The sequence below is a fragment of the Megascapheus bottae genome, chromosome Y (genome assembly GCF_031878675.1).
Source record: "Megascapheus bottae isolate mThoBot1 chromosome Y, mThoBot2.hap1, whole genome shotgun sequence".
Taxonomy (NCBI): domain Eukaryota; kingdom Metazoa; phylum Chordata; class Mammalia; order Rodentia; family Geomyidae; genus Megascapheus; species Megascapheus bottae.
The window spans coordinates 954,274-1,026,362 of record NC_143548.1 but is presented as its reverse complement, the minus strand read 5'-3'; the positions used below and the strand labels follow the sequence as shown (position 1 = coordinate 1,026,362).

The 72,089-nt window shown below is 42.0% G+C and overlaps 4 long non-coding RNA genes across 4 annotated transcripts; all 4 read right to left on the bottom strand.

Annotated features, from left to right (window-relative positions):
• Positions 1 to 1,365: 1,365 nt before the first annotated feature.
• On the bottom strand, positions 1,366 to 3,225 carry LOC150040189 (uncharacterized). The gene is made up of 3 exons (XR_016534024.1): positions 3,138 to 3,225; positions 2,041 to 2,078; positions 1,366 to 1,469 (listed from the first exon to the last, which is right to left on the bottom strand). It is a non-coding gene; the product is annotated as an uncharacterized LOC150040189 (long non-coding RNA).
• A 22,433-nt stretch (positions 3,226 to 25,658) lies between these two features.
• LOC150040188 (uncharacterized) lies at positions 25,659 to 27,507 on the bottom strand. Its single transcript, XR_016534036.1, has 3 exons — positions 27,420 to 27,507; positions 26,323 to 26,360; positions 25,659 to 25,753 (listed from the first exon to the last, which is right to left on the bottom strand). It is a non-coding gene; the product is annotated as an uncharacterized LOC150040188 (long non-coding RNA).
• Positions 27,508 to 37,800: 10,293 nt separating this feature from the next.
• Positions 37,801 to 39,631, bottom strand: LOC150040187 (uncharacterized). The gene is made up of 3 exons (XR_016534030.1): positions 39,545 to 39,631; positions 38,447 to 38,484; positions 37,801 to 37,895 (listed from the first exon to the last, which is right to left on the bottom strand). It is a non-coding gene; the product is annotated as an uncharacterized LOC150040187 (long non-coding RNA).
• Positions 39,632 to 49,108: 9,477 nt separating this feature from the next.
• On the bottom strand, positions 49,109 to 50,933 carry LOC150040186 (uncharacterized). The gene is made up of 3 exons (XR_016534029.1): positions 50,847 to 50,933; positions 49,749 to 49,786; positions 49,109 to 49,203 (listed from the first exon to the last, which is right to left on the bottom strand). It is a non-coding gene; the product is annotated as an uncharacterized LOC150040186 (long non-coding RNA).
• Positions 50,934 to 72,089: the final 21,156 nt, after the last annotated feature.

The following is a 72,089-nucleotide window of genomic DNA, read 5'->3' as shown; positions in this document are numbered from 1 at the left end:
CCGTGACACCTAAATGAACACCAAAGGAAAAGCCCTGAAGTATTTATTGGCATAGTAGATGGGGGTTTGAGACAGGCATTAGTTCGGTTCACACTGCATGTCTCCCTAGAGCAAGATGAAAATACTTTTCTTCCGACTGCTAAGCAGCAAAAGGTTTACAGAGTACTTGTGAGTTGAAAGCACAGAATTTACACTCCTGGTATAGTTCACATTTGACGTGGCAGACACAGAACTACAGAACCAGCGACCTACCTTTATCCCAATCTTCAGCACAGGAAGGAAATTGCCCTGTGGTTCCAGACCACTCATCCTGAATCTCGGTGGGAATGAGGTTCACTACATAAAAGAGGACATACCACATCACAACTATGTGACACTCTTAAGTGGCCCACTCGCATTTGAATCGTGCAGTGGAGGTCAGACTCACCCCGGCTGTCTTCAACAGATGGTTTGTCCATACAAGTTGCCATATGGTAACTGAGTTGATCACGGGGAATAAGGTGGCGAGCATTGAAGGGACAAGTAGCTAGTTTGGCAGCTATATCGGGATGATTCTGTGGAACCAGGTTGCAAATACAAAATATGACTCCCAGCATCCCTTTTGGGTTGTGGCCTTGTTTGCCCCTCCTGTGACTCAAATGTCCACTGATTGTGTACCAGAGCAAAATGGACATTGCACCAAGAGGGAAAAGGTTCCTTAGAAAATGCTCCCCAGTTGGTGTCTGCCGCTATTCACATCTGGCTTAAGCAGAAGGAGACACATTCTGCCCCCGATTTCAAGTTTTCTACAGCAATGGTATTTGAAGAAAAGAGATTTCATTTGCACAAAACATATCAACCTTCAAATATTGTGTAGTTTTTCTGACTGCAAAATAGTTACTGTGAAATCCATATAGTGAGGATAGAAAAGAGATGCCAGCTAAATCTCTTTTGATCTCCTTTGGGCCCCTCTTCTGATAGCCAAACCTTTCCATTGGAAAGCCCTCTCAGAAACAAATGAAGTAGATTTCTGACATGGCCTTTTCAATTTAAAAATTCGATACTTGTCTTTTGGAGACTAGGCAAGAGTGAAGAAGAATAGCACCGCTTGTTAGCAAGCTTGGCCTTGCTGAAGGAGTGCTGGTCCACCAGAAATTCACCTTGCCTGTGCTCTGCAGTGTGGAGCTCTATTTCCACACAAGGTGCATTGTAATTCTGTAGGACTCCAATGCACATGTGGGCTAAAAGTGGTCCTGAAATCACAAAATAGTCTTTCTTTGCTCCTTCCACCTGGACATTGACACCATTATTTCCTTCCCAGTGGCTACACGGGATCCATAAAAGTAGGATTTCATGTGGTGACACTCTCCATTTTCAGGTGACATTTACCTTTTTGCATTTTACAAGGTGGTATGGGAATCTGCAAGACCTGATCATGTGAGTTTGATCATAGGGGCACTGCAATAACCTTTCAGGATCCACAGATTCACCTGAAAAAGAAAAGGGTTCCAAAACCTAGCTTTGGGAAAGACAATCCTTTCACTTTGATTACTCTGGCAATGTCTGCATTTTTGGAGAACCATTACTCTGAGATGGATTAAAGTGGACCAAGGAATAACAGTAGAGAAACTCATTTCTGAGATAACTTGTGTACAATCACAAAGTTCATCATTGAGTGGTTAGACATTTCTGCATGCACACTTAGGAAAGGCATCAATCACACAGTTCACTTCCATTCTTCCCTTTCCAAAACCACCTATGAAACTCAAATTCATTACCAAAAGTTTGGATGTTCAGCTAACATCCCACAAAAACATACTTTTCTTGCGTAGCTTATGACATTATGCACTGTAGGTTTCAACAGAACGAAATAAGGAAAGAAAGAAAGAAAAGAAAGCATGAAAGAAAGAATGAAAAGAAAGAAAGAAAACGAGAGAGAGAGAGAGAGAGAGAGAGAGAGAGAGAGAGAGAGAGAGAGAAGAAAGAGAAAAAAGTAAGAAGGGAAACATCTACTGTACAAACCCAGAGTCTACCCAGGAATGAACTAAGGAAGATATGTACCTTCTTCCATTCTGACAGGCAGAGTATTCTTCACAATCCTGTGGGGAGAAAAAGCATCTCAGCAAAATCATGACTAATTCCATCAAAACCAAATTTTAAAACTTTGTCATTTTAGAAATTCCTGAAACTCATAGGAAAACGTCTATACGTGCTCTGAAGCTTTATTTACCCTCCGGAGTCAGTTTTGGCCGGGCCTGGGGATTGATTTCCTTTCTGGGGAATGGTCCCCGAGCCCTCTTAGGGTCACTATTGTCCAGATTGAACCAAATCACCGTTTCTGGCTTGGTCTCGGAATATGTTTCCAAACAAAAGTACCCAGAGCTTTGTGCATCCATTGTTCCCACTGTGTCTAAAAGAGGCACAGATGACCCAAGCTACACATATCTGCCAAGTAATTCCCTTTTCCACTGCATATATTTCACTTTCAAAGTGAATATTGGAAAGGTAGTAAATCGTATTTCACCAAGCGTCCGCAGCTTCAAGAAGGTACAACATTGGCCGGGGCAAATAGCCAAGACAAGTAGCATTACGTTCAGGTGAATTAAACTCTAAGATGTTTAGAAGTACGAGAGAAACACCCACAAAAAGTTCCCATCAAATCTGATATTTATCTCAACACATGCATCTGTGAAAGATGTGCTGAAATACTTGTCATTAGTGGCTTAGGCATAGTTTTTATTTTCAAGCTGCAGTCAGTCCAGTTTGTCAAACTCAGTCGGTAGTCCACTACAGCACAATTTATGTGCCTTTGCACTATGAACTACAGCCAGAGCCAAGAAGTCCTGTTTGCTCTCACCCACTAAATCATGACAGGAAAAGGAAAAGAGGTCCCGTGATGGGGGAGCAAAATGGACATTTTGTGAAGTCTGGACAGGAAATGGGTTCCAATAACTTTGTCCATGGATCATGGAGCCTACATTAAGGAAACTCTGGGGACTAGCTGGTGACACATAGGGAAGAAGGGAGAAAGCTAGTGTTTAGAGAGCGATAGTCAAGATAATATCCTCGTGGCAAGCAGCTAACATACACATGGTGGAGTTGAAAGAAGGACGAAAAGCGAAGAGTCTCATGGGTCTTTGAAAGTTTCCTGGACTCACCAGTGAACCCAGCAGTGTGGGATCCCTTCTTCACTGGGAAGGCAGTAGACCCAGCAGGCAGTTTTCCCTTGGCAACCTTTCCTTCTGTGTGGGGCCGCCGCTGGGAGGGGTGCCAGCTTTGTGACGCAGGTCAGCCTCCTCACTTCCGGGGCGCCCATCCAGGAAGTCCCGCCCACTTCCGCCTATGTCCACGGACACACCCCTTCCCATCCAAAAGAGGACAACTGGCCCTTCTTACACTTCCCGTCCATTTCTTGTCTGACATTGGTAGACACAGGCAAGAATTCAGCTGATAAAGGAGAGCTGTGACTCATTTTCACACAAGGTTCTACTAGGGTGCCATACCTCAACTACCCATTATTTCTAATTACTTCTGCCAACATCTCACTGGTATCTCTGCAGCATAGGTGGTCGGGTCATTCACTGCGTATTCATTTATTACTCACTTGAGCCTTCAAAGAAACATAGCTAGGAAAATTGGAAAATTCAAAACGTAAAGATGTTGGTGTGTGAATTAATTATGCATTAGGAAATTTCTCTGGACCTTGAAAGTGCCTACTGAACTATAATCTAAATACAAGTCCACACATCTGTTACCATGAAAGATTACATTGGGATAAGGATGGACTGGGTTTCCAGATGAAGATTAAATATGAAATCTTCAGCAAAACGTTGTTTGGGCTTCCCTGCATATTTCCCGGTTATTTCTTCATAACTTCCTATAACCTACCTTGAATTCTCCTCATGTAACATAATAGTAAAGTAGATAAGGATATGCAAACGAGTCTCACCATGAGAGTTTTATTACAAGAGAAGTTCACACCGTGGTGATTCCCGACCCACATGTATATGTCAAAACTCTGTCTGTCTGTCTGTCTCCCTTGTCATCCTGTTTTCTATGTTCTAGTTATGTGGTTCCTAGGGATGTATTATGGTTCTCGGGGCTGTCACTGATCTGTGGCTCCAGAGTTCTCTCTTCTACTGATTCTGGCCTGGGTATGGTTCTTGATTTCTTCAGCTGGGGGAACCACCTTGCCTTTAGAGAAACAACCCTACTTTGTTTCTCTACTGGTGAAGGAAAATAAGAGTCTCTCTGCTTTCAATGACAGGGCTGCCTTTGAACTGCTTTACTCAGATCTCATCTCCCTTCAATCGCTTGGATTACAGGCATGAACTCAGTACCACATACACCAAAAAAGTCAGGAGTGTTGTTGTGTCAGCACTGGTAGGGATCGAGCCTTGAGAAATGCGAAGGAGAGTGAACAGGAACTGGACTGAAAGCATCTACCTAGGATAAGAAGGAATTATGTACTTTTGCTCTTCCATGTATAATTTGAGCATGGAAGACAGGAATGAGGTGAACACTGTCAAACAAATTAGAGAAACAGAGAGACACTCAATCACACACACACACACACACACACCAGACAGACAGATAGACAGACAGGAACACACACACACAGACAAACGCATTGACGAGAGAGACCTCAATGTATGTTAATGATTGGATCCTGCTGAGAAAGAAAAAACAAGTTTCTGACTCCATGGAGTTTGTTTGAAGTTTCGGGGGTGATATGAGGGAAACTGGCACAAAGAGGCAATCAAGCTATGGATTCTTTGTGCAAGCAGTGAATTCTTTATTTGACAACCATCACCTAAATTTATGGAAGTGTCATAGGAACATGATGTATTTGAATGGCAATTTGGATTTCCACAAGGGTTTCTCAGAGGTTATCCTTTTTTGCACTGATATACAGGAACCGTGACAGGTACAACCTGAAACCCTACACATCTCAATACCCAAGTGTGGTCCTAGTCAGGAATCAGGTAGGGATCTTCGGCCATTCATGACACCGACTTTCACAAGACAAGTGAATTTTTCATTATGCCCAATGCATACTTGTGGGACCCACAAGGGGATTTAACCTACCCTGCAGAAATAGAATTACCAGCAGGCTCTGAGCCTTCGACACAGCATCGAAGCAACAACAGACTGCCTTCATTGATCTGTGGAAAATGGGGTCAGATGTCTGAAACAACCTGTGTCGAGACATTTCATGGAACTCATACCTGCTGACAACTGGACTTCCTGAAAAGCTAAGATGGAACGTCTCTTCAGGATCTTGTACTATATGCTCGATGTATTCTAATACACATACACACATTGCCCAGAGATATGGTTTCCATCTTCATAATGAACAGGGCATCCGTGCAGATGGTGTTTGTGGTACCACTAATGAAGCTATCTTGCACTTTGAATATTCTTTCCATAGTCCTGCTTATGGTGGTACCAATGAGGGTCTTAGAAATCATGCATATCCATGTTTGTAATGACAGCGAAGCAGAGGATTTCAAAGACTAATGTCCACTTGTACTGGCAAGTACCGTGTCGCATCTCAGCCCAGACACACTCAGCAAAGGTGGACTGTTCTAAGGCACATCTGTTGTCACGCTAAGGATAACAGTTTCATGAATTCCACGGTGACTTCCAGATCCTTCCCTAACTAACAACATGGGTGAATGAGACCTCTATGTGGCTTCTTTGAATAGGATTCTGGCCACCTGTTCCAAGACATTTGGGAATGAGGAGCTAAATTGTCCCAAATGTCCAACTCCATTCTCTGGCAGAGGATTGGCTGTTGTTCTGTTGTCTAGGCTGCTGCCAGTACGGAATATGTAGATATTTCCCTGAAGACTACTGGTTCCACACCATTCCAAGCCATGATTGCATCATGATAGAGTTCACCCATCGTGCTGCACTTGCTGATCAGATTATCGGAGGAATCCCACCAGTACCGCTCATAGTAAAACCCAAGGAACCTTGGTGGCAAAAAAGGGTCATTCCCAGAAGGAATTACATTTTAACCATGAAAATCAGAGAACCAACGAAGATCAAATTTTCCTTGGTGAACGCTAATCTTCTCAAATGCACTTGTGATGAGTACTTTCCCATGTCTGAACTTCCAAAACTTTATTCAATGTCTTGTAACTCTGAAGAGTAATCCATGGCACCAAAGGAATGCAAAGGAATAGCAGTAGAAGAAGAATGTGGTGCAATTTACACATATGCTGCTACAATGGAAACTAGACTGAGCATGTAAGGCATGATGACAGAGTCCTGGGTTACTGTGAGTGCACTCTACTTTAAGCACTTGGTAAAAATACCTGTACATGGTCAAAGACAAAAACTTTCCTTTCCCCTTGAGAGCCGTGTACTGGTCAGATTCTCACCACTTAGCTGTAACCTGTCATGGAAGTGCAACTTTTCACTACACTCCATCAATGTTGGATGCCATTTTCTGTCAGGTGTTCCCTTGCAGTGAAGTATCACAAGCAGACATACACATAGTGGGGATTATCACTCGCTCATGCAAAGTTTGACAGAGTTATGCATGACAAATATTAGGCCAGAAATGTTTGTCAGACTGTTGACAACTTTCCCAAGAAGGCATTGAGAGGACCTGAGTTGCAACCATGTTCTCATTTGGAGGAATAGGGTTGAACCTGCCTGACTGCACTGGAAAGACCAGAGTAGTTGTCTTCCCTAAGAGAAACCTAGGCACTTCCTTCAGTTCACCATCAGGTTTTCCTTACCTGTATTTTCCCAGTCAAACTAAAAGGGGTAATGTACAGGCCCCTGGGTTCTGTGATGAGGATTGAGGGCGAGCAAGGTATTTTCCAAAGAAATCGGAGAGAGTTGACATCGTAAATGAAAATCCATTCAAGTCCTGAGAGTCCTAATACATTTAATATTGTAACTCATTAAAACTGAAGTAAAACCTGGAACCAATGTGTTTTGCCTGATGAATCATTTCTGAAAGGGAATGAATGAGAATTAGCATTATCTCACATTCCTAGGGAAAGGAAGCTTGAATATATCTCTCTGGACAACCGAAGAGCAACAAGCAACTACCGGGGATGTGGCAGTGATAAATTAGCACATTGGCAACTAGCGGTGAGACTAGCTGGCTTTCTTGAACTCATTATCCATAGAAACATAACAAACATATGCACAGCTTCTGAGAATTAGACTGGGTCTCTTCTGAGTATATATTTTAAAGTGTGTTCACGTGAAAATTGACCCTAGGAAAATCCATTCGGCAATTTTTTAAATTTTATTTTGCTTTTGGCCAGTCTTGGCCCTTGATCTCAGGGCCTTGGCAGGACTCCTGGGGTTTATCCACTAGAGCTCTACCACTTCGTCCACACCACCAGTTCTGTGGTCCTGTGGAATCAAAGCCAAGGCTTCATGCATGCTAAGGAAGCACTCTCTTTCTGTGAGAATCTCCCAGCTGAGAACCCTTTCTTTTAATAGCTGGTGCCGAATTCTTCATGAGCCTTTGGCTCTGCCTTACTTCACTTACCATGATTTGGTTCGATGCCCCTCCATTTGGGTTCAGATTGGGGCGATGTCATTAGTGGGAATGGCAGCGGAGAATACCACTGTGTATCAATACTCCGTTGCCTTAATATCTATTTAGGGTCCTCTCAGTTGGTTGCATACATAAGCCACATGAAATAACGCGGCAGTGAACATCACTGTGCTAGGAGCCTCAGCATGGCCACCCTTCTGGACATTTCGGGAAATGCCCAGGGTTTGGGTTGTGTGTCATAGGGAACCTCCATATTTAAGTTTCCCTCCTGTGTAACATGTAGTGAACAGTTTGCATTTGCCAGTAGTGGATCACAGTCATTCAACAGATATGCACATGAGACCATATGGACGGGACTAACGAATTCAACAATCAGACATGGAAACAAGAGGTCTTTCTGAGAATTTCTGGTCTTAATAAACTATGTAAATCAGTTTCTTTTCTCTACTTTCCCCTTGTGCATTGTCTCAACAGGTTACCGTATCTGATATTGTTTCCTGGCACATTTTTCTTTTTTTTACACATTTATGCCTTTATTTTACATAGGGATGGGAAGAGAAATACAAGAAGTTCTGAGTGGGAGGTTGAAGGGAGAATTACTTGAGGTGCCATACTAATGTTCGAGATATAAGGAAACCATTACCTGACACTTGCGTTAGACCACTATACCTTACCAGAAAAAGAAACACATTTTCCAAAAACTATAAGAAATTACTCAAAGAGTACTCATAGGAATGTGGTCAATCTCAACCACTTCATGGAACCTCTTGTAATGGATCTGTATTACTTTAATAGCACTGATGTGTAACACATCGCCCGAAAGAGAAAAAAGCAGTCCGGTGCTTCAGAATAAATACAGAAAATGCAATCAGCAGGACTGCAGAAAGGATTTCCTCCTGTTTGGAAGTAAGATGAGCAGAATTCTTCTCTAATTCTAATGCATGAAAATATACACAAAACGATGGATGATCAAACAAGAAGTTTCCTACACATGCTTATCAAGCATCATGTAAAAGGCATATGAATGGAAAGGGATGGAATACAGAAGCCTACCTGTGTTCAATAAGGACTATGTCACGATTCTGAGGTACAACATTTCAAAAAAGAAACTAACAAACAACCCAAAATACTAACACCACACAACAACAAAACCAAAAAAATATCTACTCTGATAACATTTTTCAGAGGGAAAATCCCGGTGAGTACAGAGGAGTAAAAATCACAGCGTAAGGAAGACAAAAAAGGGTACGTACGTGCAAAGCTTTCCAATTGCAGAAACCTATCAATGATTCGTATATCATCTTAACACATGTACACACATAAATGCATAGAAATTTTATATTATTCTTCATCCTGCTGGCATCAATGACAGATCCCGGTACAGAGAGAAATTGCAAGGTTCTACAGTAACATACATGATCTGAAGTTGCCACCAGCTCTACTCTTCACAATGAATGACAGGTCAAATCACACGAGGCTCAAATTTCAGATCTACCAAGTCAGACCTTTCGTGGTGTTGAAAGACAGCCATGATAAATATAAACAATATTTCAGCAGTAAACTCAATTGGATGAGAGAACAAAACGTCATTGGTTGCACATGTAAGTACTTGGAATTCTCTAATCACACAAGAAAACATGATTATGAATGCATGTAAGGTTCACCAAAAAACACAAAAGCCACAATTCCACGGAATGCTAAATGGTAAACAGTTGCTTTCTTCAGTTCACAAGCACACTATTTCCTTTTCCGCGTCCAAAGAAGGACAAGATGGGTCCAACTTGGGACACCAGGTTGGAAAAGGGAAATGAATTCTAGGATCATGGTTTCACATGGACAGCTCTACCGAGAATGCCCCTTGGAAACATAGCCTTTCCGCATCACAATTCACCCTGTGGCTCATGTCATCCATGCCGGGTGGAATGAAGCCCAAGAAGACGGTGCGGTGATTGCATACCAGCAACAACATATGTCAGGACAATTGATTTACCCCAGGTAATAACCAACTCTCTGTTCACTTATATATAATAACCCAAATACTTACCCTCTGCATAGATGTATCTCAGGAAGCTCTCTCGCTATTCCTCAATTCCTTCTGTGAATATAAAATATGCCAAAATTAGTTGCTTAGAAAGAGGGGCCTATGTTCATCCAAACATGCCATCACACTATGAACAAGATCTCAAATGTGTAGAATCATGCACAAAATACCGATGCAACTGGAAATGTCTATGAGAAATTTCAATGGTTTATAGGAAGTGGCAAAGAATAAAAATGTCTTCAAACATCTCTGATTATGTGATTTCTCTTCATTTCTTTTCTCGATGTCTTTGATGTGACAGATGTATACACATAGAGTTCCATATATATCCTACTCATTACCAATGCTACTCTTTAGGTCTGCGTTTTCTATTTACCTTAAAAAGTTTCATAAGTAATTCAAAATCATGAAATAGGGAATGTGCAAAAAGAAACTCCTGGCAATACTCTTTCTCCAGTCTTTTTTGAATGCACATATAGACTCAGTGGACATATTAAGCCACCAAGAAGATTCTCGGGGAGCATTTACACTAAGAGGCAGACAGGAACCTCTCTTGAAGAAGGAACAATTCCTTTAGTAGTATGTAGTAACCTTCTTTGTCTTTTCTTACTAATTTTGGTTTGAAGTCTATTTTATCTGATATGAGGATGGCAACTCCAGCCTGTTTATGGGGGTCGTTAGCTTGATAGAGTTTATTCCAACCTCTCACTTTCAAAAGATGCTTGTCTTTTTGGGTAAGATGTGTCTCTTGAAGACAGCAGAACTATAGCTCTTGCTTTTTCATCCAACTAGACAGCCTATGCTGTTTAATTGGAGAGTTGAGTCAAGATCAGGAAAACGAATGACAACAGATGATGGAGGGGATGTGGCCAGGAGGGATCACTACTACACTGTTGGTGGGAGTGCAAACTCGTTCAACCACTATGGAAAGCAGTGTGGCAGTGCCTCAAAAGGCTAAACATAGAACTCCCCTATGACCCAGCAATTCCACTACTTGGCGTTTACCCAACCACCCAGAAACAAGGACATACTAAACCCACTAGCACAACAATGTTCATTGCAGCAAAGATATGGAACCAACCTAGATGTCTTTCAGTTGATGAGTGGATCAACAAGTTGTGGTATTTGTAAACAATGGAATTCTATGCTGCTGTCAGAAAGAATGACATCGCCCCATTTGTTAGGAAATGGAAAGACTTAGAAAAAATCATATTAAGTGAAGTAAGCCAGACTCAAAGGAACTTAGGCTCAATGGTTTCCCTCATTCGTCATAATCAGTAGAAACCTTGGGCTCTACTAGCAGAGATTTGCAATAGAGCAAACTCTTGATACATAAGGACATATAATGTGAAGCTAATTGAAAGGACCTCCAAGATAGTGAAACAAAAGCCATATAATGAATGATTGTTGTCCTTAATGTACTATGTTGTCTCTCATCTCCTTTGCTGTCCCTTGGTTATCTCATATTGGTATAGTATCTCACTTTGTTATCTGATATCTTGAATTTATTTGTATTTGGATATTTGAAATTTGATAGGGAGGGGGGAAAACCAAGATGGGTGCGGGGTGTGGGGGGGAGGAAAACGGGTACCAAGACATGTGAAAGGGTATCAATGTATGTGAATTAATGCACCTTCTATCGGGCAAATATCATGTAACCCTTTTACTAATTACACTAAAAAAAAAGAAAAAAAAGAAGGAACAATTCTCTTCCTGCTGTCATACCTCTATAATCAATTTGGGAATTGAGAAGCTGTTGAAAGGTACTGGTTGGCATTTCCAGAGTCACTTTAAGAATGTGTTTAATGCTTCTCTCCTGAAATCCTAGCAGGACAGCACACTGAGCTAAGGGGAAACCCAGGAAAGTCTTCTCTACAGTTACGCTCTTTGCAATTGGCAGGGGTCTGTGGCTCCAATGAAACAGCACTTGACTTCTGCTGAAAAGGGGAGGTACAGGGACCATCTCCAGGCTGACAGCCACTCAGGACCATCACCACCACCACCACCACCACCACCACCACCAAGAGTAATTGTATACAATCAATGGATAATGAAAAGAGGGAGACTGAGTCACCAATAATATGGCTGAAGGAATGGATATTGGCCAACTCTTTCCTCAGCACCAACTCAGCAATTGACAACGCAAAGGACCTTGGTTTGGCCCAGGATATTCTAGTTTTCATTTCTTTCCATAATGCTGTTTCTTCCTAGACGCTGGGATTCAACGAACGAATCAGTGTATGCATGACACTGGGAAAGCCTAAGAATACCAGGGGTTTGGAACTGAACTTTTAGGATTAGACAGGACACAAAGCTGGGTATCCATGAGTCTTGCCAGGTGATTTTACACAAGACAGTGTAATGTGTGTGAGGCGAAGCCAGTGAGTCCTTACCTGCTTTTGCTTGAAGAATTCCCCGTGCCCCAAATGAAACTTGGGCTAGGATGTTCCAAGCATTCTACCAAAGGAAACCAAGACATTTAGGTGGGGTTGCATAAGAAACTGACTTCCTTTCAGACAAACACACACAAGTAATATTCAACACAGGAAGGCACTGACGTAACCGTGACACCTAAATGAACACCAAAGGAAAAGCCCTGAAGTAATTCATTGGCATAGTAGATGTGGGTTTGAGACAGGCATTAGTTCGGTTCACACTGCATATCTCCCTATGGCAAGATGAAAATACTTTTCTTCCGATTGCTAAGCAGCAAAAGGTTTGCCATCAAAGCCGTTTACAGAGTACTTGTGAGTTGAAAGCACAGCATTTACACTCCTGGTATAGTTCACATTTGACGTGGCAGACACAGAACTACAGAACCAGCGACCTACCTTTATCCCAATCTTCAGCACAGGAAGGAAATTGCCCTGTGGTTCCAGACCACTCATCCTGAATCTCGGTGGGAATGAGGTTCACTACATAAAAGAGGACATACCACATCACAACTATGTGACACTCTTAAGTGGCCCACTCGCATTTGAATCGTGCAGTGGAGGTCAGACTCACCCCGGCTGTCTTCAACAGATGGTTTGTCCATACAAGTTGCCATATGGTAACTGAGTTGATCACGGGGAATAAGGTGGCGAGCATTGAAGGGACAAGTAGCTAGTTTGGCAGCTATATCGGGATGATTCTGTGGAACCAGGTTGCAAATACAAAATATGACTCCCAGCATCCCTTTTGGGTTGTGGCCTTGTTTGCCCCTCCTGTGACTCAAATGTCCACTGATTGTGTACCAGAGCAAAATGGACATTGCACCAAGAGGGAAAAGGTTCCTTAGAAAATGCTCCCCCGTTGGTGTCTGCCGCTATTCACATCTGGCTTAAGCAGAAGGAGACACATTCTGCCCCCGATTTCAAGTTTTCTACAGCAATGGTATTTGAAGAAAAGAGATTTCATTTGCACAAAACATATCAACCTTCAAATATTGTGTAGTTTTTCTGACTGCAAAATAGTTACTGTGAAATCCATATAGTGAGGATAGAAAAGAGATGCCAGCTAAATCTCTTTTGATCTCCTTTGGGCCCCTCTTCTGATAGCCAAACCTTTCCATTGGAAAGCCCTCTCAGAAACAAATGAAGTAGATTTCTGACATGGCCTTTTCAATTTAAAAATTCGATACTTGTCTTTTGGAGACTAGGCAAGAGTGAAGAAGAATAGCACCGCTTGTTAGCAAGCTTGGCCTTGCTGAAGGAGTGCTGGTCCACCAGAAATTCACCTTGCCTGTGCTCTGCAGTGTGGAGCTCTATTTCCACACAAGGTGCATTGTAATTCTGTAGGACTCCAATGCACATGTGGGCTAAAAGTGGTCCTGAAATCACAAAATAGTCTTTCTTTGCTCCTTCCACCTGGACACTGACACCATTATTTCCTTCCCAGTGGCTACACGGGATCCATAAAAGTAGGATTTCATGTGGTGACACTCTCCATTTTCAGGTGACATTTACCTTTTTGCATTTTACAAGGTGGTATGGGAATCTGCAAGACCTGATCATGTGAGTTTGATCATAGGGGCACTGCAATAACCCTTCAGGATCCACAGATTCACCTGAAAAAGAAAAGGGTTCCAAAACCTAGCTTTGGGAAAGACAATCCTTTCACTTTGATTACTCTGGCAATGTCTGCATTTTTGGAGAACCATTACTCTGAGATGGATTAAAGTGGACCAAGGAATAACAGTAGAGAAACTCATTTCTGAGATAACTTGTGTACAATCACAAAGTTCATCATTGAGTGGTTAGACATTTCTGCATGCACACTTAGGAAAGGCATCAATCACACAGTTCACTTCCATTCTTCCCTTTCCAAAACCACCTATGAAACTCAAATTCATTACCAAAAGTTTGGATGTTCAGCTAACATCCCACAAAAACATACTTTTCTTGCGTAGCTTATGACATTATGCACTGTAGGTTTCAACAGAAAGAAATAAGGAAAGAAAGAAAGAAAAGAAAGCATGAAAGAAAGAATGAAAAGAAAGAAAGAAAACGAGAGAGAGAGAGAGAGAGAGAGAGAGAGAGAGAGAGAGAGAGAGAGAAGAAAGAGAAAAAAGTAAGAAGGGAAACATCTACTGTACAAACCCAGAGTCTACCCAGGAATGAACTAAGGAAGATATGTACCTTCTTCCATTCTGACAGGCAGAGTATTCTTCACAATCCTGTGGGGAGAAAAAGCATCTCAGCAAAATCATGACTAATTCCATCAAAACCAAATTTTAAAACTTTGTCATTTTAGAAATTCCTGAAACTCATAGGAAAACGTCTATACGTGCTCTGAAGCTTTATTTACCCTCCGGAGTCAGTTTTGGCCGGGCCTGGGGATTGATTTCCTTTCTGGGGAATGGTCCCCGAGCCCTCTTAGGGTCACTATTGTCCAGATTGAACCAAATCACCGTTTCTGGCTTGGTCTCGGAATATGTTTCCAAACAAAAGTACCCAGAGCTTTGTGCATCCATTGTTCCCACTGTGTCTAAAAGAGGCACAGATGACCCAAGCTACACATATCTGCCAAGTAATTCCCTTTTCCACTGCATATATTTCACTTTCAAAGTGAATATTGGAAAGGTAGTAAATCGTATTTCACCAAGCGTCCGCAGCTTCAAGAAGGTACAACATTGGCCGGGGCAAATAGCCAAGACAAGTAGCATTACGTTCAGGTGAATTAAACTCTAAGATGTTTAGAAGTACGAGAGAAACACCCACAAAAAGTTCCCATCAAATCTGATATTTATCTCAACACATGCATCTGTGAAAGATGTGCTGAAATACTTGTCATTAGTGGCTTAGGCATAGTTTTTATTTTCAAGCTGCAGTCAGTCCAGTTTGTCAAACTCAGTCGGTAGTCCACTACAGCACAATTTATGTGCCTTTGCACTATGAACTACAGCCAGAGCCAAGAAGTCCTGTTTGCTCTCACCCACTAAATCATGACAGGAAAAGGAAAAGAGGTCCCGTGATGGGGGAGCAAAATGGACATTTTGTGAAGTCTGGACAGGAAATGGGTTCCAATAACTTTGTCCATGGATCATGGAGCCTACATTAAGGAAACTCTGGGGACTAGCTGGTGTCACATAGGGAAGAAGGGAGAAAGCTAGTGTTTAGAGAGCGGATAGTCAAGATAATATCCTCGTGGCAAGCAGCTAACATACACATGGTGGAGTTGAAAGAAGGACAAAAAGCGAAGAGTCTCATGGGTCTTTGAAAGATTCCTGGACTCACCAGTGAACCCAGCAGTGTGGGATCCCTTCTTCACTGGGAAGGCAGTAGACCCAGCAGGCAGTTTTCCCTTGGCAACCTTTCCTTCTGTGTGGGGCCGCCGCTGGGAGGGGTGCCAGCTTTGTGACGCAGGTCAGCCTCCTCACTTCCGGGGCGCCCATCCAGGAAGTCCCGCCCACTTCCGCCTATGTCCACGGACACACCCCTTCCCATCCAAAAGAGGACAACTGGCCCTTCTTACACTTCCCGTCCATTTCTTGTCTGACATTGGTAGACACAGGCAAGAATTCAGCTGATAAAGGAGAGCTGTGACTCATTTTCACACAAGGTTCTACTAGGGTGCCATACCTCAACTACCCATTATTTCTAATTACTTCTGCCAACATCTCACTGGTATCTCTGCAGCATAGGTTGTCGGGTCATTCACTGCGTATTCATTTATTACTCACTTGAGCCTTCAAAGAAACATAGCTAGGAAAATTGGAAAATTCAAAACGTAAAGATGTTGGTGTGTGAATTAATTATGCATTAGGAAATTTCTCTGGACCTTGAAAGTGCCTACTGAACCATAATCTAAATACAAGTCCACACATCTGTTACCATGAAAGATTACATTGGGATAAGGATGGACTTGGTTTCCAGATGAAGATTAAATATGAAATCTTCAGCAAAACGTTGTATGGGCTTCCCTGCATATTTCTCGGTTATTTCTTCATAACTTCCTATAACCTACCTTGAATTCTCCTCATGTAACATAATAGTAAAGTAGATAAGGATATGCAAACGAGTCTCACCATGAGAGTTTTATTACAAGAGAAGTTCACACCGTGGTGATTCCCGACCCACATGTATATGTCAAAACTCTGTCTGTCTGTCTGTCTCCCTTGTCATCCTGTTTTCTATGTTCTAGTTATGTGGTTCCTAGGGATGTATTATGGTTCTCGGGGCTGTCACTGATCTGTGGCTCCAGAGTTCTCTCTTCTACTGATTCTGGCCTGGGTATGGTTCTTGATTTCTTCAGCTGGGGGAACCACCTTGCCTTTAGAGAAACAACCCTACTTTGTTTCTCTACTGGTGAAGGAAAATAAGAGTCTCTCTGCTTTCAATGACAGGGCTGCCTTTGAACTGCTTTACTCAGATCTCATCTCCCTTCAATCGCTTGGATTACAGGCATGAACTCAGTACCACATACACCAAAAAAGTCAGGAGTGTTGTTGTGTCAGCACTGGTAGGGATCGAGCCTTGAGAAATGCGAAGGAGAGTGAACAGGAACTGGACTGAAAGCATCTACCTAGGATAAGAAGGAATTATGTACTTTTGCTCTTCCATGTATAATTTGAGCATGGAAGACAGGAATGAGGTGAACACTGTCAAACAAATTAGAGAAACAGAGAGACACTCAATCACACACACACACACACACACACCAGACAGACAGATAGACAGATAGACAGACAGGAACACACACACACAGACAAACGCATTGACGAGAGAGACCTCAATGTATGTTAATGATTGGATCCTGCTGAGAAAGAAAAAACAAGTTTCTGACTCCATGGAGTTTGTTTGAAGTTTCGGGGGTGATATGAGGGAAACTGGCACAAAGAGGCAATCAAGCTATGGATTCTTTGTGCAAGCAGTGAATTCTTTATTTGACAACCATCACCTAAATTTATGGAAGTGTCATAGGAACATGATGTATTTGAATGGCAATTTGGATTTCCACAAGGGTTTCTCAGAGGTTATCCTTTTTTGCACTGATATACAGGAACCGTGACAGGTACAACCTGAAACCCTACACATCTCAATACCCAAGTGTGGTCCTAGTCAGGAATCAGGTAGGGATCTTCGGCCATTCATGACACCGACTTTCACAAGACAAGTGAATTTTTCATTATGCCCAATGCATACTTGTGGGACCCACAAGGGGATTTAACCTACCCTGCAGAAATAGAATTACCAGCAGGCTCTGAGCCTTCGACACAGCATCGAAGCAACAACAGACTGCCTTCATTGATCTGTGGAAAATGGGGTCAGATGTCTGAAACAACCTGTGTCGAGACATTTCATGGAACTCATACCTGCTGACAACTGGACTTCCTGAAAAGCTAAGATGGAACGTCTCTTCAGGATCTTGTACTATACGCTCGATGTATTCTAATACACATACACACATTGCCCAGAGATATGGTTTCCATCTTCATAATGAACAGGGCATCCGTGCAGATGGTGTTTGTGGTACCACTAATGAAGCTATCTTGCACTTTGAATATTCTTTCCATAGTCCTGCTTATGGTGGTACCAATGAGGGTCTTAGAAATCATGCATATCCATGTTTGTAATGACAGCGAAGCAGAGGATTTCAAAGACTAATGTCCACTTGTACTGGCAAGTACCGTGTCGCATCTCAGCCCAGACACACTCAGCAAAGGTGGACTGTTCTAAGGCACATCTGTTGTCACGCTAAGGATAACAGTTTCATGAATTCCACGGTGACTTCCAGATCCTTCCCTAACTAACAACATGGGTGAATGAGACCTCTATGTGGCTTCTTTGAATAGGATTCTGGCCACCTGTTCCAAGACATTTGGGAATGAGGAGCTAAATTGTCCCAAATGTCCAACTCCATTCTCTGGCAGAGGATTGGCTGTTGTTCTGTTGTCTAGGCTGCTGCCAGTACGGAATATGTAGATATTTCCCTGTAGACTACTGGTTCCACACCATTCCAAGCCATGATTGCATCATGATAGAGTTCACCCATCGTGCTGCACTTGCTGATCAGATTATCGGAGGAATCCCACCAGTACCGCTCATAGTAAAACCCAAGGAACCTTGGTGGCAAAAAAGGGTCATTCCCAGAAGGAATTACATTTTAACCATGAAAATCAGAGAACCAACGAAGATCAAATTTTCCTTGGTGAACGCTAATCTTCTCAAATGCACTTGTGATGAGTACTTTCCCATGTCTGAACTTCCAAAACTTTATTCAATGTCTTGTAACTCTGAAGAGTAATCCATGGCACCAAAGGAATGCAAAGGAATAGCAGTAGAAGAAGAATGTGGTGCAATTTACACATATGCTGCTACAATGGAAACTAGACTGAGCATGTAAGGCATGATGACAGAGTCCTGGGTTACTGTGAGTGCACTCTACTTTAAGCACTTGGTAAAAATACCTGTACATGGTGAAAGACAAAAACTTTCCTTTCCCCTTGAGAGCCGTGTACTGGTCAGATTCTCACCACTTAGCTGTAACCTGTCATGGATGTGCAACTTTTCACTACACTCCATCAATGTTGGATGCCATTTTCTGTCAGGTGTTCCCTTGCAGTGAAGTATCACAAGCAGACATACACATAGTGGGGATTATCACTCGCTCATGCAAAGTTTGACAGAGTTATGCATGACAAATATTAGGCCAGAAATGTTTCTCAGACTGTTGACAACTTTCCCAAGAAGGCATTGAGAGGACCTGAGTTGCAACCATGTTCTCATTTGGAGGAATAGGGTTGAACCTGCCTGACTGCACTGGAAAGACCAGAGTAGTTGTCTTCCCTAAGAGAAACCTAGGCACTTCCTTCAGTTCACCATCAGGTTTTCCTTACCTGTATTTTCCCAGTCAAACTAAAAGGGGTAATGTACAGGCCCCTGGGTTCTGTGATGAGGATTGAGGGCGAGCAAGGTATTTTCCAAAGAAATCGGAGAGAGTTGACATCGTAAATGAAAATCCATTCAAGTCCTGAGAGTCCTAATACATTTAATATTGTAACTCATTAAAACTGAAGTAAAACCTGGAACCAATGTGTTTTGCCTGATGAATCATTTCTGAAAGGGAATGAATGAGAATTAGCATTATCTCACATTCCTAGGGAAAGGAAGCTTGAATATATCTCTCTGGACAACCGAAGAGCAACAAGCAACTACCGGGGATGTGGCAGTGATAAATTAGCACATTGGCAACTAGCGCTGAGACTAGCTGGCTTTCTTGAACTCATTATCCATAGAAACATAACAAACATATGCACAGCTTCTGAGAATTAGACTGGGTCTCTTCTGAGTATATATTTTAAAGTGTGTTCATGTGAAAATTGACCCTAGGAAAATCCATTCGGCAATTTTTTAAATTTTATTTTGCTTTTGGCCAGTCTTGGCCCTTGATCTCAGGGCCTTGGCAGGACTCCTGGGGTTTATCCACTAGAGCTCTACCACTTCGTCCACACCACCAGTTCTGTGGTCCTGTGGAATCAAAGCCAAGGCTTCATGCATGCTAAGGAAGCACTCTCTTTCTGTGAGAATCTCCCAGCTGAGAACCCTTTCTTTTAATAGCTGGTGCCGAATTCTTCATGAGCCTTTGGCTCTGCCTTACTTCTCTTACCATGATTTGGTTCGATGCCCCTCCATTTGGGTTCAGATTGGGGTGATGTCATTAGTGGGAATGGCAGCGGAGAATACCACTGTGTATCAATACTCCGTTGCCTTAATATCTATTTAGGGTCCTCTCAGTTGGTTGCATACATAAGCCACATGAAATAACGCGGCAGTGAACATCACTGTGCTAGGAGCCTCAGCATGGCCACCCTTCTGGACATTTCGGGAAATGCCCAGGGTTTGGGTTGTGTGTCATAGGGAACCTCCATATTTAAGTTTCCCTCCTGTGTAACATGTAGTGAACAGTTTGCATTTGCCAGTAGTGGATCACAGTCATTCAACAGATATGCACATGAGACCATATGGACGGGACTAACGAATTCAACAATCAGACATGGAAACAAGAGGTCTTTCTGAGAATTTCTGGTCTTAATAAACTATGTAAATCAGTTTCTTTTCTCTACTTTCCCCTTGTGCATTGTCTCAACAGGTTACCGTATCTGATATTGTTTCCTGGCACATTTTTCTTTTTTTTACACATTCATGCCTTTATTTTACATAGGGATGGGAAGAGAAATACAAGAAGTTCTGAGTGGGAGGTTGAAGGGAGAATTACTTGAGGTGCCATACTAATGTTCGAGATATAAGGAAACCATTACCTGACACTTGCGTTAGACCACTGTACCTTACCAGAAAAAGAAACACATTTTCCAAAAACTATAAGAAATTACTCAAAGAATACTCATAGGAATGTGGTCAATCTCAACCACTTCATGGAACCTCTTGTAATGGATCTGTATTACTTTAATAGCACTGATGTGTAACACATCGCCCGAAAGAGAAAAAAGCAGTCCGGTGCTTCAGAATAAATACAGAAAATGCAATCAGCAGGACTGCAGAAAGGATTTCCTCCTGTTTGGAAGTAAGATGAGCAGAATTCTTCTCTAATTCTAATGCATGAAAATATACACAAAACGATGGATGATCAAACAAGAAGTTTCCTACACATGCTTATCAAGCATCATGTAAAAGGCATATGAATGGAAAGGGATGGAATACAGAAGCCTACCTGTGTTCAATAAGGACTATGTCACGATTCTGAGGTACAACATTTCAAAAAAGAAACTAACAAACAACCCAAAATACTAACACCACACAACAACAAAACCAAAAAAATATCTACTCTGATAACATTTTTCAGAGGGAAAATCCCGGTGAGTACAGAGGAGTAAAAATCACAGCGTAAGGAAGACAAAAAAGGGTACGTACGTGCAAAGCTTTCCAATTGCAGAAACCTATCAATGATTTGTATATCATCTTAACACATGTACACACATAAATGCATAGAAATTTTATATTATTCTTCATCCTGCTGGCATCAATGACAGATCCCGGTACAGAGAGAAATTGCAAGGTTCTACAGTAACATACATGATCTGAAGTTGCCACCAGCTCTACTCTTCACAATGAATGACAGGTCAAATCACACGAGGCTCAAATTTCAGATCTACCAAGTCAGACCTTTCGTGGTGTTGAAAGACAGCCATGATAAATATAAACAATATTTCAGCAGTAAACTCAATTGGATGAGAGAACAAAACGTCATTGGTTGCACATGTAAGTACTTGGAATTCTCTAATCACACAAGAAAACATGATTATGAATGCATGTAAGGTTCACCAAAAAACACAAAAGCCACAATTCCACGGAATGCTAAATGGTAAACAGTTGCTTTCTTCAGTTCACAAGCACACTATTTCCTTTTCCGCGTCCAAAGAAGGACAAGATGGGTCCAACTTGGGACACCAGGTTGGAAAAGGGAAATGAATTCTAGGATCATGGTTTCACATGGACAGCTCTACCGAGAATGCCCCTTGGAAACATAGCCTTTCCGCATCACAATTCACCCTGTGGCTCATGTGAACCGTGCCGGGTGGAATGAAGCCCAAGAAGACGGTGCGGTGATTGCATACCAGCAACAACATATGTCAGGACAATTGATTTACCCCAGGTAATAACCAACTCTCTGTTCACTTATATATAATAACCCACATACTTACCCTCTGCATAGATGTATCTCAGGAAGCTCTCTCGCTATTCCTCAATTCCTTCTGTGAATATAAAATATGCCAAAATTAGTTGCTTAGAAAGAGGGGCCTATGTTCATCCAAACATGCCATCACACTATGAACAAGATCTCAAATGTGTAGAATCATGCACAAAATACCGATGCAACTGGAAATGTCTATGAGAAATTTCAATGGTTTATAGGAAGTGGCAAAGAATAAAAATGTCTTCAAACATCTCTGATTATGTGATTTCTCTTCATTTCTTTTCTCGATGTCTTTGATGTGACAGATGTATACACATAGAGTTCCATATATATCCTACTCATTACCAATGCTACTCTTTAGGTCTGCGTTTTCTATTTTCCTTAAAAAGTTTCATAAGTAATTCAAAATCATGAAATAGGGAATGTGCAAAAAGAAACTCCTGGCAATACTCTTTCTCCAGTCTTTTTTGAATGCACATATTGACTCAGTGGACATATTAAGCCACCAAGAAGATTCTCGGGGAGCATTTACACTAAGAGGCAGACAGGAACCTCTCTTGAAGAAGGAACAATTCCTTTAGTACTATGTAGTAACCTTCTTTGTCTTTTCTTACTAATTTTGGTTTGAAGTCTATTTAATCTGATATGAGGATGGCAACTCCAGCCTGTTTATGGGGGTCGTTAGCTTGATAGAGTTTATTCCAACCTCTCACTTTCAAAAGATGCTTGCCTTTTTGGGTAAGATGTGTCTCTTGAAGACAGCAGAACTGTAGCTCTTGCTTTTTCATCCAACTAGACAGCCTATGCTGTTTAATTGGAGAGTTGAGTCAAGATCAGGAAAACGAATGACAACAGATGATGGAGGGGATGTGGCCAGGAGGGATCACTACTACACTGTTGGTGGGAGTGCAAACTCGTTCAACCACTATGGAAAGCAGTGTGGCAGTGCCTCAAAAGGCTAAACATAGAACTCCCCTATGACCCAGCAATTCCACTACTTGGCATTTACCCAACCACCCAGAAACAAGGACATACTAAACCCACTAGCACAACAATGTTCATTGCAGCACTATTCACCATAGCAAAGATATGGAACCAACCTAGATGTCCCTCAGTTGATGAGTGGATCAACAAGTTGTGGTATTTGTAAACAATGGAATTCTATGCTGCTGTCAGAAAGAATGACATCGCCCCATTTGTTAGGAAATGGAAAGACTTAGAAAAAATCATATTAAGTGAAGTAAGCCAGACTCAAAGGAACTTAGGCTCAATGGTTTCCCTCATTCGTCATAATCAGTAGAAACCTTGGGCTCTACTAGCAGAGATTTGCAATAGAGCAAACTCTTGATACATAAGGACATATAATGTGAAGCTAATTGAAAGGACCTCCAAGATAGTGAAACAAAAGCCATATAATGAATGATTGTTGTCCTTAATGTACTATGTTGTCTCTCATCTCCTTTGCTGTCCCTTGGTTATCTCATATTGGTATAGTATCTCACTTTGTTATCTGATATCTTGAATTTATTTGTATTTGGATATTTGAAATTTGAGAGGGAGGGGGGAAAACCAAGATGGGTGCAGGGTGTGGGGGGGAGGAAAACGGGTACCAAGACATGTGAAAGGGTATCAATGTATGTGAATTAATGCACCTTCTATCTGGCAAATATCATGTAACCCTTTTACTAATTACACTAAAAAAAAGAAAAAAAAGAAGGAACAATTCTCTTCCTGCTGTCATACCTCTATAATCAATTTGGGAATTGAGAAGCTGTTGAAAGGTACTGGTTGGCATTTCCAGAGTCACTTTAAGAATGTGTTTAATGCTTCTCTCCTGAAATCCTAGCAGGACAGCACACTGAGCTAAGGGGAAACCCAGGAAAGTCTTCTCTACAGTTACGCTCTTTGCAATTGGCAGGGGTCTGTGGCTCCAATGAAACAGCACTTGACTTCTGCTGAAAAGGGGAGGTACAGGGACCATCTCCAGGCTGACAGCCACTCAGGACCATCACCACCACCACCACCACCACCACCACCACCAAGAGTAATTGTATACAATCAATGGATAATGAAAAGAGGGAGACTGAGTCACCAATAATATGGCTGAAGGAATGGATATTGGCCAACTCTTTCCTCAGCACCAACTCAGCAATTGACAACGCAAAGGACCTTGGTTTGGCCCAGGATATTCTAGTTTTCATTTCTTTCCATAATGCTGTTCCTTCCTAGACGCTGGGATTCAACGAACGAATCAGTGTATGCATGACACTGGGAAAGCCTAAGAATACCAGGGGTTTGGAACTGAACTTTTAGGATTAGACAGGACACAAAGCTGGGTATCCATGAGTCTTGCCAGGTGATTTTACACAAGACAGTGTAATGTGTGTGAGGCGAAGCCAGTGAGTCCTTACCTGCTTTTGCTTGAAGAATTCCCCGTGCCCCAAATGAAACTTGGGCTAGGATGTTCCAAGCATTCTACCAAAGGAAACCAAGACATTTAGGTGGGGTTGCATAAGAAACTGACTTCCTTTCAGACAAACACACACAAGTAATATTCAACACAGGAAGGCACTGACGTAACCGTGACACCTAAATGAACACCAAAGGAAAAGCCCTGAAGTAATTCATTGGCATAGTAGATGTGGGTTTGAGACAGGCATTAGTTCGGTTCACACTGCATATCTCCCTATGGCAAGATGAAAATACTTTTCTTCCGATTGCTAAGCAGCAAAAGGTTTGCCATCAAAGCCGTTTACAGAGTACTTGTGAGTTGAAAGCACAGCATTTACACTCCTGGTATAGTTCACATTTGACGTGGCAGACACAGAACTACAGAACCAGCGACCTACCTTTATCCCAATCTTCAGCACAGGAAGGAAATTGCCCTGTGGTTCCAGACCACTCATCCTGAATCTCGGTGGGAATGAGGTTCACTACATAAAAGAGGACATACCACATCACAACTATGTGACACTCTTAAGTGGCCCACTCGCATTTGAATCGTGCAGTGGAGGTCAGACTCACCCCGGCTGTCTTCAACAGATGGTTTGTCCATACAAGTTGCCATATGGTAACTGAGTTGATCACGGGGAATAAGGTGGCGAGCATTGAAGGGACAAGTAGCTAGTTTGGCAGCTATATCGGGATGATTCTGTGGAACCAGGTTGCAAATACAAAATATGACTCCCAGCATCCCTTTTGGGTTGTGGCCTTGTTTGCCCCTCCTGTGACTCAAATGTCCACTGATTGTGTACCAGAGCAAAATGGACATTGCACCAAGAGGGAAAAGGTTCCTTAGAAAATGCTCCCCAGTTGGTGTCTGCCGCTATTCACATCTGGCTTAAGCAGAAGGAGACACATTCTGCCCCCGATTTCAAGTTTTCTACAGCAATGGTATTTGAAGAAAAGAGATTTCATTTGCACAAAACATATCAACCTTCAAATATTGTGTAGTTTTTGCTGACTGCAAAATAGTTACTGTGAAATCCATATAGTGAGGATAGAAAAGAGATGCCAGCTAAATCTCTTTTGATCTCCTTTGGGCCCCTCTTCTGATAGCCAAACCTTTCCATTGGAAAGCCCTCTCAGAAACAAATGAAGTAGATTTCTGACATGGCCTTTTCAATTTAAAAATTCGATACTTGTCTTTTGGAGACTAGGCAAGAGTGAAGAAGAATAGCACCGCTTGTTAGCAAGCTTGGCCTTGCTGAAGGAGTTCTGGTCCACCAGAAATTCACCTTGCCTGTGCTCTGCAGTGTGGAGGTCTATTTCCACACAAGGTGCATTGTAATTCTGTAGGACTCCAATGCACATGTGGGCTAAAAGTGGTCCTGAAATCACAAAATAGTCTTTCTTTGCTCCTTCCACCTGGACACTGACACCATTATTTCCTTCCCAGTGGCTACACGGGATCCATAAAAGTAGGATTTCATGTGGTGACACTCTCCATTTTCAGGTGACATTTACCTTTTTGCATTTTACAAGGTGGTATGGGAATCTGCAAGACCTGATCATGTGAGTTTGATCATAGGGGCACTGCAATAACCTTTCAGGATCCACAGATTCACCTGAAAAAGAAAAGGGTTCCAAAACCTAGCTTTGGGAAAGACAGTCCTTTCACTTTGATTACTCTGGCAATGTCTGCATTTTTGGAGAACCATTACTCTGAGATGGATTAAAGTGGACCAAGGCATAACAGTAGAGAAACTCATTTCTGAGATAACTTGTGTACAATCACAAAGTTCATCATTGAGTGGTTAGACATTTCTGCATGCACACTTAGGAAAGGCATCAATCACACAGTTCACTTCCATTCTTCCCTTTCCAAAACCACCTATGAAACTCAAATTCATTACCAAAAGTTTGGATGTTCAGCTAACATCCCACAAAAACATACTTTTCTTGGGTAGCTTATGACATTATGCACTGTAGGTTTCAACAGAAAGAAATAAGGAAAGAAAGAAAGAAAAGAAAGCATGAAAGAAAGAATGAAAAGAAAGAAAGAAAACGAGAGAGAGAGAGAGAGAGAGAGAGAGAGAGAGAGAGAGAGAGAGAAGAAAGAGAAAAAAGTAAGAAGGGAAACATCTACTGTACAAACCCAGAGTCTACCCAGGAATGAATTAAGGAAGATATGTACCTTCTTCCATTCTGACAGGCAGAGTATTCTTCACAATCCTGTGGGGAGAAAAAGCATCTCAGCAAAATCATGACTAATTCCATCAAAACCAAATTTTAAAACTTTGTCATTTTAGAAATTCCTGAAACTCATAGGAAAACGTCTATACGTGCTCTGAAGCTTTATTTACCCTCCGGAGTCAGTTTTGGCCGGGCCTGGGGATTGATTTCCTTTCTGGGGAATGGTCCCCGAGCCCTCTTAGGGTCACTATTGTCCAGATTGAACCAAATCACCGTTTCTGGCTTGGTCTCGGAATATGTTTCCAAACAAAAGTACCCAGAGCTTTGTGCATCCATTGTTCCCACTGTGTCTAAAAGAGGCACAGATGACCCAAGCTACACATATCCGCCAAGTAATTCCCTTTTCCACTGCATATATTTCACTTTCAAAGTGAATATTGGAAAGGTAGTAAATCGTATTTCACCAAGCGTCCGCAGCTTCAAGAAGGTACAACATTGGCCGGGGCAAATAGCCAAGACAAGTAGCATTACGTTCAGGTGAATTAAACTCTAAGATGTTTAGAAGTACGAGAGAAACACCCACAAAAAGTTCCCATCAAATCTGATATTTATCTCAACACATGCATCTGTGAAAGATGTGCTGAAATACTTGTCATTAGTGGCTTAGGCATAGTTTTTATTTTCAAGCTGCAGTCAGTCCAGTTTGTCAAACTCAGTCGGTAGTCCACTACAGCACAATTTATGTGCCTTTGCACTATGAACTACAGCCAGAGCCAAGAAGTCCTGTTTGCTCTCACCCACTAAATCATGACAGGAAAAGGAAAAGAGGTCCCGTGATGGGGGAGCAAAATGGACATTTTGTGAAGTCTGGACAGGAAATGGGTTCCAATAACTTTGTCCATGGATCATGGAGCCTACACTAAGGAAACTCTGGGGACTAGCTGGTGACACATAGGGAAGAAGGGAGAAAGCTAGTGTTTAGAGAGCGATAGTCAAGATAATATCCTCGTGGCAAGCAGCTAACATACACATGGTGGAGTTGAAAGAAGGACGAAGAGCGAAGAGTCTCATGGGTCTTTGAAAGTTTCCTGGACTCACCAGTGAACCCAGCAGTGTGGGATCCCTTCTTCACTGGGAAGGCAGTAGACCCAGCAGGCAGTTTTCCCTTGGCAACCTTTCCTTCTGTGTGGGGCCGCCGCTGGGAGGGGTGCCAGCTTTGTGACGCAGGTCAGCCTCCTCACTTCCGGGGCGCCCATCCAGGAAGTCCCGCCCACTTCCGCCTATGTCCACGGACACACCCCTTCCCATCCAAAAGAGGACAACTGGCCCTTCTTACACTTCCCGTCCATTTCTTCTCTGACATTGGTAGACACAGGCAAGAATTCAGCTGATAAAGGAGAGCTGTGACTCATTTTCACACAAGGTTCTACTAGGGTGCCATACCTCAACTACCCATTATTTCTAATTACTTCTGCCAACATCTCACTGGTATCTCTGCAGCATAGGTGGTCGGGTCATTCACTGCGTATTCATTTATTACTCACTTGAGCCTTCAAAGAAACATAGCTAGGAAAATTGGAAAATTCAAAACGTAAAGATGTTGGTGTGTGAATTAATTATGCATTAGGAAATTTCTCTGGACCTTGAAAGTGCCTACTGAACCATAATCTAAATACAAGTCCACACATCTGTTACCATGAAAGATTACATTGGGATAAGGATGGACTGGGTTTCCAGATGAAGATTAAATATGAAATCTTCAGCAAAACGTTGTTTGGGCTTCCCTGCATATTTCTCGGTTATTTCTTCATATCTTCCTATAACCTACCTTGAATTCTCCTCATGTAACATAATAGTAAAGTAGATAAGGATATGCAAACGAGTCTCACCATGAGAGTTTTATTACAAGAGAAGTTCACACCGTGGTGATTCCCGACCCACATGTATATGTCAAAACTCTGTCTGTCTGTCTGTCTCCCTTGTCATCCTGTTTTCTATGTTCTAGTTATGTGGTTCCTAGGGATGTATTATGGTTCTCGGGGCTGTCACTGATCTGTGGCTCCAGAGTTCTCTCTTCTACTGATTCTGGCCTGGGTATGGTTCTTGATTTCTTCAGCTGGGGGAACCACCTTGCCTTTAGAGAAACAACCCTACTTTGTTTCTCTACTGGTGAAGGAAAATAAGAGTCTCTCTGCTTTCAATGACAGGGCTGCCTTTGAACTGCTTTACTCAGATCTCATCTCCCTTCAATCGCTTGGATTACAGGCATGAACTCAGTACCACATACACCAAAAAAGTCAGGAGTGTTGTTGTGTCAGCACTGGTAGGGATCGAGCCTTGAGAAATGCGAAGGAGAGTGAACAGGAACTGGACTGAAAGCATCTACCTAGAAGGAATTATGTACTTTTGCTCTTCCATGTATAATTTGAGCATGGAAGACAGGAATGAGGTGAACACTGTCAAACAAATTAGAGAAACAGAGAGACACTCAATCACACACACACACACACACACACCAGACAGACAGATAGACAGATAGACAGACAGGAACACACACACACAGACAAACGCATTGACGAGAGAGACCTCAATGTATGTTAATGATTGGATCCTGCTGAGAAAGAAAAAACAAGTTTCTGACTCCATGGAGTTTGTTTGAAGTTTCGGGGGTGATATGAGGGAAACTGGCACAAAGAGGCAATCAAGCTATGGATTCTTTGTGCAACAGTGAATTCTTTATTTGACAACCATCACCTAAATTTATGGAAGTGTCATAGGAACATGATGTATTTGAATGGCAATTTGGATTTCCACAAGGGTTTCTCAGAGGTTATCCTTTTTTGCACTGATATACAGGAACCGTGACAGGTACAACCTGAAACCCTACACATCTCAATACCCAAGTGTGGTCCTAGTCAGGAATCAGGTAGGGATCTTCGGCCATTCATGACACCGACTTTCACAAGACAAGTGAATTTTTCATTATGCCCAATGCATACTTGTGGGACCCACAAGGGGATTTAACCTACCCTGCAGAAATAGAATTACCAGCAGGCTCTGAGCCTTCGACACAGCATCGAAGCAACAACAGACTGCCTTCATTGATCTGTGGAAAATGGGGTCAGATGTCTGAAACAACCTGTGTCGAGACATTTCATGGAACTCATACCTGCTGACAACTGGACTTCCTGAAAAGCTAAGATGGAACGTCTCTTCAGGATCTTGTACTATACGCTCGATGTATTCTAATACACATACACACATTGCCCAGAGATATGGTTTCCATCTTCATAATGAACAGGGCATCCGTGCAGATGGTGTTTGTGGTACCACTAATGAAGCTATCTTGCACTTTGAATATTCTTTCCATAGTCCTGCTTATGGTGGTACCAATGAGGGTCTTAGAAATCATGCATATCCATGTTTGTAATGACAGCGAAGCAGAGGATTTCAAAGACTAATGTCCACTTGTACTGGCAAGTACCGTGTCGCATCTCAGCCCAGACACACTCAGCAAAGGTGGACTGTTCTAAGGCACATCTGTTGTCACGCTAAGGATAACAGTTTCATGAATTCCACGGTGACTTCCAGATCCTTCCCTAACTAACAACATGGGTGAATGAGACCTCTATGTGGCTTCTTTGAATAGGATTCTGGCCACCTGTTCCAAGACATTTGGGAATGAGGAGCTAAATTGTCCCAAATGTCCAACTCCATTCTCTGGCAGAGGATTGGCTGTTGTTCTGTTGTCTAGGCTGCTGCCAGTACGGAATATGTAGATATTTCCCTGTAGACTACTGGTTCCACACCATTCCAAGCCATGATTGCATCATGATAGAGTTCACCCATCGTGCTGCACTTGCTGATCAGATTATCGGAGGAATCCCACCAGTACCGCTCATAGTAAAACCCAAGGAACCTTGGTGGCAAAAAAGGGTCATTCCCAGAAGGAATTACATTTTAACCATGAAAATCAGAGAACCAACGAAGATCAAATTTTCCTTGGTGAACGCTAATCTTCTCAAATGCACTTGTGATGAGTACTTTCCCATGTCTGAACTTCCAAAACTTTATTCAATGTCTTGTAACTCTGAAGAGTAATCCATGGCACCAAAGGAATGCAAAGGAATAGCAGTAGAAGAAGAATGTGGTGCAATTTACACATATGCTGCTACAATGGAAACTAGACTGAGCATGTAAGGCATGATGACAGAGTCCTGGGTTACTGTGAGTGCACTCTACTTTAAGCACTTGGTAAAAATACCTGTACATGGTGAAAGACAAAAACTTTCCTTTCCCCTTGAGAGCCGTGTACTGGTCAGATTCTCACCACTTAGCTGTAACCTGTCATGGATGTGCAACTTTTCACTACACTCCATCAATGTTGGATGCCATTTTCTGTCAGGTGTTCCCTTGCAGTGAAGTATCACAAGCAGACATACACATAGTGGGGATTATCACTCGCTCATGCAAAGTTTGACAGAGTTATGCATGACAAATATTAGGCCAGAAATGTTTCTCAGACTGTTGACAACTTTCCCAAGAAGGCATTGAGAGGACCTGAGTTGCAACCATGTTCTCATTTGGAGGAATAGGGTTGAACCTGCCTGACTGCACTGGAAAGACCAGAGTAGTTGTCTTCCCTAAGAGAAACCTAGGCACTTCCTTCAGTTCACCATCAGGTTTTCCTTACCTGTATTTTCCCAGTCAAACTAAAAGGGGTAATGTACAGGCCCCTGGGTTCTGTGATGAGGATTGAGGGCGAGCAAGGTATTTTCCAAAGAAATCGGAGAGAGTTGACATCGTAAATGAAAATCCATTCAAGTCCTGAGAGTCCTAATACATTTAATATTGTAACTCATTAAAACTGAAGTAAAACCTGGAACCAATGTGTTTTGCCTGATGAATCATTTCTGAAAGGGAATGAATGAGAATTAGCATTATCTCACATTCCTAGGGAAAGGAAGCTTGAATATATCTCTCTGGACAACCGAAGAGCAACAAGCAACTACCGGGGATGTGGCAGTGATAAATTAGCACATTGGCAACTAGCGCTGAGACTAGCTGGCTTTCTTGAACTCATTATCCATAGAAACATAACAAACATATGCACAGCTTCTGAGAATTAGACTGGGTCTCTTCTGAGTATATATTTTAAAGTGTGTTCATGTGAAAATTGACCCTAGGAAAATCCATTCGGCAATTTTTTAAATTTTATTTTGCTTTTGGCCAGTCTTGGCCCTTGATCTCAGGGCCTTGGCAGGACTCCTGGGGTTTATCCACTAGAGCTCTACCACTTCGTCCACACCACCAGTTCTGTGGTCCTGTGGAATCAAAGCCAAGGCTTCATGCATGCTAAGGAAGCACTCTCTTTCTGTGAGAATCTCCCAGCTGAGAACCCTTTCTTTTAATAGCTGGTGCCGAATTCTTCATGAGCCTTTGGCTCTGCCTTACTTCTCTTACCATGATTTGGTTCGATGCCCCTCCATTTGGGTTCAGATTGGGGTGATGTCATTAGTGGGAATGGCAGCGGAGAATACCACTGTGTATCAATACTCCGTTGCCTTAATATCTATTTAGGGTCCTCTCAGTTGGTTGCATACATAAGCCACATGAAATAACGCGGCAGTGAACATCACTGTGCTAGGAGCCTCAGCATGGCCACCCTTCTGGACATTTCGGGAAATGCCCAGGGTTTGGGTTGTGTGTCATAGGGAACCTCCATATTTAAGTTTCCCTCCTGTGTAACATGTAGTGAACAGTTTGCATTTGCCAGTAGTGGATCACAGTCATTCAACAGATATGCACATGAGACCATATGGACGGGACTAACGAATTCAACAATCAGACATGGAAACAAGAGGTCTTTCTGAGAATTTCTGGTCTTAATAAACTATGTAAATCAGTTTCTTTTCTCTACTTTCCCCTTGTGCATTGTCTCAACAGGTTACCGTATCTGATATTGTTTCCTGGCACATTTTTCTTTTTTTTACACATTCATGCCTTTATTTTACATAGGGATGGGAAGAGAAATACAAGAAGTTCTGAGTGGGAGGTTGAAGGGAGAATTACTTGAGGTGCCATACTAATGTTCGAGATATAAGGAAACCATTACCTGACACTTGCGTTAGACCACTGTACCTTACCAGAAAAAGAAACACATTTTCCAAAAACTATAAGAAATTACTCAAAGAATACTCATAGGAATGTGGTCAATCTCAACCACTTCATGGAACCTCTTGTAATGGATCTGTATTACTTTAATAGCACTGATGTGTAACACATCGCCCGAAAGAGAAAAAAGCAGTCCGGTGCTTCAGAATAAATACAGAAAATGCAATCAGCAGGACTGCAGAAAGGATTTCCTCCTGTTTGGAAGTAAGATGAGCAGAATTCTTCTCTAATTCTAATGCATGAAAATATACACAAAACGATGGATGATCAAACAAGAAGTTTCCTACACATGCTTATCAAGCATCATGTAAAAGGCATATGAATGGAAAGGGATGGAATACAGAAGCCTACCTGTGTTCAATAAGGACTATGTCACGATTCTGAGGTACAACATTTCAAAAAAGAAACTAACAAACAACCCAAAATACTAACACCACACAACAACAAAACCAAAAAAATATCTACTCTGATAACATTTTTCAGAGGGAAAATCCCGGTGAGTACAGAGGAGTAAAAATCACAGCGTAAGGAAGACAAAAAAGGGTACGTACGTGCAAAGCTTTCCAATTGCAGAAACCTATCAATGATTTGTATATCATCTTAACACATGTACACACATAAATGCATAGAAATTTTATATTATTCTTCATCCTGCTGGCATCAATGACAGATCCCGGTACAGAGAGAAATTGCAAGGTTCTACAGTAACATACATGATCTGAAGTTGCCACCAGCTCTACTCTTCACAATGAATGACAGGTCAAATCACACGAGGCTCAAATTTCAGATCTACCAAGTCAGACCTTTCGTGGTGTTGAAAGACAGCCATGATAAATATAAACAATATTTCAGCAGTAAACTCAATTGGATGAGAGAACAAAACGTCATTGGTTGCACATGTAAGTACTTGGAATTCTCTAATCACACAAGAAAACATGATTATGAATGCATGTAAGGTTCACCAAAAAACACAAAAGCCACAATTCCACGGAATGCTAAATGGTAAACAGTTGCTTTCTTCAGTTCACAAGCACACTATTTCCTTTTCCGCGTCCAAAGAAGGACAAGATGGGTCCAACTTGGGACACCAGGTTGGAAAAGGGAAATGAATTCTAGGATCATGGTTTCACATGGACAGCTCTACCGAGAATGCCCCTTGGAAACATAGCCTTTCCGCATCACAATTCACCCTGTGGCTCATGTGAACCGTGCCGGGTGGAATGAAGCCCAAGAAGACGGTGCGGTGATTGCATACCAGCAACAACATATGTCAGGACAATTGATTTACCCCAGGTAATAACCAACTCTCTGTTCACTTATATATAATAACCCACATACTTACCCTCTGCATAGATGTATCTCAGGAAGCTCTCTCGCTATTCCTCAATTCCTTCTGTGAATATAAAATATGCCAAAATTAGTTGCTTAGAAAGAGGGGCCTATGTTCATCCAAACATGCCATCACACTATGAACAAGATCTCAAATGTGTAGAATCATGCACAAAATACCGATGCAACTGGAAATGTCTATGAGAAATTTCAATGGTTTATAGGAAGTGGCAAAGAATAAAAATGTCTTCAAACATCTCTGATTATGTGATTTCTCTTCATTTCTTTTCTCGATGTCTTTGATGTGACAGATGTATACACATAGAGTTCCATATATATCCTACTCATTACCAATGCTACTCTTTAGGTCTGCGTTTTCTATTTTCCTTAAAAAGTTTCATAAGTAATTCAAAATCATGAAATAGGGAATGTGCAAAAAGAAATTCCTGGCAATACTCTTTCTCCAGTCTTTTTTGAATGCACATATTGACTCAGTGGACATATTAAGCCACCAAGAAGATTCTCGGGGAGCATTTACACTAAGAGGCAGACAGGAACCTCTCTTGAAGAAGGAACAATTCCTTTAGTACTATGTAGTAACCTTCTTTGTCTTTTCTTACTAATTTTGGTTTGAAGTCTATTTAATCTGATATGAGGATGGCAACTCCAGCCTGTTTATGGGGGTCGTTAGCTTGATAGAGTTTATTCCAACCTCTCACTTTCAAAAGATGCTTGCCTTTTTGGGTAAGATGTGTCTCTTGAAGACAGCAGAACTGTAGCTCTTGCTTTTTCATCCAACTAGACAGCCTATGCTGTTTAATTGGAGAGTTGAGTCAAGATCAGGAAAACGAATGACAACAGATGATGGAGGGGATGTGGCCAGGAGGGATCACTACTACACTGTTGGTGGGAGTGCAAACTCGTTCAACCACTATGGAAAGCAGTGTGGCAGTGCCTCAAAAGGCTAAACATAGAACTCCCCTATGACCCAGCAATTCCACTTCTTGGCATTTACCCAACCACCCAGAAACAAGGACATACTAAACCCACTAGCACAACAATGTTCATTGCAGCACTATTCACCATAGCAAAGATATGGAACCAACCTAGATGTCCCTCAGTTGATGAGTGGATCAACAAGTTGTGGTATTTGTAAACAATGGAATTCTATGCTGCTGTCAGAAAGAATGACATCGCCCCATTTGTTAGGAAATGGAAAGACTTAGAAAAAATCATATTAAGTGAAGTAAGCCAGACTCAAAGGAACTTAGGCTCAATGGTTTCCCTCCTTCGTCATAATCAGTAGAAACCTTGGGCTCTACTAGCAGAGATTTGCAATAGAGCAAACTCTTGATACATAAGGACATATAATGTGAAGCTAATTGAAAGGACCTCCAAGATAGTGAAACAAAAGCCATATAATGAATGATTGTTGTCCTTAATGTACTATGTTGTCTCTCATCTCCTTTGCTGTCCCTTGGTTATCTCATATTGGTATAGTATCTCACTTTGTTATCTGATATCTTGAATTTATTTGTATTTGGATATTTGAAATTTGATAGGGAGGGGGGAAAACCAAGATGGGTGCGGGGTGTGGGGGGGAGGAAAACGGGTACCAAGACATGTGAAAGGGTATCAATGTATGTGAATTAATGCACCTTCTATCTGGCAAATATCATGTAACCCTTTTACTAATTACACTAAAAAAAAAGAAAAAAAAGAAGGAACAATTCTCTTCCTGCTGTCATACCTCTATAATCAATTTGGGAATTGAGAAGCTGTTGAAAGGTACTGGTTGGCATTTCCAGAGTCACTTTAAGAATGTGTTTAATGCTTCTCTCCTGAAATCCTAGCAGGACAGCACACTGAGCTAAGGGGAAACCCAGGAAAGTCTTCTCTACAGTTACGCTCTTTGCAATTGGCAGGGGTCTGTGGCTCCAATGAAACAGCACTTGACTTCTGCTGAAAAGGGGAGGTACAGGGACCATCTCCAGGCTGACAGCCACTCAGGACCATCACCACCACCACCACCACCACCACCACCAAGAGTAATTGTATACAATCAATGGATAATGAAAAGAGGGAGACTGAGTCACCAATAATATGGCTGAAGGAATGGATATTGGCCAACTCTTTCCTCAGCACCAACTCAGCAATTGACAACGCAAAGGACCTTGGTTTGGCCCAGGATATTCTAGTTTTCATTTCTTTCCATAATGCTGTTCCTTCCTAGACGCTGGGATTCAACGAACGAATCAGTGTATGCATGACACTGGGAAAGCCTAAGAATACCAGGGGTTTGGAACTGAACTTTTAGGATTAGACAGGACACAAAGCTGGGTATCCATGAGTCTTGCCAGGTGATTTTACACAAGACAGTGTAATGTGTGTGAGGCGAAGCCAGTGAGTCCTTACCTGCTTTTGCTTGAAGAATTCCCCGTGCCCCAAATGAAACTTGGGCTAGGATGTTCCAAGCATTCTACCAAAGGAAACCAAGACATTTAGGTGGGGTTGCATAAGAAACTGACTTCCTTTCAGACAAACACACACAAGTAATATTCAACACAGGAAGGCACTGACGTAACCGTGACACCTAAATGAACACCAAAGGAAAAGCCCTGAAGTAATTCATTGGCATAGTAGATGTGGGTTTGAGACAGGCATTAGTTCGGTTCACACTGCATATCTCCCTATGGCAAGATGAAAATACTTTTCTTCCGATTGCTAAGCAGCAAAAGGTTTGCCATCAAAGCCGTTTACAGAGTACTTGTGAGTTGAAAGCACAGCATTTACACTCCTGGTATAGTTCACATTTGACGTGGCAGACACAGAACTACAGAACCAGCGACCTACCTTTATCCCAATCTTCAGCACAGGAAGGAAATTGCCCTGTGGTTCCAGACCACTCATCCTGAATCTCGGTGGGAATGAGGTTCACTACATAAAAGAGGACATACCACATCACAACTATGTGACACTCTTAAGTGGCCCACTCGCATTTGAATCGTGCAGTGGAGGTCAGACTCACCCCGGCTGTCTTCAACAGATGGTTTGTCCATACAAGTTGCCATATGGTAACTGAGTTGATCACGGGGAATAAGGTGGCGAGCATTGAAGGGACAAGTAGCTAGTTTGGCAGCTATATCGGGATGATTCTGTGGAACCAGGTTGCAAATACAAAATATGACTCCCAGCATCCCTTTTGGGTTGTGGCCTTGTTTGCCCCTCCTGTGACTCAAATGTCCACTGATTGTGTACCAGAGCAAAATGGACATTGCACCAAGAGGGAAAAGGTTCCTTAGAAAATGCTCCCCAGTTGGTGTCTGCCGCTATTCACATCTGGCTTAAGCAGAAGGAGACACATTCTGCCCCCGATTTCAAGTTTTCTACAGCAATGGTATTTGAAGAAAAGAGATTTCATTTGCACAAAACATATCAACCTTCAAATATTGTGTAGTTTTTGCTGACTGCAAAATAGTTACTGTGAAATCCATATAGTGAGGATAGAAAAGAGATGCCAGCTAAATCTCTTTTGATCTCCTTTGGGCCCCTCTTCTGATAGCCAAACCTTTCCATTGGAAAGCCCTCTCAGAAACAAATGAAGTAGATTTCTGACATGGCCTTTTCAATTTAAAAATTCGATACTTGTCTTTTGGAGACTAGGCAAGAGTGAAGAAGAATAGCACCGCTTGTTAGCAAGCTTGGCCTTGCTGAAGGAGTGCTGGTCCACCAGAAATTCACCTTGCCTGTGCTCTGCAGTGTGGAGCTCTATTTCCACACAAGGTGCATTGTAATTCTGTAGGACTCCAATGCACATGTGGGCTAAAAGTGGTCCTGAAATCACAAAATAGTCTTTCTTTGCTCCTTCCACCTGGACACTGACACCATTATTTCCTTCCCAGTGGCTACACGGGATCCATAAAAGTAGGATTTCATGTGGTGACACTCTCCATTTTCAGGTGACATTTACCTTTTTGCATTTTACAAGGTGGTATGGGAATCTGCAAGACCTGATCATGTGAGTTTGATCATAGGGGCACTGCAATAACCTTTCAGGATCCACAGATTCACCTGAAAAAGAAAAGGGTTCCAAAACCTAGCTTTGGGAAAGACAATCCTTTCACTTTGATTACTCTGGCAATGTCTGCATTTTTGGAGAACCATTACTCTGAGATGGATTAAAGTGGACCAAGGAATAACAGTAGAGAAACTCATTTCTGAGATAACTTGTGTACAATCACAAAGTTCATCATTGAGTGGTTAGACATTTCTGCATGCACACTTAGGAAAGGCATCAATCACATAGTTCACTTCCATTCTTCCCTTTCCAAAACCACCTATGAAACTCAAATTCATTACCAAAAGTTTGGATGTTCAGCTAACATCCCACAAAAACATACTTTTCTTGGGTAGCTTATGACATTATGCACTGTAGGTTTCAACAGAAAGAAATAAGGAAAGAAAGAAAGAAAAGAAAGCATGAAAGAAAGAATGAAAAGAAAGAAAGAAAACGAGAGAGAGAGAGAGAGAGAGAGAGAGAAGAAAGAGAAAAAAGTAAGAAGGGAAACATCTACTGTACAAACCCAGAGTCTACCCAGGAATGAACTAAGGAAGATATGTACCTTCTTCCATTCTGACAGGCAGAGTATTCTTCACAATCCTGTGGGGAGAAAAAGCATCTCAGCAAAATCATGACTAATTCCATCAAAACCAAATTTTAAAACTTTGTCATTTTAGAAATTCCTGAAACTCATAGGAAAACGTCTATACGTGCTCTGAAGCTTTATTTACCCTCCGGAGTCAGTTTTGGCCGGGCCTGGGGATTGATTTCCTTTCTGGGGAATGGTCCCCGAGCCCTCTTAGGGTCACTATTGTCCAGATTGAACCAAATCACCGTTTCTGGCTTGGTCTCGGAATATGTTTCCAAACAAAAGTACCCAGAGCTTTGTGCATCCATTGTTCCCACTGTGTCTAAAAGAGGCACAGATGACCCAAGCTACACATATCTGCCAAGTAATTCCCTTTTCCACTGCATATATTTCACTTTCAAAGTGAATATTGGAAAGGTAGTAAATCGTATTTCACCAAGCGTCCGCAGCTTCAAGAAGGTACAACATTGGCCGGGGCAAATAGCCAAGACAAGTAGCATTACGTTCAGGTGAATTAAACTCTAAGATGTTTAGAAGTACGAGAGAAACACCCACAAAAAGTTCCCATCAAATCTGATATTTATCTCAACACATGCATCTGTGAAAGATGTGCTGAAATACTTGTCATTAGTGGCTTAGGCATAGTTTTTATTTTCAAGCTGCAGTCAGTCCAGTTTGTCAAACTCAGTCGGTAGTCCACTACAGCACAATTTATGTGCCTTTGCACTATGAACTACAGCCAGAGCCAAGAAGTCCTGTTTGCTCTCACCCACTAAATCATGACAGGAAAAGGAAAAGAGGTCCCGTGATGGGGGAGCAAAATGGACATTTTGTGAAGTCTGGACAGGAAATGGGTTCCAATAACTTTGTCCATGGATCATGGAGCCTACATTAAGGAAACTCTGGGGACTAGCTGGTGACACATAGGGAAGAAGGGAGAAAGCTAGTGTTTAGAGAGCGGATAGTCAAGATAATATCCTCGTGGCAAGCAGCTAACATACACATGGTGGAGTTGAAAGAAGGACGAAAAGCGAAGAGTCTCATGGGTCTTTGAAAGATTCCTGGACTCACCAGTGAACCCAGCAGTGTGGGATCCCTTCTTCACTGGGAAGGCAGTAGACCCAGCAGGCAGTTTTCCCTTGGCAACCTTTCCTTCTGTGTGGGGCCGCCGCTGGGAGGGGTGCCAGCTCTGTGACGCAGGTCAGCCTCCTCACTTCCGGGGCGCCCATCCAGGAAGTCCCGCCCACTTCCGCCTACGTCCACGGACACACCCCTTCCCATCCAAAAGAGGACAACTGGCCCTTCTTACACTTCCCGTCCATTTCTTGTCTGACATTGGTAGACACAGGCAAGAATTCAGCTGATAAAGGAGAGCTGTGACTCATTTTCACACAAGGTTCTACTAGGGTGCCATACCTCAACTACCCATTATTTCTAATTACTTCTGCCAACATCTCACTGGTATCTCTGCAGCATAGGTTGTCGGGTCATTCACTGCGTATTCATTTATTACTCACTTGAGCCTTCAAAGAAACATAGCTAGGAAAATTGGAAAATTCAAAACGTAAAGATGTTGGTGTGTGAATTAATTATGCATTAGGAAATTTCTCTGGACCTTGAAAGTGCCTACTGAACCATAATCTAAATACAAGTCCACACATCTGTTACCATGAAAGATTACATTGGGATAAGGATGGACTGGGTTTCCAGATGAAGATTAAATATGAAATCTTCAGCAAAACGTTGTTTGGGCTTCCCTGCATATTTCTCGGTTATTTCTTCATAACTTCCTATAACCTACCTTGAATTCTCCTCATGTAACATAATAGTAAAGTAGATAAGGATATGCAAATGAGTCTCACCATGAGAGTTTTATTACAAGAGAAGTTCACACCGTGGTGATTCCCGACCCACATGTATATGTCAAAACTCTGTCTGTCTGTCTGTCTCCCTTGTCATCCTGTTTTCTATGTTCTAGTTATGTGGTCCTAGGGGTGTATTATGGTTCTCGGGGCTGTCACTGATCTGTGGCTCCAGAGTTCTCTCTTCTACTGATTCTGGCCTGGGTATGGTTCTTGATTTCTTCAGCTGGGGGAACCACCTTGCCTTTAGAGAAACAACCCTACTTTGTTTCTCTACTGGTGAAGGAAAATAAGAGTCTCTCTGCTTTCAATGACAGGGCTGCCTTTGAACTGCTTTACTCGGATCTCATCTCCCTTCAATCGCTTGGATTACAGGCATGAACTCAGTACCACATACACCAAAAAAGTCAGGAGTGTTGTTGTGTCAGCACTGGTAGGGATCGAGCCTTGAGAAATGCGAAGGAGAGTGAACAGGAACTGGACTGAAAGCATCTACCTAGGATAAGAAGGAATTATGTACTTTTGCTCTTCCATGTATAATTTGAGCATGGAAGACAGGAATGAGGTTTCCATCTTCATAATGAACAGGGCATCCGTGCAGATGGTGTTTGTGGTACCACTAATGAAGCTATCTTGCACTTTGAATATTCTTTCCATAGTCCTGCTTATGGTGGTACCAATGAGGGTCTTAGAAATCATGCATATCCATGTTTGTAATGACAGCGAAGCAGAGGATTTCAAAGACTAATGTCCACTTGTACTGGCAAGTACCGTGTCGCATCTCAGCCCAGACACACTCAGCAAAGGTGGACTGTTCTAAGGCACATCTGTTGTCACGCTAAGGATAACAGTTTCATGAATTCCACGGTGACTTCCAGATCCTTCCCTAACTAACAACATGGGTGAATGAGACCTCTATGTGGCTTCTTTGAATAGGATTCTGGCCACCTGTTCCAAGACATTTGGGAATGAGGAGCTAAATTGTCCCAAATGTCCAACTCCATTCTCTGGCAGAGGATTGGCTGTTGTTCTGTTGTCTAGGCTGCTGCCAGTACGGAATATGTAGATATTTCCCTGTAGACTACTGGTTCCACACCATTCCAAGCCATGATTGCATCATGATAGAGTTCACCCATCGTGCTGCACTTGCTGATCAGATTATCGGAGGAATCCCACCAGTACCGCTCATAGTAAAACCCAAGGAACCTTGGTGGCAAAAAAGGGTCATTCCCAGAAGGAATTACATTTTAACCATGAAAATCAGAGAACCAACGAAGATCAAATTTTCCTTGGTGAACGCTAATCTTCTCAAATGCACTTGTGATGAGTACTTTCCCATGTCTGAACTTCCAAAACTTTATTCAATGTCTTGTAACTCTGAAGAGTAATCCATGGCACCAAAGGAATGCAAAGGAATAGCAGTAGAAGAAGAATGTGGTGCAATTTACACATATGCTGCTACAATGGAAACTAGACTGAGCATGTAAGGCATGATGACAGAGTCCTGGGTTACTGTGAGTGCACTCTACTTTAAGCACTTGGTAAAAATACCTGTACATGGTCAAAGACAAAAACTTTCCTTTCCCCTTGAGAGCCGTGTACTGGTCAGATTCTCACCACTTAGCTGTAACCTGTCATGGATGTGCAACTTTTCACTACACTCCATCAATGTTGGATGCCATTTGCTGTCAGGTGTTCCCTTGCAGTGAAGTATCACAAGCAGACATTACACATAGTGGGGATTATCACTCGCTCATGCAAAGTTTGACAGAGTTATGCATGACAAATATTAGGCCAGAAATGTTTCTCAGACTGTTGACAACTTTCCCAAGAAGGCATTGAGAGGACCTGAGTTGCAACCATGTTCTCATTTGGAGGAATAGGGTTGAACCTGCCTGACTGCACTGGAAAGAACAGAGTAGTTGTCTTCCCTAAGAGAAACCTAGGCACTTCCTTCAGTTCACCATCAGGTTTTCCTTACCTGTATTTTCCCAGTCAAACTAAAAGGGGTAATGTACAGGCCCCTGGGTTCTGTGATGAGGATTGAGGGCGAGCAAGGTATTTTCCAAAGAAATCGGAGAGAGTTGACATCGTAAATGAAAATCCATTCAAGTCCTGAGAGTCCTAATACATTTAATATTGTAACTCATTAAAACTGAAGTAAAACCTGGAACCAATGTGTTTTGCCTGATGAATCATTTCTGAAAGGGAATGAATGAGAATTAGCATTATCTCACATTCCTAGGGAAAGGAAGCTTGAATATATCTCTCTGGACAACCGAAGAGCAACAAGCAACTACCGGGGATGTGGCAGTGATAAATTAGCACATTGGCAACTAGCGGTGAGACTAGCTGGCTTTCTTGAACTCATTATCCATAGAAACATAACAAACATATGCACAGCTTCTGAGAATTAGACTGGGTCTCTTCTGAGTATATATTTTAAAGTGTGTTCATGTGAAAATTGACCCTAGGAAAAGCCATTCGGCAATTTTTTAAATTTTATTTTGCTTTTGGCCAGTCTTGGCCCTTGATCTCAGGGCCTTGGCAGGACTCCTGGGGTTTATCCACTAGAGCTCTACCACTTCGTCCACACCACCAGTTCTGTGGTCCTGTGGAATCAAAGCCAAGGCTTCATGCATGCTAAGGAAGCACTCTCTTTCTGTGAGAATCTCCCAGCTGAGAACCCTTTCTTTTAATAGCTGGTGCCGAATTCTTCATGAGCCTTTGGCTCTGCCTTACTTCACTTACCATGATTTGGTTCGATGCCCCTCCATTTGGGTTCAGATTGGGGCGATGTCATTAGTGGGAATGGCAGCGGAGAATACCACTGTGTATCAATACTCCGTTGCCTTAATATCTATTTAGGGTCCTCTCAGTTGGTTGCATACATAAGCCACATGAAATAACGCGGCAGTGAACATCACTGTGCTAGGAGCCTCAGCATGGCCACCCTTCTGGACATTTCGGGAAATGCCCAGGGTTTGGGTTGTGTGTCATAGGGAACCTCCATATTTAAGTTTCCCTCCTGTGTAACATGTAGTGAACAGTTTGCATTTGCCAGTAGTGGATCACAGTCATTCAACAGATATGCACATGAGACCATATGGACGGGACTAACGAATTCAACAATCAGACATGGAAACAAGAGGTCTTTCTGAGAATTTCTGGTCTTAATAAACTATGTAAATCAGTTTCTTTTCTCTACTTTCCCCTTGTGCATTGTCTCAACAGGTTACCGTATCTGATATTGTTTCCTGGCACATTTTTCTTTTTTTTACACATTCATGCCTTTATTTTACATAGGGATGGGAAGAGAAATACAAGAAGTTCTGAGTGGGAGGTTGAAGGGAGAATTACTTGAGGTGCCATACTAATGTTCGAGATATAAGGAAACCATTACCTGACACTTGCGTTAGACCACTATACCTTACCAGAAAAAGAAACACATTTTCCAAAAACTATAAGAAATTACTCAAAGAGTACTCATAGGAATGTGGTCAATCTCAACCACTTCATGGAACCTCTTGTAATGGATCTGTATTACTTTAATAGCACTGATGTGTAACACATCGCCCGAAAGAGAAAAAAGCAGTCCGGTGCTTCAGAATAAATACAGAAAATGCAATCAGCAGGACTGCAGAAAGGATTTCCTCCTGTTTGAAAGTAAGATGAGCAGAATTCTTCTCTAATTCTAATGCATGAAAATATACACAAAACGATGGATGATCAAACAAGAAGTTTCCTACACATGCTTATCAAGCATCATGTAAAAGGCATATGAATGGAAAGGGATGGAATACAGAAGCCTACCTGTGTTCAATAAGGACTATGTCACGATTCTGAGGTACAACATTTCAAAAAAGAAACTAACAAACAACCCAAAATACTAACACCACACAACAACAAAACCAAAAAAATATCTACTCTGATAACATTTTTCAGAGGGAAAATCCCGGTGAGTACAGAGGAGTAAAAATCACAGCGTAAGGAAGACAAAAAAGGGTACGTACGTGCAAAGCTTTCCAATTGCAGAAACCTATCAATGATTCGTATATCATCTTAACACATGTACACACATAAATGCATAGAAATTTTATATTATTCTTCATCCTGCTGGCATCAATGACAGATCCCGGTACAGAGAGAAATTGCAAGGTTCTACAGTAACATACATGATCTGAAGTTGCCACCAGCTCTACTCTTCACAATGAATGACAGGTCAAATCACACGAGGCTCAAATTTCAGATCTACCAAGTCAGACCTTTCGTGGTGTTGAAAGACAGCCATGATAAATATAAACAATATTTCAGCAGTAAACTCAATTGGATGAGAGAACAAAACGTCATTGGTTGCACATGTAAGTACTTGGAATTCTCTAATCACACAAGAAAACATGATTATGAATGCATGTAAGGTTCACCAAAAAACACAAAAGCCACAATTCCACGGAATGCTAAATGGTAAACAGTTGCTTTCTTCAGTTCACAAGCACACTATTTCCTTTTCCGCGTCCAAAGAAGGACAAGATGGGTCCAACTTGGGACACCAGGTTGGAAAAGGGAAATGAATTCTAGGATCATGGTTTCACATGGACAGCTCTACCGAGAATGCCCCTGGGAAACATAGCCTTTCCGCATCACAATTCACCCTGTGGCTCATGTGAACCGTGCCGGGTGGAATGAAGCCCAAGAAGACGGTGCGGTGATTGCATACCAGCAACAACATATGTCAGGACAATTGATTTACCCCAGGTAATAACCAACTCTCTGTTCACTTATATATAATAACCCACATACTTACCCTCTGCATAGATGTATCTCAGGAAGCTCTCTCGCTATTCCTCAATTCCTTCTGTGAATATAAAATATGCCAAAATTAGTTGCTTAGAAAGAGGGGCCTATGTTCATCCAAACATGCCATCACACTATGAACAAGATCTCAAATGTGTAGAATCATGCACAAAATACCGATGCAACTGGAAATGTCTATGAGAAATTTCAATGGTTTATAGGAAGTGGCAAAGAATAAAAATGTCTTCAAACATCTCTGATTATGTGATTTCTCTTCATTTCTTTTCTCGATGTCTTTGATGTGACAGATGTATACACATAGAGTTCCATATATATCCTACTCATTACCAATGCTACTCTTTAGGTCTGCGTTTTCTATTTTCCTTAAAAAGTTTCATAAGTAATTCAAAATCATGAAATAGGGAATGTGCAAAAAGAAATTCCTGGCAATACTCTTTCTCCAGTCTTTTTTGAATGCACATATTGACTCAGTGGACATATTAAGCCACCAAGAAGATTCTCGGGGAGCATTTACACTAAGAGGCAGACAGGAACCTCTCTTGAAGAAGGAACAATTCCTTTAGTACTATGTAGTAACCTTCTTTGTCTTTTCTTACTAATTTTGGTTTGAAGTCTATTTAATCTGATATGAGGATGGCAACTCCAGCCTGTTTATGGGGGTCGTTAGCTTGATAGAGTTTATTCCAACCTCTCACTTTCAAAAGATGCTTGCCTTTTTGGGTAAGATGTGTCTCTTGAAGACAGCAGAACTGTAGCTCTTGCTTTTTCATCCAACTAGACAGCCTATGCTGTTTAATTGGAGAGTTGAGTCAAGATCAGGAAAACGAATGACAACAGATGATGGAGGGGATGTGGCCAGGAGGGATCACTACTACACTGTTGGTGGGAGTGCAAACTCGTTCAACCACTATGGAAAGCAGTGTGGCAGTGCCTCAAAAGGCTAAACATAGAACTCCCCTATGACCCAGCAATTCCACTACTTGGCATTTACCCAACCACCCAGAAACAAGGACATACTAAACCCACTAGCACAACAATGTTCATTGCAGCACTATTCACCATAGCAAAGATATGGAACCAACCTAGATGTCCCTCAGTTGATGAGTGGATCAACAAGTTGTGGTATTTGTAAACAATGGAATTCTATGCTGCTGTCAGAAAGAATGACATCGCCCCATTTGTTAGGAAATGGAAAGACTTAGAAAAAATCATATTAAGTGAAGTAAGCCAGACTCAAAGGAACTTAGGCTCAATGGTTTCCCTCCTTCGTCATAATCAGTAGAAACCTTGGGCTCTACTAGCAGAGATTTGCAATAGAGCAAACTCTTGATACATAAGGACATATAATGTGAAGCTAATTGAAAGGACCTCCAAGATAGTGAAACAAAAGCCATATAATGAATGATTGTTGTCCTTAATGTACTATGTTGTCTCTCATCTCCTTTGCTGTCCCTTGGTTATCTCATATTGGTATAGTATCTCACTTTGTTATCTGATATCTTGAATTTATTTGTATTTGGATATTTGAAATTTGATAGGGAGGGGGGAAAACCAAGATGGGTGCGGGGTGTGGGGGGGAGGAAAACGGGTACCAAGACATGTGAAAGGGTATCAATGTATGTGAATTAATGCACCTTCTATCGGGCAAATATCATGTAACCCTTTTACTAATTACACTAAAAAAAAAGAAAAAAAAGAAGGAACAATTCTCTTCCTGCTGTCATACCTCTATAATCAATTTGGGAATTGAGAAGCTGTTGAAAGGTACTGGTTGGCATTTCCAGAGTCACTTTAAGAATGTGTTTAATGCTTCTCTCCTGAAATCCTAGCAGGACAGCACACTGAGCTAAGGGGAAACCCAGGAAAGTCTTCTCTACAGTTACGCTCTTTGCAATTGGCAGGGGTCTGTGGCTCCAATGAAACAGCACTTGACTTCTGCTGAAAAGGGGAGGTACAGGGACCATCTCCAGGCTGACAGCCACTCAGGACCATCACCACCACCACCACAACCACCACCACCACCACCAAGAGTAATTGTATACAATCAATGGATAATGAAAAGAGGGAGACTGAGTCACCAATAATATGGCTGAAGGAATGGATATTGGCCAACTCTTTCCTCAGCACCAACTCAGCAATTGACAACGCAAAGGACCTTGGTTTGGCCCAGGATATTCTAGTTTTCATTTCTTTCCATAATGCTGTTCCTTCCTAGACGCTGGGATTCAACGAACGAATCAGTGTATGCATGACACTGGGAAAGCCTAAGAATACCAGGGGTTTGGAACTGAACTTTTAGGATTAGACAGGACACAAAGCTGGGTATCCATGAGTCTTGCCAGGTGATTTTACACAAGACAGTGTAATGTGTGTGAGGCGAAGCCAGTGAGTCCTTACCTGCTTTTGCTTGAAGAATTCCCCGTGCCCCAAATGAAACTTGGGCTAGGATGTTCCAAGCATTCTACCAAAGGAAACCAAGACATTTAGGTGGGGTTGCATAAGAAACGGACTTCCTTTCAGACAAACACACACAAGTAATATTCAACACAGGAAGGCACTGACGTAACCGTGACACCTAAATGAACACCAAAGGAAAAGCCCTGAAGTAATTCATTGGCATAGTAGATGTGGGTTTGAGACAGGCATTAGTTCGGTTCACACTGCATATCTCCCTATGGCAAGATGAAAATACTTTTCTTCCGATTGCTAAGCAGCAAAAGGTTTGCCATCAAAGCCGTTTACAGAGTACTTGTGAGTTGAAAGCACAGCATTTACACTCCTGGTATAGTTCACATTTGACGTGGCAGACACAGAACTACAGAACCAGCGACCTACCTTTATCAGAATCTTCAGCACAGGAAGGAAATTGCCCTGTGGTTCCAGACCACTCATCCTGAATCTCGGTGGGAATGAGGTTCACTACATAAAAGAGGACATACCACATCACAACTATGTGACACTCTTAAGTGGCCCACTCGCATTTGAATCGTGCAGTGGAGGTCAGACTCACCCCGGCTGTCTTCAACAGATGGTTTGTCCATACAAGTTGCCATATGGTAACTGAGTTGATCACGGGGAATAAGGTGGCGAGCATTGAAGGGACAAGTAGCTAGTTTGGCAGCTATATCGGGATGATTCTGTGGAACCAGGTTGCAAATACAAAATATGACTCCCAGCATCCCTTTGGGGTTGTGGCCTTGTTTGCCCCTCCTGTGACTCAAATGTCCACTGATTGTGTACCAGAGCAAAATGGACATTGCACCAAGAGGGAAAAGGTTCCTTAGAAAATGCTCCCCAGTTGGTGTCTGCCGCTATTCACATCTGGCTTAAGCAGAAGGAGACACATTCTGCCCCCGATTTCAAGTTTTCTACAGCAATGGTATTTGAAGAAAAGAGATTTCATTTGCACAAAACATATCAACCTTCAAATATTGTGTAGTTTTTGCTGACTGCAAAATAGTTACTGTGAAATCCATATAGTGAGGATAGAAAAGAGATGCCAGCTAAATCTCTTTTGATCTCCTTTGGGCCCCTCTTCTGATAGCCAAACCTTTCCATTGGAAAGCCCTCTCAGAAACAAATGAAGTAGATTTCTGACATGGCCTTTTCAATTTAAAAATTCGATACTTGTCTTTTGGAGACTAGGCAAGAGTGAAGAAGAATAGCACCGCTTGTTAGCAAGCTTGGCCTTGCTGAAGGAGTGCTGGTCCACCAGAAATTCACCTTGCCTGTGCTCTGCAGTGTGGAGCTCTATTTCCACACAAGGTGCATTGTAATTCTGTAGGACTCCAATGCACATGTGGGCTAAAAGTGGTCCTGAAATCACAAAATAGTCTTTCTTTGCTCCTTCCACCTGGACACTGACACCATTATTTCCTTCCCAGTGGCTACACGGGATCCATAAAAGTAGGATTTCATGTGGTGACACTCTCCATTTTCAGGTGACATTTACCTTTTTGCATTTTACAAGGTGGTATGGGAATCTGCAAGACCTGATCATGTGAGTTTGATCATAGGGGCACTGCAATAACCTTTCAGGATCCACAGATTCACCTGAAAAAGAAAAGGGTTCCAAAACCTAGCTTTGGGAAAGACAGTCCTTTCACTTTGATTACTCTGGCAATGTCTGCATTTTTGGAGAACCATTACTCTGAGATGGATTAAAGTGGACCAAGGAATAACAGTAGAGAAACTCATTTCTGAGATAACTTGTGTACAATCACAAAGTTCATCATTGAGTGGTTAGACATTTCTGCATGCACACTTAGGAAAGGCATCAATCACACAGTTCACTTCCATTCTTCCCTTTCCAAAACCACCTATGAAACTCAAATTCATTACCAAAAGTTTGGATGTTCAGCTAACATCCCACAAAAACATACTTTTCTTGGGTAGCTTATGACATTATGCACTGTAGGTTTCAACAGAACGAAATAAGGAAAGAAAGAAAAGAAAGCATGAAAGAAAGAATGAAAAGAAAGAAAGAAAACGAGAGAGAGAGAGAGAGAGAGAGAGAAGAAAGAGAAAAAAGTAAGAAGGGAAACATCTACTGTACAAACCCAGAGTCTACCCAGGAATGAACTAAGGAAGATATGTACCTTCTTCCATTCTGACAGGCAGAGTATTCTTCACAATCCTGTGGGGAGAAAAAGCATCTCAGCAAAATCATGACTAATTCCATCAAAACCAAATTTTAAAACTTTGTCATTTTAGAAATTCCTGAAACTCATAGGAAAACGTCTATACGTGCTCTGAAGCTTTATTTACCCTCCGGAGTCAGTTTTGGCCGGGCCTGGGGATTGATTTCCTTTCTGGGGAATGGTCCCCGAGCCCTCTTAGGGTCACTATTGTCCAGATTGAACCAAATCACCGTTTCTGGCTTGGTCTCGGAATATGTTTCCAAACAAAAGTACCCAGAGCTTTGTGCATCCATTGTTCCCACTGTGTCTAAAAGAGGCACAGATGACCCAAGCTACACATATCCGCCAAGTAATTCCCTTTTCCACTGCATATATTTCACTTTCAAAGTGAATATTGGAAAGGTAGTAAATCGTATTTCACCAAGCGTCCGCAGCTTCAAGAAGGTACAACATTGGCCGGGGCAAATAGCCAAGACAAGTAGCATTACGTTCAGGTGAATTAAACTCTAAGATGTTTAGAAGTACGAGAGAAACACCCACAAAAAGTTCCCATCAAATCTGATATTTATCTCAACACATGCATCTGTGAAAGATGTGCTGAAATACTTGTCATTAGTGGCTTAGGCATAGTTTTTATTTTCAAGCTGCAGTCAGTCCAGTTTGTCAAACTCAGTCGGTAGTCCACTACAGCACAATTTATGTGCCTTTGCACTATGAACTACAGCCAGAGCCAAGAAGTCCTGTTTGCTCTCACCCACTAAATCATGACAGGAAAAGGAAAAGAGGTCCCGTGATGGGGGAGCAAAATGGACATTTTGTGAAGTCTGGACAGGAAATGGGTTCCAATAACTTTGTCCATGGATCATGGAGCCTACATTAAGGAAACTCTGGGGACTAGCTGGTGACACATAGGGAAGAAGGGAGAAAGCTAGTGTTTAGAGAGCGGATAGTCAAGATAATATCCTCGTGGCAAGCAGCTAACATACACATGGTGGAGTTGAAAGAAGGACGAAAAGCGAAGAGTCTCATGGGTCTTTGAAAGATTCCTGGACTCACCAGTGAACCCAGCAGTGTGGGATCCCTTCTTCACTGGGAAGGCAGTAGACCCAGCAGGCAGTTTTCCCTTGGCAACCTTTCCTTCTGTGTGGGGCCGCCGCTGGGAGGGGTGCCAGCTCTGTGACGCAGGTCAGCCTCCTCACTTCCGGGGCGCCCATCCAGGAAGTCCCGCCCACTTCCGCCTATGTCCACGGACACACCCCTTCCCATCCAAAAGAGGACAACTGGCCCTTCTTACACTTCCCGTCCATTTCTTGTCTGACATTGGTAGACACAGGCAAGAATTCAGCTGATAAAGGAGAGCTGTGACTCATTTTCACACAAGGTTCTACTAGGGTGCCATACCTCAACTACCCATTATTTCTAATTACTTCTGCCAACATCTCACTGGTATCTCTGCAGCATAGGTTGTCGGGTCATTCACTGCGTATTCATTTATTACTCACTTGAGCCTTCAAAGAAACATAGCTAGGAAAATTGGAAAATTCAAAACGTAAAGATGTTGGTGTGTGAATTAATTATGCATTAGGAAATTTCTCTGGACCTTGAAAGTGCCTACTGAACCATAATCTAAATACAAGTCCACACCTCTGTTACCATGAAAGATTACATTGGGATAAGGATGGACTGGGTTTCCAGATGAAGATTAAATATGAAATCTTCAGCAAAACGTTGTTTGGGCTTCCCTGCATATTTCTCGGTTATTTCTTCATAACTTCCTATAACCTACCTTGAATTCTCCTCATGTAACATAATAGTAAAGTAGATAAGGATATGCAAACGAGTCTCACCATGAGAGTTTTATTACAAGAGAAGTTCACACCGTGGTGATTCCCGACCCACATGTATATGTCAAAACTCTGTCTGTCTGTCTGTCTCCCTTGTCATCCTGTTTTCTATGTTCTAGTTATGTGGTTCCTAGGGATGTATTATGGTTCTCGGGGCTGTCACTGATCTGTGGCTCCAGAGTTCTCTCTTCTACTGATTCTGGCCTGGGTATGGTTCTTGATTTCTTCAGCTGGGGGAACCACCTTGCCTTTAGAGAAACAACCCTACTTTGTTTCTCTACTGGTGAAGGAAAATAAGAGTCTCTCTGCTTTCAATGACAGGGCTGCCTTTGAACTGCTTTACTCAGATCTCATCTCCCTTCAATCGCTTGGATTACAGGCATAAACTCAGTACCACATACACCAAAAAAGTCAGGAGTGTTGTTGTGTCAGCACTGGTAGGGATCGAGCCTTGAGAAATGCGAAGGAGAGTGAACAGGAACTGGACTGAAAGCATCTACCTAGGATAAGAAGGAATTATGTACTTTTGCTCTTCCATGTATAATTTGAGCATGGAAGACAGGAATGAGGTGAACACTGTCAAACAAATTAGAGAAACAGAGAGACACTCAATCACACACACACACACACACACACACACACACACCAGACAGACAGATAGACAGACAGGAACACACACAGACAAACGCATTGACGAGAGAGACCTCAATGTATGTTAATGATTGGATCCTGCTGAGAAAGAAAAAACAAGTTTCTGACTCCATGGAGTTTGTTTGAAGTTTCGGGGGTGATATGAGGGAAACTGGCACAAAGAGGCAATCAAGCTATGGATTCTTTGTGCAAGCAGTGAATTCTTTATTTGACAACCATCACCTAAATTTATGGAAGTGTCATAGGAACATGATGTATTTGAATGGCAATTTGGATTTCCACAAGGGTTTCTCAGAGGTTATCCTTTTTTGCACTGATATACAGGAACCGTGACAGGTACAACCTGAAACCATACACATCTCAATACCCAAGTGTGGTCCTAGTCAGGAATCAGGTAGGGATCTTCGGCCATTCATGACACCGACTTTCACAAGACAAGTGAATTTTTCATTATGCCCAATGCATACTTGTGGGACCCACAAGGGGATTTAACCTACCCTGCAGAAATAGAATTACCAGCAGGCTCTGAGCCTTCGACACAGCATCGAAGCAACAACAGACTGCCTTCATTGATCTGTGGAAAATGGGGTCAGATGTCTGAAACAACCTGTGTCGAGACATTTCATGGAACTCATACCTGCTGACAACTGGACTTCCTGAAAAGTTAAGATGGAACGTCTCTTCGGGATCTTGTACTATACGCTCGATGTATTCTAATACACATACACACATTGCCCAGAGATATGGTTTCCATCTTCATAATGAACAGGGCATCCGTGCAGATGGTGTTTGTGGTACCACTAATGAAGCTATCTTGCACTTTGAATATTCTTTCCATAGTCCTGCTTATGGTGGTACCAATGAGGGTCTTAGAAATCATGCATATCCATGTTTGTAATGACAGCGAAGCAGAGGATTTCAAAGACTAATGTCCACTTGTACTGGCAAGTACCGTGCCGCATCTCAGCCCAGACACACTCAGCAAAGGTGGACTGTTCTAAGGCACATCTGTTGTCACGCTAAGGATAACAGTTTCATGAATTCCACGGTGACTTCCAGATCCTTCCCTAACTAACAACATGGGTGAATGAGACCTCTATGTGGCTTCTTTGAATAGGATTCTGGCCACCTGTTCCAAGACATTTGGGAATGAGGAGCTAAATTGTCCCAAATGTCCAACTCCATTCTCTGGCAGAGGATTGGCTGTTGTTCTGTTGTCTAGGCTGCTGCCAGTACGGAATATGTAGATATTTCCCTGTAGACTACTGGTTCCACACCATTCCAAGCCATGATTGCATCATGATAGAGTTCATCCATCGTGCTGCACTTGCTGATCAGATTATCGGAGGAATCCCACCAGTACCGCTCATAGTAAAACCCAAGGAACCTTGGTGGCAAAAAAGGGTCATTCCCAGAAGGAATTACATTTTAACCATGAAAATCAGAGAACCAACGAAGATCAAATTTTCCTTGGTGAACGCTAATCTTCTCAAATGCACTTGTGATGAGTACTTTCCCATGTCTGAACTTCCAAAACTTTATTCAATGTCTTGTAACTCTGAAGAGTAATCCATGGCACCAAAGGAATGCAAAGGAATAGCAGTAGAAGAAGAATGTGGTGCAATTTACACATATGCTGCTACAATGGAAACTAGACTGAGCATGTAAGGCATGATGACAGAGTCCTGGGTTACTGTGAGTGCACTCTACTTTAAGCACTTGGTAAAAATACCTGTACATGGTCAAAGACAAAAACTTTCCTTTCCCCTTGAGAGCCGTGTACTGGTCAGATTCTCACCACTTAGCTGTAACCTGTCATGGATGTGCAACTTTTCACTACACTCCATCAATGTTGGATGCCATTTTCTGTCAGGTGTTCCCTTGCAGTGAAGTATCACAAGCAGACATACACATAGTGGGGATTATCACTCGCTCATGCAAAGTTTGACAGAGTTATGCATGACAAATATTAGGCCAGAAATGTTTCTCAGACTGTTGACAACTTTCCCAAGAAGGCATTGAGAGGACCTGAGTTGCAACCATGTTCTCATTTGGAGGAATAGGGTTGAACCTGCCTGACTGCACTGGAAAGACCAGAGTAGTTGTCTTCCCTAAGAGAAACCTAGGCACTTCCTTCAGTTCACCATCAGGTTTTCCTTACCTGTATTTTCCCAGTCAAACTAAAAGGGGTAATGTACAGGCCCCTGGGTTCTGTGATGAGGATTGAGGGCGAGCAAGGTATTTTCCAAAGAAATCGGAGAGAGTTGACATCGTAAATGAAAATCCATTCAAGTCCTGAGAGTCCTAATACATTTAATATTGTAACTCATTAAAACTGAAGTAAAACCTGGAACCAATGTGTTTTGCCTGATGAATCATTTCTGAAAGGGAATGAATGAGAATTAGCATTATCTCACATTCCTAGGGAAAGGAAGCTTGAATATATCTCTCTGGACAACCGAAGAGCAACAAGCAACTACCGGGGATGTGGCAGTGATAAATTAGCACATTGGCAACTAGCGGTGAGACTAGCTGGCTTTCTTGAACTCATTATCCATAGAAACATAACAAACATATGCACAGCTTCTGAGAATTAGACTGGGTCTCTTCTGAGTATATATTTTAAAGTGTGTTCATGTGAAAATTGACCCTAGGAAAATCCATTCGGCAATTTTTTAAATTTTATTTTGCTTTTGGCCAGTCTTGGCCCTTGATCTCAGGGCCTTGGCAGGACTCCTGGGGTTTATCCACTAGAGCTCTACCACTTCGTCCACACCACCAGTTCTGTGGTCCTGTGGAATCAAAGCCAAGGCTTCATGCATGCTAAGGAAGCACTCTCTTTCTGTGAGAATCTCCCAGCTGAGAACCCTTTCTTTTAATAGCTGGTGCCGAATTCTTCATGAGCCTTTGGCTCTGCCTTACTTCACTTACCATGATTTGGTTGGATGCCCCTCCATTTGGGTTCACATTGGGGCGATGTCATTAGTGGGAATGGCAGCGGAGAATACCACTGTGTATCAATACTCCGTTGCCTTAATATCTATTTAGGGTCCTCTCAGTTGGTTGCATACATAAGCCACATGAAATAACGCGGCAGTGAACATCACTGTGCTAGGAGCCTCAGGATGGCCACCCTTCTGGACATTTCGGGAAATGCCCAGGGTTTGGGTTGTGTGTCATAGGGAACCTCCATATTTAAGTTTCCCTCCTGTGTAACATGTAGTGAACAGTTTGCATTTGCCAGTAGTGGATCACAGTCATTCAACAGATATGCACATGAGACCATATGGACGGGACTAACGAATTCAACAATCAGACATGGAAACAAGAGGTCTTTCTGAGAATTTCTGGTCTTAATAAACTATGTAAATCAGTTTCTTTTCTCTACTTTCCCCTTGTGCATTGTCTCAACAGGTTACCGTATCTGATATTGTTTCCTGGCACATTTTTCTTTTTTTTACACATTCATGCCTTTATTTTACATAGGGATGGGAAGAGAAATACAAGAAGTTCTGAGTGGGAGGTTGAAGGGAGAATTACTTGAGGTGCCATACTAATGTTCGAGATATAAGGAAACCATTACCTGACACTTGCGTTAGACCACTATACCTTACCAGAAAAAGAAACACATTTTCCAAAAACTATAAGAAATTACTCAAAGAGTACTCATAGGAATGTGGTCAATCTCAACCACTTCATGGAACCTCTTGTAATGGATCTGTATTACTTTAATAGCACTGATGTGTAACACATCGCCCGAAAGAGAAAAAAGCAGTCCGGTGCTTCAGAATAAATACAGAAAATGCAATCAGCAGGACTGCAGAAAGGATTTCCTCCTGTTTGAAAGTAAGATGAGCAGAATTCTTCTCTAATTCTAATGCATGAAAATATACACAAAACGATGGATGATCAAACAAGAAGTTTCCTACACATGCTTATCAAGCATCATGTAAAAGGCATATGAATGGAAAGGGATGGAATACAGAAGCCTACCTGTGTTCAATAAGGACTATGTCACGATTCTGAGGTACAACATTTCAAAAAAGAAACTAACAAACAACCCAAAATACTAACACCACACAACAACAAAACCAAAAAAATATCTACTCTGATAACATTTTTCAGAGGGAAAATCCCGGTGAGTACAGAGGAGTAAAAATCACAGCGTAAGGAAGACAAAAAAGGGTACGTACGTGCAAAGCTTTCCAATTGCAGAAACCTATCAATGATTTGTATATCATCTTAACACATGTACACACATAAATGCATAGAAATTTTATATTATTCTTCATCCTGCTGGCATCAATGACAGATCCCGGTACAGAGAGAAATTGCAAGGTTCTACAGTAACATACATGATCTGAAGTTGCCACCAGCTCTACTCTTCACAATGAATGACAGGTCAAATCACACGAGGCTCAAATTTCAGATCTACCAAGTCAGACCTTTCGTGGTGTTGAAAGACAGCCATGATAAATATAAACAATATTTCAGCAGTAAACTCAATTGGATGAGAGAACAAAACGTCATTGGTTGCACATGTAAGTACTTGGAATTCTCTAATCACACAAGAAAACATGATTATGAATGCATGTAAGGTTCACCAAAAAACACAAAAGCCACAATTCCACGGAATGCTAAATGGTAAACAGTTGCTTTCTTCAGTTCACAAGCACACTATTTCCTTTTCCGCGTCCAAAGAAGGACAAGATGGGTCCAACTTGGGACACCAGGTTGGAAAAGGGAAATGAATTCTAGGATCATGGTTTCACATGGACAGCTCTACCGAGAATGCCCCTGGGAAACATAGCCTTTCCGCATCACAATTCACCCTGTGGCTCATGTGAACCGTGCCGGGTGGAATGAAGCCCAAGAAGACGGTGCGGTGATTGCATACCAGCAACAACATATGTCAGGACAATTGATTTACCCCAGGTAATAACCAACTCTCTGTTCACTTATATATAATAACCCACATACTTACCCTCTGCATAGATGTATCTCAGGAAGCTCTCTCGCTATTCCTCAATTCCTTCTGTGAATATAAAATATGCCAAAATTAGTTGCTTAGAAAGAGGGGCCTATGTTCATCCAAACATGCCATCACACTATGAACAAGATCTCAAATGTGTAGAATCATGCACAAAATACCGATGCAACTGGAAATGTCTATGAGAAATTTCAATGGTTTATAGGAAGTGGCAAAGAATAAAAATGTCTTCAAACATCTCTGATTATGTGATTTCTCTTCATTTCTTTTCTCGATGTCTTTGATGTGACAGATGTATACACATAGAGTTCCATATATATCCTACTCATTACCAATGCTACTCTTTAGGTCTGCGTTTTCTATTTTCCTTAAAAAGTTTCATAAGTAATTCAAAATCATGAAATAGGGAATGTGCAAAAAGAAATTCCTGGCAATACTCTTTCTCCAGTCTTTTTTGAATGCACATATTGACTCAGTGGACATATTAAGCCACCAAGAAGATTCTCGGGGAGCATTTACACTAAGAGGCAGACAGGAACCTCTCTTGAAGAAGGAACAATTCCTTTAGTAGTATGTAGTAACCTTCTTTGTCTTTTCTTACTAATTTTGGTTTGAAGTCTATTTTATCTGATATGAGGATGGCAACTCCAGCCTGTTTATGGGGGTCGTTAGCTTGATAGAGTTTATTCCAACCTCTCACTTTCAAAAGATGCTTGCCTTTTTGGGTAAGATGTGTCTCTTGAAGACAGCAGAACTGTAGCTCTTGCTTTTTCATCCAACTAGACAGCCTATGCTGTTTAATTGGAGAGTTGAGTCAAGATCAGGAAAACGAATGACAACAGATGATGGAGGGGATGTGGCCAGGAGGGATCACTACTACACTGTTGGTGGGAGTGCAAACTCGTTCAACCACTATGGAAAGCAGTGTGGCAGTGCCTCAAAAGGCTAAACATAGAACTCCCCTATGACCCAGCAATTCCACTACTTGGCATTTACCCAACCACCCAGAAACAAGGACATACTAAACCCACTAGCACAACAATGTTCATTGCAGCACTATTCACCATAGCAAAGATATGGAACCAACCTAGATGTCCCTCAGTTGATGAGTGGATCAACAAGTTGTGGTATTTGTAAACAATGGAATTCTATGCTGCTGTCAGAAAGAATGACATCGCCCCATTTGTTAGGAAATGGAAAGACTTAGAAAAAATCATATGAAGTGAAGTAAGCCAGACTCAAAGGAACTTAGGCTCAATGGTTTCCCTCCTTCGTCATAATCAGTAGAAACCTTGGGCTCTACTAGCAGAGATTTGCAATAGAGCAAACTCTTGATACATAAGGACATATAATGTGAAGCTAATTGAAAGGACCTCCAAGATAGTGAAACAAAAGCCATATAATGAATGATTGTTGTCCTTAATGTACTATGTTGTCTCTCATCTCCTTTGCTGTCCCTTGGTTATCTCATATTGGTATAGTATCTCACTTTGTTATCTGATATCTTGAATTTATTTGTATTTGGATATTTGAAATTTGATAGGGAGAGGGGAAAACCAAGATGGGTGCGGGGTGTGGGGGGGAGGAAAACGGGTACCAAGACATGTGAAAGGGTATCAATGTATGTGAATTAATGCACCTTCTATCTGGCAAATATCATGTAACCCTTTTACTAATTACACTAAAAAAAAGAAAAAAAAGAAGGAACAATTCTCTTCCTGCTGTCATACCTCTATAATCAATTTGGGAATTGAGAAGCTGTTGAAAGGTACTGGTTGGCATTTCCAGAGTCACTTTAAGAATGTGTTTAATGCTTCTCTCCTGAAATCCAAGCAGGACAGCACACTGACCTAAGGGGAAACCCAGGAAACTCTTCTCTGCAGTTAAGCTCTATGCAATTGGCAGGGGTCTGTGGCTCCAATGAAACAGCACTTGACTTCTGCTGAAAAGGGGAGGTACAGGGACCATCTCCAGGCTGACAGCCAATCAGGACCATCACCACCACCACCACAACCACCACCACCACCACCAAGAGTAATTGTATACAATCAATGGATAATGAAAAGAGGGAGACTGAGTCACCAATAATATAGCTGAAGGAATGGATATTGGCCAACTCTTTCCTCAGCACCAACTCAGCAATTGACAACGCAAAGGACCTTGGTTTGGCCCAGGATATTCTAGTTTTCATTTCTTTCCATAATGCTTTCCTTCCTAGACGCTGGGATTCAACGAACGAATCAGTGTATGCATGACACTGGGAAAGCCTAAGAATACCAGGGGTTTGGAACTGAACTTTTAGGATTAGACAGGACACAAAGCGGGGTATCCATGAGTCTTGCCAGGTGATTTTACAGCAGACAGTGTAATGTGTGTGAGGCGAATCCAGTGAGTCCTTACCTGCTTTTGCTTGAGGAATTCCCCGTGCCCCAAATGAAACTTGGGCTAGGATGTTCCAAGCATTCTACCAAAGGAAACCAAGACATTTAGGTGGGGTTGCATAAGAGACCGACTTCCTTTCAGACAAACACACACAAGTAATATTCAACACAGGAAGGCACTGACGGAACCGTGACACCTAAATGAACACCAAAGGAAAAGCCCTGAAGTATTCATTGGCATAGTAGATGGGGGTTTGAGACAGGCATTAGTTCGGTTCACACTGCATATCTCCCTATGGCAAGATGAAAATACTTTTCTTCCGATTGCTAAGCAGCAAAAGGTTTGCCATCAAAGCCATTTACAGAGTACTTGTGAGTTGAATGCACAGAATTTACACTCCTGGTATAGTTCACATTTGACGTGGCAGACACAGAACTACAGAACCAGCGACCTACCTTTATCCCAATCTTCAGCACAGGAAGGAAATTGCCCTGTGGTTCCAGACCACTCATCCAGAATGTCGGTGGGAATGATGTTCACTACATAAAAGAGGACATACCACATCACAACTATGTGACACTCTTAAGTGGCCCACTCGCATTTGAATCGTGCAGTGGAGGTCAGACTCACCCCGGCTGTCTTCAACAGATGGTTTGTCCATACAAGTTGCCATATGGTAACTGAGTTGATCACGGGGAATAAGATGGCGAGCATTGAAGGGACAAGTAGCTAGTTTGGCAGCTATATCGGGATGATTCTGTGGAACCAGGTTGCAAATACAAAATATGACTCCCAGCATCCCTTTTGGGTTGTGGCCTTGTTTGCCCCTCCTGTGACTCAAATGTCCACTGATTGTGTACCAGAGCAAAATGGACATTGCACCTAGAGGGAAAAGGTTCCTTAGAAAATGCTCCCCAGTTGGTGTCTGCCGCTATTCACATCTGCCTTAAGCAGAAGGAGACACATTCTGCCCCCGATTTCAAGTTTTCTACAGCAATGGTATTTGAAGAAAAGAGATTTCATTTGCACAAAACATATCAACCTTCAAATATTGTGTAGTTTTTGCTGACTGCAAAATGGCTACTGTGAAATCCATATAGTGAGAATAGAAAAGAGATGCCAGCAAAATCTCTTTTGATCTCCTTTGGGCCCCTCTTCTGATAGCCAAACCTTTCCATTGGAAAGCCCTCTCAGAAACAAATGAAGGAGATTTCTGACATGGCCTTTTCAATTTAAAAATTCGATTCTTGTCTTTTGGAGACTAGGCAAGAGTGAAGAAGAATAGCACCGCTTGTTAGCAAGCTTGACCTTGCTGAAGGAGTGCTGGTCCACCAGAAATTCACCTTGCCTGTGCTCTGCAGTGTGGAGCTCTATTTCCACACAAGGTGCATTGTAATTCTGTAGGACTCCAATGCACATGTGGGCTAAAAGTGGTCCTGAAATCACAAAATAGTCTTTCTTTGCTCCTTCCACCTGGACATTGACACCATTATTTCCTTCCCAGTGGCTACACGGGATCCATAAAAGTAGGATTTCATGTGGTGACACTCTCCATTTTCAGGTGACATTTAACTTTTTGCATCTTACAAGGTGGTATGGGAATCTGCAAGACCTGATCATGTGAGTTTGATCATAGGGGCACTGCAATAACCTTTCAGGATCCACAGATTCACCTGAAAAAGAAAAGGGTTCCAAAACCTAGCTTTGGGAAAAGACAATTCTTTCACTTTGATTACTCTGTCAATGTCTGCATTTTTGGAGAACCATTACTCTGAGATGGATTAAATTGGACCAAGGAATAACAGTAGAGAAACTCATTTCTGAGATAACTTGTGTACAATCACAAAGTTCATCATTTGTTGGGAGCCAGAGTGGAATCAATCTGTACCTTGACTTGCATCAGACGATGGCTATATTGTCTTATTGCTTTCTGGCCCTATTCTATGTAAATGACCTGAGAATTACCATATGAATGTAACACCTGGAGGTTCCCTGGGAGAGGAGGAGGGAAGAAGGGGGAGTGGAAAATAAACGCGGCAGTCTCGGCAGTCTTTGCCTGGACTGCGGACATCCCGGACCCGGTGTGTCTGTCTCTCTTCTTTTTCTTCCTAGTCCTTGTCCCCTATTTCAGGAACCCCAATCTGCGAACCCTGGTTTGCTGCCGGTTGGCCCTGGCATCTGGCGCCCGAACAGGGACCCTGAAAATCTGGGACGAAGGTGAAGGACCCCTCCCTGTGGTGAGTAACACATCGTAGGACTATAAAGAGAGTATAGTCAGGAGTAAAAATTATGGGTCAAGCTAATAGCCATGGGTTATTTCTACCGATCTTAACAGGCCTATTTGAAGCCCACGGAACGTGGGTGGAAAAAGGGGTGCTTCAGAGCTTCCTACAGTTTGTCGAGGAGGCATGCCCGAGGTCTATAGAGGAAGAATTCCAAAAAGCCTGGCAGCGGATAGGAAAAAGAATTCAAGATTATTATGATGTATATGGCCCCGAAAAGACCCCAGTAGAGGCTACTACTGTATGGAATTTAGTTAGTGAATACATAGATCCTCTACATGAAAATGCTGAACTTAATCTTGAATTAAGGGAACTTTATGAGTTAAAGGACCCTTCTGAAGAACCTGAGGCTGAGCCATATGCCGCAGCCCAAGAGAGTCTAAGTGAGATCTTGAAAAGGGAACAACAACCAGTATATATTGAGTATCAGAATTCAGGTTTGAATACCAAGGAGGAAAGTTATGATGAGTCATTGGAGGGCCGGGTGGCTACGATAGAGAAGAAGTTAGAAGAAATGCTACATCTTCTATCGAAAATGGGGACAGAGCAGAGAGCCCCCCCAGAAGTAGGAAAGAAATATGACCCTCAGGCCACTATTGTGTCTGATTCTAAACCTTACCCCTCACACCCACCGCCTCCGGCTGCTGCCTTACGGCCTCAAAGCCCTTTCTGAACCTTTAGGCAAGCCTAAAGGCCCTAGCAACAAGTCCCTTTTAACAGAAACTACAACCAGGCACAGTGCATTGCAATTAAACCTGACTCAGGCTGCTAGAGAGAGGGAAGGTATTTCAGGGCCTCGATGCTTCCCTAGTTTAGTTGATCATGATGAACAAGTATACTATCAATCTGTTCCTGTTAAACTATTACAGGATTTAAAAAATGCCTGCTCCCAATATGGGCCAACTGCCCCTTTTACTCAAGTAATATTGGAGGCCGCATGTGCTGGTATTGCATGCCCAAATGACTGGAAGCGCCTTGCCAGAGCATGCCTTAGTGCAGGAGAGTACTTATTATGGGAGACAGAGTTCACTGCACAGTGTCGGGCTAAAATTGAAACAAATAGGTCTAAGAACCTGCCTTACACTGTTGATCAGTTGTTAGGAGAGGGAACCTATAAAAACACCGAAGATCAATTGGGTTATGCAAAGGAGGCCTATTTACAAATAAATGCTGCGGCGAGAGAGGCTTGGAAAAAGTTACGCAATTCCAATCGTACAAAAAATCTAGTAGAAGTTAAACAGGGACCGAATGAACCTTATCTAGAATTTTTGTCTCGATTAATGGAGACTGCAGACTGCCTAGTACAAGATGAGCATGCAAGGAAGAGTATAGTTAGACACATAGCCTATGAAAATGCCAACGCCGCCTGTCAGGCGGCTATCAGACCCCATAGGATTAAGGGAGGAATCACGGACTTTATTTCACTGTGTGCTGATATTGGACCCTCCCATGTACAAATCCTTACTTTAGCCGCCGCTCCTCAAGGAAAGACTGTTAGTGAGTCTCTAAAATATAGAGGTCAGCGGCATTCTCGGGATGCTAGACCCCCAGGGCGTTGTTATTCTTGTGGACAAATAGGACATTGGATGACGCAATGCCCACGCCAGGCCAGGCAAAAGAGAGAAAAATCACCTGGCACATGTCCACGCTGTGGTAAAGGGAAGCACTGGGCTAAAGATTGCAAGTCAGCAACAAATCGCAATGGCCGCCCGTATTTGGGAAACTGGAGAAGGGGCCAGCCCCTGGCCCCGCAAAACCATGGGGCAGTCCCTCCCTCTTCTCGGCCACAAGTGCATCTTCTAACAACCCCCCAAGATCAGTCTCCGGCCTCCTCCGTGCCACCCCAGGAAGTGCAGGATTGGACCTCTGTTCCTCCACCTGCTCAGTATTGACCCCAGAGATGGGGACACAAGCTCTCCCCACGGGGGTCTTCGGCCCCCTTCCCCCGGGAGTGGCTGGATTGCTGTTAGGGCGAAGTAGCTCAGCCCTTAAAGGGATACAGATTACACCTGGCAAAATTGACCAGGATTTTACTGGAGAAATCAAAGTTATGGCCTCTGCCCCGAAACACGTGGTATCGATCCCAGCCGGTCAAAAATTAGCACAATTAATACTTGTGCCTTTACCTCCCGGGGAGACTGCTAATTCCCCATGTGGACAGAGAGGATTTAGATCTTCTGATATCTATTGGGTACAAAGCATAAAACAAGAGAGGCCTGAGATGACTATATTTATACAAGAAAAGCCCTTTAAAGGAATATTAGACACTGGAGCAGATGTGTCTGTGATATCTAAAAAACATTGGCCAGCCCAATGGAGCCTGACAACCTCTATGACTTCCCTACAGGGGGTTGGGCAAGCAACTGACCTACAGCAGAGCAGTGCGATCCTTGTTTGGAGAGATGAGGAAGGGCACTCTGGTCATTTTCAGCCATTTGTCTTGGATCATCTGCCAATTAATTTATGGGGTCGTGATATCATGGAAAAAATGGGAGTGTATATGTTTAGTCCTAGTGCTGCGGTCACTAAGCAGTTACTTGATCAAGGCCTCCTCCCCTTTAGGGGACTAGGCCGAGCAGCACAGGGGGAGCTAGAGCCACTCCAACCCCAGTCTCACCCTACGAGACAAGGATTGGGGTATCCCTTGACGGGAGCTGTCGTTTGCCCTCCCCCTCATGCTGATTCCATATATTGGCTCTCTGAACAACCGGTATGGGTTGAACAGTGGCCTCTTTCTCTAGAAAAGATCATTGCAGTTCAGCAGCTGGTACAGGAACAGCTGGACTTGGGACATGTGGCCCCTTCTAACTCTCCTTGGAATTCTCCAATTTTTGTTATAAAGAAAAAGTCAGGTAAATGGAGGCTGTTACAGGATTTGAGAAAGGTTAACGCGACAATGGAACTGATGGGGGCCCTACAGCCTGGCTTGCCTTCACCCATGGCAATCCCAAAGGATACTTATAAGATTATTATAGATTTGAAGGATTGTTTCTATACTATACCCCTGGCGCCTCAAGACTGTAAGCGCTTTGCCTTCAGCGTCCCCTCTGTTAATTTTAAAGAACCCATGAAGCAATATCACTGACTTGTGCTCCCACAGGGCATGGCAAATAGCCCAATTTTATGTCAAAGTTTTGTAGCTAGAGCCATTTTTTCCACTCGTGAATAATTTACTTCTGTTCATATTGTTCATTATATGGATGACATCTTGTTGGCTTGTTCTGACCCTATCGTCGTACGACAAGCCTTTGGACAACTAAAGCAAGATCTGAGCCTCTTTGGCCTTATAATAGCAGCTGAAAAGGTTCAGGAACACCCCCCTTTTACATATCTAGGCCATATATTAGGCCCACACTATTTTAAAAGCCAAAAAATACAATTAAAAACTTCACACTTAAGAACTCTTCATGATTTTCAGCAATTCTCAGGAGATATAAATTGGCTTCGGCCTTATCTAAAGCTCTCCACAGGAGAGTTAAAACCCCTTTTTGATCTCTTAAAAGGAGATACCAACCCTACATCCTTGCGCGAATTAAATCCTGACGCCAGGAGGGCCATCCAAATTGTAGAAAAGGCAATTTCCCAGCAACAAGTGACCTATTGTGACTATTCTAAACCATGGGGAGTTTATATTTTAGCTACTTCTCACTCCCCAACTGCTGTATTGTGGCAGGATGGCCCACTTTTATGGCTTTATCTACCATCAACACCCGGCAAAGTGCTGACCCCCTACTATGAATTGGTAGCTAATTTGATACATATGTGCCGAGTGGATTCCCGTAAATATTTAGGTCAGGAACCTCATTTTATCTGTGTCCCATATAATTCACAGCAACAAGATTGGCTATTCGCCCATTGCGATTCTTGGGCCATTGCTTAGGCCAATTATACGGGGATAATTTTGCATCACTACCCGTCTAACAAACTTCTCCAATTTGCTGCGTGTCATACGTTTCTATTTCCTTCCATAGTACAGGCCTCGTCTTTATCTTCTGCTGCTTTGGTATTTACAGATGGATCCTCTAATGGAAAGGCTGCTTTGACCATTAATGGGAAAACTCAAACTTGGGTTTCGGGTTTTTCCTCCGCCCAAGAGGTGGAATTAGAGGCTGTTTTACAAGCACTCGTCCTGTTACAAGACGAGCCCTTTAACTTATACTCAGACAGTCAATATGTAATTAGTGCTCTTCAAGTGATAGAAACTGTTCCCTTTATTGGAACTACTAACTCCAATATTCAGACCCAATTTCGCCAAGTACAAACTTTGCTTTGTTCTCGCAACCACCTCTGTTTTTTTGGCTTTGTTCGAGCTCACACTAAACTTCCTGGCCCTTTAAGTGAGGGCAATGCAGTTACTGACTCTGCCACCAGAGTTTACTTAACTCAGGTTGAACTTGCTAAGCAGTCACATGCCATCCATCATGAAAACAGTCGAGCCTTGCGCTGACAGTTTAAATTATCTAGAGAAGCAGCACGACAAATAGTTAAGACTTGCTCCAACTGTGTCCCTTTTTCACCAGCCCCCCATTTAGGCATAAATCCACAAGGACTGCTTTCTAATCACATTTGGCAGATGGATGTCACCCATGTTGGCAGATGGATGTCACCCATGTTCCATCATTTGGCCAATTAAAATATGTTCATGTTACTGTAGATACTTATTCTAATTTTATCTTGGCCACCCCCCTTGCTGGGGAAGCCACTAAACATTGTATCTCTCACTGCATTCGATGCTTTGCTGAGATGGGGATTCCCTCGCAAATAAAAACAGATAATGGCCCTGGCTATGCAAGCCGAGCATTTCAATCCTTCTGCCATTCCTATAATATCACTCATATTACAGGCATTCCTTACAATCCTCAAGATCAAGGCATCGTGGAGAGAGCTAATGGATTATTAAAACATCAAATTGCTAAAATACAGAAAGGAGAGTCATATCCCACTACCCCTGTGAATATACTTAATCATGCTTTATTTGTTTTAAATTTTTTGAATTTGGATTCAAATAATTTATCTGCTGCTCAGCGATTCTGGGAAAAAAGAGCGCAGCGTCCTTTTGCCTTAGTAAAATGGAAGGATCCCCTAACTGGTGCTTGGCATGGACCCGATCCAGTTCTAACCTGGGGTCGAGGGCATGTATGTGTTTTTTCACAAGGAGAAAATGACGCCCGCTGGCTGCCTGAACGCTGCGTTCGGATCGTGGAGAGTGACAGTGGCCATCCAAGCAGCGACTCACTGGGCCTACACCCCCAACCCTCCAGTGGTGCATCCTGCGACGTGGGAAGGACCTGAGTTATTTGTGCATGTCAATCGGGACTGCTACTGATCCACTTGTTCCACACATTCATATGAGCTGTGTTTCTCCTCCTTTTACTATTATAGGGACCTTTTAACATATTTATTGACTCTACACAATTTAATATGTGCCATTATTTTGTCTTTACCAGCCCTCTTCTTAATAACCTTTTTTGTAAAAGATGCCCAGGTGAAAAGCAAAGGCCTCCAAGGGTAAGTAGAAGTCGGCCGACCCCCTTGTATGTCTGCATTTTATTTTATTTTATTTTAATTTATTTTTGTTTGTTTGTTTGAAAAGGTGCACTGTGGGCCTAAAACAGAGGCCTGGGTGGTCAAGGGACGCCTTGACCCCCCCTCCCCTTCTGAGTTTCTTGTCAATAACAAGGCATACCTGAGAGTCCCACCAGCAAGACATGTCTAAATCTAAAAATAACTGTTTGGTGAAAACATTCATTTGAGCTCATGTTTTTTGTGTTAAGTGTATCTGATTGAGTCCAATTTTCTTGTTATATGTCAATGTCTGATTATTTAAAAGTCTCCGTTTCTCTGTCTTGTTCGTGTTACATATTTTTTCTTGTCCAGTTTTGTCTTTAAAATTGGTACCATTTCTAAGTATGGATCCTTATGGTTTTTCTGTGCGTACTCAAGCACACATCCTTGTTATTTATTTGAACATTTCTGGGCCTAGCATGGCCGCTCCCCCATGTCTGCAGTTGTGACAACCCCTGGAAAAATAAATTCCAGCTAAGTTGCCTTGCAAAAAGTTTTGTTTTGAACCTGGTTCTCACCTGTAAGAGTAAAATTGGCAAAACTCTCTTGAAACAAACTTCTGGAAAACGAACGGCCAATATTAATTTTGCGCACTTTATGATCTTTGAGTATGAATGTGTGTGAATGAGTGAGTGAACATGTTCAAGGTTAAATTGTCAGCATGCTGTATAAAACAATGGTTGAACTCATTTGAAACAAAGGCAATTGGGTAAATCTAAGTCTAAACTTCAAGAAAATTATTATGCTTGAATGTTTCCTAAGTCTTAAAAGTATTATTGCATTGTTTTAAAGAAAAACTGGTAAAAAGTATTTTTCTAAAGATCCTGAAATCTGCATTTTAAAAAATCTGGTATTGCAATACATACAGCTGTTTACATTGTAAACATTGTATCCTGTTCAGCACAGAGGTGTTAGGGAATTTGGGATTTATTACTTTAAGTTTAAAGTTTGGAAACATGTATTAGAAATTTAAATGTAAAATTGTTCATTAACGTCAGAAATTTTGCCTGTCCTTTTTTGCAAAGTGACACTAGAAATCTGATGGTAAAATGTGGATAATGTGATTAGTATTTTAAAGGAATGTTTAAAGGTTTATCTCCATGCTATTGGGTGTATTTTAAAAAAGGAGAGGAAACTAAGTCCAGACTTAGACTTTTGGTGCACTGATGTCTATAGTTCTTGAATTAGGGAAAAACTGTTATTTGAGTTTAAACTGTTGTTGGAGTTCTAGACAGTAATCTAAACTGCAAAAGAGCCCTTTTTTCTAAAAGGCAAGAGGAGTGCCTTGAGCCTTAGGGGGCCTGAAGGCAGAAGGAGTTCTTTGTGCCCTTAAAGGTTTTTCAATTGCAAATAAAGGCTAAGGTGTTAATTGTTTAAGCCAGTATCAGTAAAAGTTATTAAGAACATTGGAAATGGGTTTCTAAACAATATTTGAAAGTGAAGTTGTCTTAAATGTTTAAAGAAAGAGAAAAAAGGAAAATTAGGACTACCAAAGTAATTGCTTAATTGCTATTTCAGCTTGCTCTTGTAAGTTACCTTATAGCAACTTCCAGCTAGCCCATGGAGAAGGACAGCAATCCTTATTCAGATGTAACTTTGGCTTTTACCAGGTTCAAGGTAAGCTCATGCTAAGAGACTATTTCTGTGTTGACCACCTTGTTGCTTTAATTGGGAGTAACGTGGCCTTTTGTAGGACTCATTGATCTGAAAGCCACAGCTTTGAGCCTGCCCGGACAAAGCAAAGTCCCTGTGAGACTATGGTGTCTAATCTGCCAGCAGGATGCTAGGACAGAGTTGTTTTGGAGCTTGAAGTGGCAGAGGGCTAGCTCTGAGCTGAAAAGCTGGGGGGAAGCACTCAAGCACCAAGCTCGGGACTCATAGTGGTAGGGTACTAGCCTTTAGCTGGAGAGCTGAGAGACAGTACCCAGGCCCCGAGTTCAAGTACAGCAACCAACAAAGTGAAATGCCAATGGCATGTTTATCCTTGTGTGGAGAGACACTACTGGGACACGAAAGCCTCTGCTTGGATGGCAGAGATGGTGTCAGATCTTAGTCACTTGTGCTTGGCCAATCAAATTAATCAGAGCCGGGAGGTCATAGAATAGTTTGTAAGCATGCCTTAGTAATGCCCGTGCCTTTCATAACTGGGCAGGAACTTGTCAATCTTCTGTGATAGCGGGTAGTTTAAAGTCCTAATTGAGTTAAATTTTTAGTTTTTATTTTTGACACCAGCCAAAAATTCAGGAAAAGTTTGTGGATCTGAGGCTTGTGTCTCTATTAATCTGTTTAGATCTGACAACTGAAGCATTGTTAAGGTTGCAGAAATTTAGTTCCCCAGACAATCAAGAAAAAGCCTTTGCAAATGGGTGCTAGGTAGGCTGCGCTGTTGTGGCCAAGGATGGTTTGTGCAGTTGTTGAATGTCAAGTATGATTTCTAGTTTGGAGTAGATTGTTGTTCCTGGTGTCTAATCCTTGCAACCCCTTGATAAAACAGGCTGGGCTTCTTAAGGTCCCTGGTCAAGCGTGGAGACGGCGCCCCTGAGTCAGCTTGAAGAAGTCAGGGAAGTTGAATCTCCGGCCATCAAATCCCCGTTGGACCAAGGGACCAAAGTCATTTTTGGAAAATGTGACAGGATAAATTAGGGGTATAGAAAAGAGTAAAAATTGCACTTGTGTTTCTTTTAAAATAAAAAACGGGGGACATGTTGGGAGCCAGAGTGGAATCAAACTGTACCTTGACTTGCATCAGACGATGGCTATATTGTCTTATTGCTTTCTGGCCCTATTCTATGTAAATGACCTGAGAATTACCATATGAATGTAACACCTGGAGGTTCCCTGGGAGAGGAGGAGGGAAGAAGGGGGAGTGGAAAATAAACGCGGCAGTCTCAGCAGTCTTTGCCTGGACTGCGGACATCCCGGACCCAGTGTGTCTGTCTCTCTTCTTTTTCTTCCTAGTCCTTGTCCCCTCTTTCAGGAACCCCAATCTGCGAACCCTGGTTTGCTGCCGGTTGGCCCCGGCAGCAACTCAAATGGATTAATGTCATTTTCTATGGAATTCTATGGCAGGATTTCTATAAGTACCATATCTTCTTGATCCAATCATCTGATGAGCGGCATCTGGATTGGTTTCATGCCTTTGCTATGGCAAATAGTACTGCAACGAAAATTGTTGTGCTTGTGGCTTTAGTATATCCTTGCTTATGTAGATTTTAGTAAGTGCAATCAGTAGAATTGCTGTGTCATAGGGGAGCTCTATCTTTAATTTTCTGAGAAATCACCACAATGCTTTTTAAAATGGTTCAATGGTTACATTCTCACCAACAATGTACTACATTGGCCACATCCTGCTAGCATCTGTTGTTATTAGATTTCATGATCATGGCCATTCTAACTGGAGTGAGGTGGAATGTCGATGTTTTTTGAGTTGTATTTCCTTTGTGGGCAGAGATAAAGTGTAGTTCTTCTTGTTTCCTCTTCAAAGACGTCGCTAAGTCTTTAGCCCACTTTACTGGGTGGGTTGTTTCTTTGAATATTTCTTTTAAAGAGATTCAATTTTTTGAACTCCAGATATATTTTAGATATGCAGACTTTGTCTGTTGTATGATTACAGAAGATGTTCTCCCACTCGTTGGGCATTCTACTTAAATTCCTACCTGTGTCCTTTGCCATGCTGAAGCTCTGCAGTTTAATGCAGTCCCTGTAGTCTCAACTTTCTTTAATTTGTTGTGTTTCTGTTGGTTTACTAAGAAAGTTTTAACCCATACCAAGGAGACCTAGTGTATCTCCTATTTTTTCTAGTAAAGTTTTCAGGGTATCTACTTTTTCCACATGGCCTTTGATTTATTGAGAAATAATTCTTATGTATGGTGTCATAGAGGGATCCACTTTTTCTACAAGTGATTAACAAATTCTGCAAGCAGCAATTGTTTATCAGGCTGTCTTTTTTCAATCCTAATTTTGGGCACCCTTATCAAAGATAGGTGGCCCTATGACTGCAGATTGATTTCTGGGTTTTCAGTTCTATTTCAATGGTCTTCAGACCTGTTCTTACGTCAGTATCAATCTGTATTAGAGCTCTGTGAAAGAGTCTTATGTTTGGTATTTATGTTCCTCCAGCATTGCTCTTTTAGCTAAGGATTGTTTTTGCTACACAAAGTCTTTGATTACTCCACATGAAAATTTGATTGCTTTTTCTATTTCCTTGAAAAATGATATTGGGATATAAATGGGTATTGCACTGAATTTGTAGATAGCACTTGGCAGCTTTTCCATTTTCCCAATGTTAATTCTTCCAATCCAGGAGCATGGGAGGTTTTTCTACTTCCTCAGTTCTACTTTAATTACCTTTTTCAGATTTTTTAAGTTTTCATCATAGAGGTCCTTCACATTGTTAGTTAATTCCTAATTACTTAATTCTTTGAGGCTACTTCAAAAGTAATTCCCTTCCTGATTTTTGTCTCAGTCCTGTGTTATTATACAGGAAAGTAGTTAATATTTTTTTCATGGAAATAGATGGATATATTTATTTTTTGTTTTTTTTTTGTTTTATATATCTATTATTGTTATCAATAGAAGGGTTACA